Here is a 72,089-nt window from a genome sequence, read left to right as displayed (position 1 = left end):
AGGAAACTCCCGAGCTAAAGTGCCGGGCCGGGAGCACTCCGAGAGACTTTTGGGGGAAGGGGTTGAAAAGCTAAAAAAAACCCACAAAAACATTCCCAAGTCATTGCCCACGTCACCACAACATAAATCGCTAAAAAAATGTAATGAAAAAACAATCGCACTTACTTAAGGAGTCCATTATTTACCTCTTCGCTGACGGGACAGTTGGACCACCCTGATTTTCCAGGCGGTCAGTGTGGGTCAGGCAGGAGCTCAAACTCATGCCGGTGTCGCAACCAGGGGCATTGCTCGCCTGGCACAGCTCTTCTAACTGCTCCGCACCGCCGCAAAATCGGACCGGAGGATCGCTGTGGGGCGCTGGAGGCTGATCATCCGCACAAAAGTCCTCACCGCCACCAGTGCTGCCACTCCGGGGCGAAACCCGGAGCGCAGAATCCCGGAAAATCCAGTCCAATGTGTTGTCGGTCCGGGAGCCAATGTAAGGGTAACGGGTGACCGGGACTCGGTGCGAGTTAGGATACAGGCAGCAGAGATTAGGATGAGTTCAAGTTTATGTAGGGTGGAAGATGGGAGGCCAGCCAGGAGAGTATTGGAATAGTCAAGTCTAGAGGTAACAAAGGCATGGATGAGGGTTTCAGCAGCAGATAAGCCGAGGCCGGGGCGGAGTTGGCCGATGTTATGGAGGCGCAAGTCGGTGGTGTTGGCGATGGAGCGGATATGTGGGCGGATGCTCATTCGGAGTCAAATATGACAGCAAGGTTGCGAATGGTCTGGTTTAGCCTCATAAAGTTGCCAGGGAGGAAGTCAGTGAATGGAGTTTGTAGCAGGGACTGAAGACAATGGCTTTGGTCTTCCTAATGTTTAGTTGGACGCAATTTCTGCTGATCCAGTACTAGATGTCGGACAAGCAGTGTAAGGAATCAGAGAGAGTGGAGGGGCTAAAGTGGTGCTGATGATGTAGAACTGGGTGCACCCAGTGTACGCGAGATTTTTGTTTATGGTTGGTGTCGCCAAAGGGCAGCATGTAGATGAGAAAAAGTAGGGGACCAAGGATAGCTCCTTGGGAGACACCAGAGGTATCGGCGGGGGAGCGGGAGGAGAAGCCATTGCAGGTGACTCTCTGGCTACGACTGGATAAGGATGAAACCAGGTGAAGGCAATCTCACCCAGCTGGACGACGGTGTAGAGGTGTTTGAGGATGGTGTGGACAACTGTGTCAATGGTTGCAGACAGGTCAAGAAGGATGAGGAGGGATAATCTACCTCACTCACACTCACATAGGTTGTCATTTGTAACTTTGATAAAGTGGCAGGGACAAAAGCCTGATTGGAAGGATTCAAACATGGAGTTCCGGGAAAGATGAGCACGGATTTGGGAGGTGACAACATGTTCAAGGACATTGGAGAGGGAAGAGAAGTTGGAGATGGGTTGGTAGTTTGCAAAGACAAGGGGGTCAAGGGTGTTTTTTTTGAGGCGATAGATGATGATGGCAGGTTTGAAGAGCAGGGGGACAGTACCTCAGATGAGAGAACTGTTAGCAGTATCAGCAAATATGGGGCCAGGAATGGGTGGTCAACAGTTCGGTGGGAATAGGGTGGAGGGAGCAGGAGGTGGGTCTTATAGACAAGATAACCTAGGAGAGGATATGAAGGTATGTCGGGGAGAAACTGGAAACATAGAATCTTACAGCAGGGAAGGAGGCCATTTCAGCCCATCGTGTCCGTGCCGGCCGACAAAGAGCTATCCAGCCTAATCCCACTTTCTAGCTCTTGGTCTGTAGCCTTGTGGGTTACGGCATTTCAAGTGCACATCCAAATACTTTTAAAATGTGGTGAGCATTTCTGCCTCTAACTCTCTTTCAGGTAGTTAGTTCCAGACCTCCACCACCCTCTGGGTGAAGAAATTTTCCCTCAAATCCCCTCTAAATGTCTTATCAATTGCTTTAAATCTATGGCCCCTGGTTGTTGATCCCTCTGCTAAGGGAAATAGGTCCTTCCTTTCCACTCTAACTAGACCTCTATAAGGTCTGCCCTCAACCTCCTCCATGCCAAAGAAAACAAACCCAGTCTATCCAATGTTTCCTCATAGCTAAAATTCTCCAGTTCAGGGAACATCCTCCTAAATCTCCTTTGTATCCTGTCTAGTGCAATCACATCTTCCCTGTAATGTGGTGACCAGAACTGCACACAGTACTCTAGTTGTGGCCTAACTAATGTTTTATACAGTTCAAGCATAACCTCCCTGCTCTTGTATTCTATGCTTCAGCTAATAAAGGCAAGTATCCCGTATGCCTTCTTAACCACCTTATCTACCTGGCCTGCTACCTTTAGGGATCTGTGGACCTGCACACCAAGATCCCTTTGTTCCTCTGCACTTCTCAGTGTCCTACCGTTTATTGTGTATTCCCTTGCCTTAGAAACATCGAAACATAGAAAATAGGTGCAGGAGTAAGCCATTCGGCCCTTCGAGTCTGCACGACCATTCACTATGATCATGGCTGATCATGCAACTTCAGTACCCCATTCCTGCTTTCTCTCCATACCCCTTGATCCCTTTAGCTGTAAAGGCCACATCTAATTCCCTTTTGAATATATCCAATGAACTGGCCTCAACAATTTCTGTGGTAGAGAATTCCATAGGTTCACCACTCTCTGGGTGAAGAAGTTTCTCCTCATCTCGGTCCTAAATGGATAACCCCTTATCCTAAGACTGTGACCCCTGGTTCTGGACTTCCCCAACATTGGGAACATTTTTCCTGCATCTAACCTGTCCAATCCCGTCAGAATTTTATATGTTTCTATGAGATCCCCTCTCATTCTTCGACATTCCAGTGAATATAAGCCTAGTCGATCCAGTCTCTCCTCATATGTCAGTCCTGCCATCTCGGGAATCAGTCTGGTGAACCTTCGCTGTACTCCCTCAATAGCAAGAATGTCCTTTCTCAGATTAGGAGACCAAAACTTTACATAATATTCAAGGTGTGGCCTCACCAAGGCTCTGTACAACTGCAGTAAGACCTCCCTGTCCCTGTACTCAAATCCTCTCGCTATGAAGGCCAACATACCATTTTCGTTCTTCACCGCCTGCTGTACCTGCATGCCAACTTTCAATGACTGATGTACCGTGACACCCAGGTCTCGTTGCACCTCCCCTTTTCCTAATCTGTCACCATTCAGATAATATTCTGCCTTCCTGTTTTTACCATCAAAGTGGTTAACCTCACATTTATCCACATTATACTGCATCCGCCATGCATTTGCCCACTCACCTAACCTGTCCAAGTCACCCTGCAGCCTCTTAGCAACCTCCTCACAGCTCACACTGCCACCCAGCTTAATGTCATCTGCAAACTTGGAGATATTACATTCAATTCCTTCGTCAAAATCATTAATGTATGTTGTAAATAACTGGGGTCCCAGCACTGAACCTTGCGGTACCCCACTAGTCACTGCCTGCCATTCTGAAAAGGACCTGTTTATTCCTACTCTCTGCTTCTTGTCTGCCAACCAGTTCTCGATCCACATCAATGCATTACTCCTAATAACATGTGCTTTAATTTTGCACACTAATTTCTTGTGCGGAACCTTGTCAAAAGCCTTTTGAAATTCCAAATACACCACATCCATTGGTTCTCCCTTGTCCACTCTACTAGTTACATCCTCAAAAAATTCTAGAAGATTTGTCAAGCATGATTACTCTTTCATAAATCCATGCTGACTTGGACCAATCCTGTCAATGCTTTCCAAATGCGCTGCTATTACATCTTTAATAATTGATTCCAACTTTTTCCCAACTACCGATGTCAGGCTTACCAGTCTATAATTCCCTGTTTTATCTCTCCCTCCTTTTTTAAAAAGTGGTGTTACATTAGCTACCCTCCAATTCACAGCAACTGATCCAGAGTCTATAGAATGTTGGAAAATGACCACCAATGCATCTACTATATCCAAGGTCACTTCCTTAAGTACTCTGGGATGCAGACTATCAGGCCCTGGGGATTTATCGGCCTTCAATCCTATCAATTTCCCAAACACAATTTCGTGATTAATAAGGATTTCCTTCAGTTCCTCCTTCTCGCTAGACCCTTGGTCCCCTAGTATTTCCCGAAGGTTATTTGTGTCTTAGTGAAGACAGAACTAAAGTATTTGTTCAATTGGTCTGCCATTTTTTTGTTCCTCATTATAAATTCACCTGATTCTGACTGCAAGGGACCTACATTTGTCTTCACTAATCTTTTTCTCTTCACATATCTATAGAAGCTTTTGTAGTCAGTTTTTATGTTCCTTGCAAGCTTACTCTCATAATCTATTTCCCCCCTCCTAATTAAACCCTTTGTCCTCTTCTGCTGAATTCTAAATTTTTCCCAGTGCTCAGGTTTGCTGCTTTTTCTGGCCAATTTATATGCCTCTTCCTTGGATTTAACACTATCCCTAATTAAACTTGTTAGCCACGGTTGAGCCACCTTCCCCGTTTTACTTTTACGCCAGACAGGGATGTACATTTGCTGAAGTTCATCCATGTGATCTTTAAATGTCTGCCACTGCCTATCCACCATCAACCCTTTAAGTATCATTTGCCAGTCTATCCTAGCCAATTCATGTCTCATACCATTGAAGTTACCTTTCTTTAAGTTCAGGACAGTAGTCTCTGAATTAACTGTGTCATTCTCCATCTTAATGAAGAATACTACCATATTATGGTCATTCTTCCCCAAGAGGCCTCGCACAACAAGATTGCTAATTAATCCTCTCTCATTACACAACACCCAGTCTAGGATGTTCAGCTCTCTAGTTGGTTACTCGACATATTGGTCTCGAAAACCATCGCTTATATACTCCAGGAAATCCTCCTCCACCATATTGCTACCCAATCTATATGTAGATTAAAGGCACCCATGATAACTGCTGTACCTTTATTGCACACATCCCTAATTTCCTGTTTGATGCCATCCCCAATCTCACTACTACTATTTGGTGGTCTGTACACAACTCCCACTAGCGTTTTCTGCCCTTTGGTGTTACGCAGCTCCACCCATACCGATTCCACATCATCCATGCTAATGTCCTTCCTTACTATTGCATTAATCTCCCTCTTTAACCAGCAACACTACCCCACCTCCTTTTCCTTTCTGTCTATCCTTCCTGAATATTGAATACCCGTACTCACCACGTGCTGGAGGAGGAGAGGAGACCAGGCCATCAGTGGGGAAGGAGGGGTCCAGATGGCGGGGGGTGGGGAGGAGGTGGAGGCCCGATAGCCAGGTCCAGCCATCCAGTCGCTGCAGGCGGCCCAACTGGGAGGTCCAGGTCGCGTCGAGTCGTCCAGCCGCTGCAGGAGGTCCAGCCGGGAGGCCCAAGTCGCGCTGAGTCACCGCAGGAAGTCCAGCCGGGATTAGCCGATGTGTGGTGTGGCGGGAGGCCTGAGGTAGGCCCAAACCTTTGGGAGGCCGTGACCCCCCTGCCCCCCCATTCTGAACCCAGTGCACCACTGGCCCCCCCAATGTCTGCCCCCAACTGAGCCTTGGACCACCTACCATCAAGGGCGCTACCCAGCGCCGAGCCTGTGGCCAACACCTCACTGTAGGCAATTAGGCCCATATAGCAGTGCCTGGTCTCCAGTCATCCTTGACCCCCCTGCCACTGGACCAAGACCTCGCTCAGCTAAGCTCGTGTGGTAGCTGGTGTGCAACGATCACCCCACATTAAAAGAAATCACGCACAGGCATCTTCTGCTCATCTGACATGAAGTTTGGGACCTCGAACGTCAGGACCCTCATGGATAACTCCAACAGCGACAGGACGGAATGCCGCACCGCCATAGTTGCCCGGGAACTTAGACGCTTTGATATCGACATCGCCGTCCTAAGCACGACCCGGCGGGCAGGGGAAGTCCAGCTCAAGGAACAAGGTGGAGGTTACTCCTTCTTCTGGAAAGGGAAACCAGAGGCAGATCGCCGCCAACACGGAGTCGGCTTCGCCATCAAAAACGAGCTCATCGACAGCCTCAAAGACTCCCCCTGTGGGGCTAACGAACGCCTCATGACGCTTCGACTCACCCTATCCCAGAACCAGTGCGCCACAGTCATCAGTGCTTACGCCCCAACACTCGATGTCCCACCTGTGACAGAGACTGTGGTTCTCGTATTGGACTGTACAGCCACCTCAGAACTCATGCTAAGAGTGGAAGCAAGTCTTCCTCGATTGCGAGGGACTGCCTATGATGATGATGATAATGAATACCCCTGGATGTTGAGTTCCCAGCCTTGGTCACCCTGGAGCCATGTCTCCGTAATCCCAATTACATCAAATCCGTTAACAGCTATCTGCGCAGTTAATTCATCCACCTTATTATGAATGCTCCTCACGTTGAGACACATAGCCTTCAGGTTTGTTTTCTTAACACTCTTTGTCCTTTTAGAATTATGTTGGTGGTCTTTACACAACTCCCACTAGCGTTGGCCTTCCCAAAATGAATTACCTCACATTTAACATAAGAACATAAAAAATAGGAACAGGAATAGGCCATACAGCCCCTCGAGCCTGCTCCGCCATTCAATAAGATCATGGCTGATCTGATCATGGACTCAGCTCCACTTCCCCGCCCAGTCCCCATAACCCCTTATCCCCTTATCATTTAAGAAACTGTCTATTTGTGTCTTAAATTTATTCAATGTCCCAGCTTCCACAACCCTCTGAGAGAAGAAATTTCTCCTCATCTCTGTTTTAAATGGTCGGCCCCTTATTCTAAGATCATGCCTTCTAGGTCTAGACCCCCCCCATGAATGGAAACATCCTCTCTGCATCCATCTTATCAAGCCCCCTCTTAATCTTAAACATTTCGTTAAGATCACCTCTCAATCTTCTGAATTCCAATGAGTAGAGGCCCAACCTACTCAACCTTTCCTCATAAGTCAAACTCCTCAACCCCGGAATCAATCTAGTGAATCTTCTCTGAACTGCCTCCAAAGCAAGTATATCCTTTCTCAAATATAGAAACAAAAACTGCATGCAGAATTCCACGTGTGGCCTCACCAATACCTTGTATAGCTGTAGCAAGCCTTCCCTGCTTTTATACGCCATCCCCTTTGCAATAAAGGCCAAGATACTATTGGCCTTCCTGATCACTTGCTGTACCTGCATACAATCCTTTTGTGTTTCATGCACAAGTACCCCCAGGTCCCGCTGTACTGTGGCACTTTGCAATCTTTCTCCATTTAAATAATAACTTGCTCTTTGATTTTTTTCTGCCAAAGTGCATGATCTCACACTTTCCAACATTATATTCCATCTGCCAAATATTTGCCCACTCACTTAGCCTGTCTATGTCCTTTTGCAGATTTATTGTGTCCTCCTCACACATTGCTTTTCCTCCCATCTTTGTATCATCAGCAAACTTGGCTGCGTTACACTCAGTCCCTTCATCCAAGTCGTTAATATAGATTGTAAATAGTGGGGTCCCAGCACTGATCCCTGCGGCACCTCACTAGTTACTGGTTGCCAACCAGAGAATGAACCATTTATCCCAACTCTCTGTTCTCTGTTAGTTAGCCAATCCTCTATCCATGCTAATATATTACCCCCAACCCCGTGAACTTTTATCTTGTGCAGTAACCTTTTATGTGGCACCTTGTCAAATGCCTTCTGGAAGTCCAAATACACCACATCCACTGGTTCCCCTTTATCCACCCTGTTCGTTACATCCTTAAAGAATTCCAACAAATTTGTCAAACATGACTTCCCCTTCATAAATCCACGTTGACTCTGCCTGACTGAATTATGCTTTTCCAAATGTTCTGCTACTGCTTCTTTAATAATGGACTCCAACATTTTCCCAATCACAGATGTTAGGCTAACTGATCTATAGTTTCCTGCTTTTTTTCTGCCTCCTTTTTTAAGTAGGGGCGTTACATTTGCAGTTTTCCAATCTGCTGGGTCCTCCCCAGAATCCAAGGAATTTTGGTAAATTACAACCAATGCATCCACAATCCCTGCCGTTACTTCTCTTAAGACCCGAGGATGCAAGCCATCAGATCCAGGGTATTTATCTGCCTTTAGTCCCATTATCTTACTGAGTACCACCTCCTTAGTGATTGTGATTGTGTTAAGTTCCTCCCCTCCTATAGCCCCTTGGCTATCCACTGTTGGAATATTGTTAGTGTCCTCTGCAGTAAAGACTGATACAAAATATTTGTTCAGATTTTCTGCCATCTCCATGTTCCCCATTACTAATTCCCCAGTCTCGTCCTCTAAGAGAGTAACATTTATTTTATTCACTCTTTCCTTTTTATATACCGATAGAAACTCTTGCTATCTGTTTTTATATTTTGTGCTAGTTTACTTTCATAGTCTATCTTCCCTTTCTTAATAATTTTTTTAGTCATCCGAACTTCTCCGGCTTTAATTCCATTTGCCACTGTTCTGACCACCTGACCAGTTCGTTGATATCAACTGCAATCTACAGCTTTCTTCATTATCAACTACACAGCCGATTTAATATCATCTGCAAACTTCTTAATCATACCCACTACATTCAAGTCTAAATCATTGGTATATACCACAAAAAGCAAGGGACCCAGTACTGAGCCCTTCGGAACCCCACTGGACATAGCCTCCAGTTACAAAAACATCCATCAACCATTACCCTTTGCTTCCTGCCTGCCTCTGAGCCAATTTTGGATCCAACTTGCCACTTGGATCCCATGGGCTTTTACTTTTGTGACCAGTCTGTCATGTGGGACCTTATCAAAAGGTTTGCTAAAATCCATATGCACTACATCAAATGCACTGCCCTCATCGACCCTCCTTGTTACCTATTCAAAAAATTCAATCAAGTTAGTCAGACATGACTTTCCCAAAACAAATCTATGCTGACTGCCCTTGATTAATCCGTGTCTTTCTAAATGAAGGTTTATCCAGTCCCTCCGAATTATTTCCACTAATTATCCCACCATAGCGGTTAGGCTGACAGGCATGTAATTACTCGGTCTATCCTTTTCTCACTTTTTAAACAAATTTTGGCAAATGATGGTCAGAGCCTCTGCTATTTTCTCTTTTGCTTCTCTTAACAGCCTGGGATACATTTCATCCAGACCTGGGGATTTATCCACTTTGAAAGCTGCTAAACCTCTTAATACTTCCTTTCTCACTATGTTTATTTCATCTAATATTTCACACTTCTCCTCCCTGATTTCAATATCTGCATCGCCCCTCTCTTTTGTGAAAACAGATGCAAAGTATTCATTAAGAACCATACCCACATCTTCTACCTCCACACACAGATTGCCTTTATGGTCTCTAATAGCCCTTACTCTTTCTTTAGTTACTCTCATGCTCTAAGTCTATTTATTAAACATATTTGGGTTTTTCTTGATTTTACTTGCTCTCTCTTTGCTTTCCTAATTTCCTTTTTTAAATTTCACCCCTGCACTTGCTATACTCCCCTGGGGTTTCTTCCGGATATAAAAGGGGTCAGAGGGTCTAGTAAGAAGGAGGAACTGAGGGAAATCCTTATTAGTTGGGAAATTGTGTTGGGGAAATTGATGGGATTGAAGGCCGATAAATCCCCAGGGCCTGATGGTCTACATCCCAGAGTACTTAAGGAGGTGGCCTTGGAAATAGCGGATGCATTGACAGTCATTTTCCAACATTCCATAGACTCTGGATAAGTTCCTATGGAGTGGAGGGTAGCCAATGTAACTCCACTTTTTAAAAAGGAGGGAGAGAGAAAACACGGAATTATAGACCGGTCAGCCTGACATCGGTAGTGGGTAAAATGATGGAATCAATTATTAAGGATGTCATAGCAGCGCATTTGGAAAGAGGTGACATGATAGGTCCAAGTCAGCATGGATTTGTGAAAGGGAAATCATGCTTGACAAATCTTCTGGAATTTTTTGCGGATGTTTCCAGTAGAGTGGACAAGGGAAAACCAGTTGATGTGGTGTATTTGGACTTTCAGAAGGCTTTCGACAAGGTCCCACACAAGAGATTAATGTGAAAAGTTAAAGCACATGGAATTGGGGGTAGTGTGCTGACGTGGATTGAGAACTGGTTGGCAGACAGGAAGCAAAGAGTAGGAGTAAATGGGTACTTTTCAGAATGGCAGGCAGTGACTAGTGGGGTACTGCAAGGTTCTGTGCTGGGGCCCCAGCTGTTTACATTGTACATTAATGATTTAGATGAGGGGATTAAATGTAGTATCTCCAAATTTGCGGATGACACTAAATTGGGTGGCAGTATGAGCTGCGAGGAGGATGCTATGAGGCTGCAGAGTGACTTGGATAGGTTAGGTGAATGGGCAAATGCATGGCAGATGAAGTATAATGTGGGTAAATGTGAGGTTATCCACTTTGGTGGTAAAAACAGAGAGACAGACTGTTATCTGAATGGTGACAGATTAGGAAAAGGGGAGGTGCAATGAGACCTGGGTGTCATGGTACATCAGTCATTGAAGGTTGGCATGCAGGTACAGCAGGCGGTTAAGAAAACAAATGGCATGTTGGCCTTCATAGCGAGGGGATTTGAGTACAGGGGCAGGGAGGTGTTACTACAGTTGTACAGGGCCTTGGTGAGGCCACACCTGGAGTATTGTGTACAGTTTTGGTCTCCTAACTTGAGGAAGGACATTCTTGCTATTGAGGGAGTGCAGCAAAACTTCACCAGACTGATTCCTGGGATGGCGGGACTGACATATCAAGAAAGACTGGATCAACTGGGCTTGTATTCACTGAAGTTCAGAAGAATGAGAGGGGATCTCATAGAAACGTTTAAAATTCTGATGGGTTTAGACAGGTTAGATGCAAGAAAAATGTTCCCAATGTTGGGGAAGTCCAGAACCAGGGGTAAGCCATTTAGGACCGAGATGAGGAGAAACTTCTTCACCCAGAGAGTGGTGAACCTGTGGAATTCTCTACCACAGAAAGTTGTTGAGGCCAATTCATTAAATGTATTCAAAAAGGAGTTAGATGTAGTCCTTACTATATGGGGGATTAAGGGGTATGACGAGAAAGCAGGAATGGGGTACTGAAGTTGCATGTTCAGCCATGAACTCATTGAATGGCGGTGCAGGCTCGAAGGGCCGAATGGCCTACTCCTGCACCTATTTTCTATGTTTCTCTATATTTCTATGCTTCTGCAGTATTGAACCCTCGGCATCTGTCATAACCCTCCCTTTCTTTCTTTATCCTACCATGTATGTCCCGACCTCCAGGGGACTCTAGATTTGTTAGTCCCATCCTTTTTCTTTAAGGGAACATACTTGCTCTGAACCCTTAGGATCTCCTCTTTGAATGCCTTCCACTGCGCTGACACTGATTTACCTTCCAGTAGCTGTTTCCAGTCCACTCTGGCTAAATCACATCTCAGCTTGGTAAAATTGGCTTTCCACCAATTGAGAACTTTTATTCCTGGTCTATCTGTGTCCTTTTCCATAACTACGCTAAATGTAACTGAATTATGATCAATAGCACCAAAATGCTCTCCCACTGATATGCCTTACACCTGCCCAGCTTCATTCCCTAAAACTAAATCCAGAACCCCTTCCTTGGGCTTGCTCCATACTGGCTAAAAAAGTTCTCCTGAATGCCTTTTAGGAATACTGCACCCTCTATACCTTTCACGCGAATTCTATCCAAGTTAATGTTAGGGTAGTTGAAATCCCCTAATATTACTGCCCTATAGTTTTTGCAGTTCTCAGAAATGTCCCTACATATTTGCTCTTCTATCTCCCTCTGACTGTTTGGGGGTCTATAATACACTACCAGTAATATGATCGCCCCTTTTTTGTTGTTCAATTCAACGCATATGTCCTCATTTGATGATCCCTCGAACATATCATCCCTCCTCACAGCTGTAATTGTTTCTTTAATCAATACTGTGATCCCTCTCCTTTTTTACCCACCTCTCTATCCCATTGAAAACCCTATAACCAGGAAGGTTGAGCTGCCATACCTGTCCTTCTTTCAGCCATGTCTCAGTAATAGCTATAATATTGTAATCCCAAGTGTCTATCTGTGCTCTCAGCTCATCTGCCTTATTCCCTATACTCCTTGCATTGAAGTATATACCATGTAGTACTGCTAAACTGCCCTGTTGTCTATTTTATAGCTTTTGTTTTCTCTGCCTTCCTAATTTATTTTCTAATTTCTAATGGAGAAAGATGCAAGTTCAGGGCTAGGGCAGTGGGGATCCTTCTGGGAAGTTTGGCCCAGTGGGCTAGAGGAAGCGAGAGAAGCGGGCAGAAGCAGCTGAACAGATGGTCTAAATTTTAATGACAAAGAAGTTCATGAGCTCTTCGCACTTGCTGTTGGAGGTGAAATTGGAGGAGTCTAAGGATAAGGGGTAAGCCATTTAGGACCGAGATGCGGAGGAACTTCTTCACCCAGAGAGTGGTGAACCTGTGGAATTCTCTACCACAGAAAGTTGTTGAGGCCAATTCACTAAATATATTCAAAAAGGAGTTAGATGAGGTCCTTACTGCTAGGGGGATCAAGGGATATGGCGAGAAAGCAGGAATGGGGTACTGAAGTTGAATGTTCAGCCATGAACTCATTGAATGGCGGTGCAGGCTAGAAGGGCCGAATGGCCTACTCCTGCACCTATTTTCTATGTTTCTATGTTTCTATGAGGCAGGGGAGAAGAGCTAAAGGAGAATGTTTGTAGTGGAGAAGAGAAGCCGCGGGTTATCTTTGTATTCCAGGATGATCCTAGAATAGTGAACAGTTTTGGCAGATGAGAGCAGGACCCGATGATGCTTTATGTAGTTCAGCCAGATCTGGCGATGAATGGCTAAACCAGTTGTCCACCATAAACGTTCAAATCTGTGTTCCTTGGACTCAAGGGAGCAGAGTTGAGGGCTGTACTAGGGGGAATGACCAGGATGAGAGTATTGGTTTTAGTGGGGGGAAGGGCTTCAATGATGGAGGTGAGGGTTTAATTGAGCGTATCGGTAGCTGCATAAATGTTGTGGTGAATGGAAGGCCAAAGGCTGGACTGTTGGGATTTGAAAATGAAGTTGTAAGTGATTTAAGGGAGAGCGTTTTTGCCAGGGCTGGACACAAGAAGAAAGTGGGGTTGGGAGGGGGCAGGTGGATGTGTGTAGACAGTGATATAAGGAAGTGATCAGAGATGGCCTATGTTGATTGACATGATGGGAGTAGAGAGGCCCTGTAAGATGGCAAAGTCAAGGGGGTGGCTGTGAATATGGGTATTCATGATGAGTCAAGATGGAGATTGAAATCACAGAGGATGGGAAGTCTCTTGGTGAAGAGGTTGAGCTGTGAAGATATCTCAGCAAGAAACTTGGCGTGGTACTTGGGTGGGTTTTATGAGGATTTTAAATGAGAGGCAAGACAGTGGAACAAAGTAAGATGCTCCAAGGAGATGGTACCAGAGCAGTGGGGGGACAGACCAAGGTGTGCTTTGGTGATAAGCACCACATCGCCACTCTGGCTGTTTGGTGGGACGGGGCAAGTGGTGAAAGGTATAGCCAGGAGTGGAGATTTCATTAGGGGGTAATGTGTCATCACCAGGTTTCCATCAAGGACATGAAGTTGGTGCTATCATCCACAATAAGCTCATGGATGGCAAGGGGTTTGTTCACGAGTGAATGGATATTCTGGAGGGAGATGCAGAGAGGGGTGGTGATAGCTGATTTGCTGGCAGAGTCCACAGGGTCCGTATTGGTAGGGGTGGGTGCGACGTGAAGGAGATAGGCAAGATTAGCCCCCAGTGAGCGTGCTGGGTGGGAGAGTAGGATGGGGCAGTTGGGGTTGCTGCTCATAAGGAGATAGTGACAAGTGCCTCGATGGGCCTTTGGGAGGATGCCAAGAGAGGCAATCTGTAGGATTATCTAGGAGGGAGTCAGGCTAGGGATGGCGGCAGGCGAGTAGGACAGTTGAGGAGTGCTAAAAGGTTGGGGTAGGGATTGGGAGGGCAGAGTACCAAGAGACGAGAAATGAAAGGAGGCATTGGGAGCCTAGGAGGAGTAAAGAGAAAAGAAAATAAAAGCGGAAAAAATTAAAGGGATTTAGCAAGTTATCCTTTAACATCTGGAGGTATGTTTTTGAATCCAGTCCAACTGATATCATGTGGAAAGCTTCCTTAAAGTACCCGCTGCAATAATTTTTATATAAACTGAGCTCAATCTCAATCCAATTCCTAGTCGGAGGGAGGTTAAGGTACGCATTGGGGCAGAATAGAGGGGACTTTATCCTGCATCAAATCCACACTATTTTGATTTGAGGGAGCTTGATGAGGAAATTTGGAAACAAGATATCTCAGCAATGACGTCCCTCACCTTGGCAAGCACAATTCACAATAAGGTGCGTGACTGGAATTAGTTCAACTGCCTCAATTGCTTGCCTTCCTGATTATCTGCCAGACTTTCTGCTGGATAAAGCCTTGTTTGAAGTGCTGCCTCACTGTACAGCTTCTTTTATTGGTCGTGTTCCATCCCAGCATCAGCCTTGGCTCAATGTTAGCACACTCACTTAATCAGAAGGTTGTGGATTGAAAGCCCACTCGAAAGACTTGAGCACATAATCAAGGCTCATACTTCAGTGCAGTACTGAAGGGAGTGCGAAACTGTGGGAGGTGCTATCTTTTGGGTGAGATGTTGAACTGAGGTTCTCTCTTCTCTCTCAGGTAGATATAGAAATGCCATGGAACTATTTGTCAGCCATGGCTCAGTGGTAGCAACTCACGTCTGAGTCAAGAGATGGTGGCTTCAAGTCAAACTCCATTGACTTAAGTACATAATCTAGGCTGACACTTCAGTGAGGGAGGTGCTAACATTCAAATGAAGTATTAAACTGCGGCCCCAGCTGCTCTCTCAGGTGGACATAAAAGATCCCATTAGAAAAAGAGCAGGAAGTTCTTCTGGTGTCCTGGCTAATATTTATTCCATAACAACATGACTAAAATAGAGTATCTGGTCATTTACCTCCTTGCTGTTTGTGGGAGCTTGCTGTGTGCAAATTGGCTGCTGTATGTCCTACATTACAACAGTGACTACACTTCAAAAGTACTTAATTGGTTGCAGAGTGCTTTGAGACATCGTAAGATCGTGAGAGTAACTATATAAATACATGTTCTCTCTTTGAAGAGTAGGTCTGGTGGCCTGGCTAACATTTATTCCTTAACCAACACCACAAGAAACAGATTATCTGGTCATTTATCTCACTCATGTTTGTAGAACCTTGCAGTGCGCAAATTGGCTTCTGTCTTTTCCTACATTACAACAGTGACTACACTTCCAATAATCATTGGCTGTGAAGCGCATTGGGGCATCCTGAGTTCGTGAAACACACTAATTAAATAGCAATTCTTCCTTTAGCCAGTTAGACCAGTTAGCCTAACATCAGTCATTGGGAAAATGCTGGAGTCCATTATTAAGCAAGTTGTAACAGAACATTTAGATAATCATAATATAGTCAAGCAGAATCAGCATGGTTTTATGAAAGGGAAATCATGTTTGACAAATTTTCTGGAGTTCTTTGAGGATGTAATGAGCAAGGTGGATAAGGGGGAACCAGTGGATGTGGTTTATTTGAATTTCCAGTTGGCATTTGACAAGGTGCCACATAAAAGGTTACTGCACAAGATAAGAGCTCACGGGGTTGGGGGTAATATATTAGCATGGATAGAGGATTGGCTAACTGACAGAAAACAGTCAGGATAAATGGGTCATTTTCAGGTTGGCAAACTGTAACTAGTGGAGTGCCGCAGGGATCGGTGCTGGGGCCTCAACTATTTACAATCTATATTAATGACATGGATGAAGGGGCCAAGTGTAATGTAGCCAAATTTGTTGATGATACAAAGATAGGTGGGAAAGCCAGTTATGAGGAGGACACAAAGAATTTGCAAAGGGTTATAGACAGGCTAAGTGAGTGGGCAACAATTTGGCAGATGTGGGAAATGTGAGCTTATCCACTTTGGTAGAGAAAATAAAAAATAAAAAATTATTATTTAAATGCAGAGATTACAAAATGCTGCGGTACAGAGGGACCTGGGGGTCCTTGTACATGAAACACAAAAAGTTAGTATGCAGGTACAGCAAGTAATCAGGAAGGTGAATGGAATGTTGGCCTTTATTGCAAGGGGGATAAAGTATAAAAGTAGCAAAGTCCTGCTGCAACTATACAGGGTGTTGGTAAGGCCACACCGAGAGTACTGCGTACAGTTTTTGTCTCCTTATTTAAGCAGGGATATACTTGCTTTATGGGAGTTCAGAGAAGGTTCACTAGGTTGATTCCTGAGATGAAAGAGTTATCTTATGAAGAAAGGTTGAGCAGGTTGGGCCTAAAGTCATTGGAGTTTAGAAGAATGAGAGGTGATCTTATTGAAACATAGAAGATTATGAGGGGCTAGACAGTGTAGATGCAGAGGGCATGTTTCCCCTCGTGGAGGAATCTAGAACTAGGGGGCATAGTTTAAGAATAAGGGGTCGCCCATTTAAAACCGAGATGAGGAGGAATTTCTTATCTCAGAGGGTTGTAAATCTGTGGAATTCTCTGCCCCAGAAAGCTGTGGAGGCTGAGTCATTGAATATATTTAAGGTGGAGATAGACAGATTTTTGAACGATAAGGAAGTTAAGGGTTATGGGGAGCGGACAGGGAAGTGGAGTTGAGACCAAGATCAGATCAGTCATGATCTTATTAAATGGCGGAGCAGGCTCGAGGTGCCAAACAGCCTACTCTTGCTCCTATTTCTTATGTTCTTATGTTTATCCACTTCTCTTATTTAATAAAATAAACAATTTTAATTTGCAGTGCACTTGGCTTCATTTCTGTGCTTTAGGTGCATCATACATATTAAGAACAAAATCAATTAATTTCCATTATCCACTGGGAGAAGTGGGTCCAATCTACAATGGGAGGTAATGGAAGATCTACTCATGGAGCCATACACATGCACACACCAATACACAGACACACACTCACACAGGCACACGCACGCACACACCAATACACAGACACACACTCACAGGCACACGCACGCACACACCAATACACAGACACACACACATGTGCACAGAGGAAGTCAGAGCATTAAATCCTCACAGATCTCCATTTTCAAAGTGCCTACTTTGAAAGGTTTGTCATTGCTGTTAAACTTCAATTTCTCAGCGAAAATAATTTTTCTTGAAACCCATTGTTTACATTTCTGTGCTTTTGAGATAGATAGTAGCGAGGAAAGAATGAAACCTCAGATTGGAAATTGATTACTGAAATAGTCTTTTAAATTCAACCATTAAACAAAACACCAGGTATTAAATTGTGAGACTGTAGTATTGCGTTTGGGAATATATAATTTACACACATTAAAAAAGGTGAATTTTGGCATTAGTTACACAGACAACATGATTAATGTTACAGTACATTACAGAATATTACTGATGTGCTTAAAATAATTGATAAAAAAACCTCCTAGACATGATTAATATGCATTGCACAACTGCTACATTTTAAAAAATAAGTATTAGAATGCATTTGACATGACGCCTCAGTTAATTAATATATTTTTTAAAAAGACAAGCACAGCTTCCCTCATGAGGAATGCAAACAGCATCTAAATAATGACACGAGGAAAGAGCACATCGCAATCGTACACAAAGCAACCAGTGCTGTACATTACGTAAACATACATATTTAAAAAATATAGTGAACTTTCACAAGAAGAGTGAAGCATAAATTAAACACAGTTGTAAAATTGGACACGACAGCAATTTTTTTTCAAAAAACTTGCATGGTGTTCTCCACATTAAATAACAATAAATAAAACTGTTACATCAAATTGACACACCAGTTGTACAAACGCAAATAAATTATTTCAGTGCTGTGCCTTACACTTTTTTCACAATTTAAAATTACACTGGAATGTTTTTTCCCCTCTTCATGGAGACCGAATTAAATCTATGTATTAGTAGAAAATGATTATCCCTTGGTGGCAGCTCACTCTTAAGATTCCCAAATTCAAAAGGGAACTGTTGAACCGAAGATGCAGAGTGAGTTCAGATCATTTTGATTCAATTGGCCCAGCTATGGAAATGAATAAGGGTGGGACATATAACAGAGTCGAGAATAATGTCTCCAATTTTTTTTTATTGAATGGGGAACCTTTCCTCCCAGGACCACATACTGGGACGGCAGAAAGCACCTCTTGGGGATCGTCTGGACCTGTGTGGCCCAAGGTGTTCCAAAAGTCATGCATGTAAGGTTGCAAGGGAGAGTGTTATTGGTCTTCCCCATCACCCCCATTCCTCACTTCCGGGTCCACGTACTGGGTTTGGAATTGGCAGTCCATACTGTTCCCTGAGTCCCTTATTCCATCTGGGACCACATAATATCTGCTGGGATTGGAGCTGCCCCATTGTAAAATGTGCCAAATCTGTCACAAGACAGTATCCACAGGAAAGTGAATGCTTAAATGTTAAACGATGATGTATAGTAGATATTGACCTTTGTGTAACTAAAGGCTAAAAAAAAAAACATCAAGTTTATACCTGACCTATTGTCAATCATATAACTGTAAAAACCTCAAGTGCTATTTCTTCAAATTCTAATTTGTTTCTCCTTCCCTTTCAGCCAATCATTTCCCTTCCCTCCTTCCCCTTTCTTGAAAGCAATAGGCACCCTCTGGCTGTTGTTGTTATTGTATCTTCAAACTCTTCCCTTAGAGTGTGAAGTAATGGAAGGATTTGCAGGCTGATTAACTGTCGGACAGGCTGCGACGTGAAGCTCCTGATATTGTGGCTAGTCCTATACAGGGCCACCCTCACCCACTAGAGACAAGTAACCCACTAGTTAGAGTCGGTACTCATCAGGACTCTAGTTCGAATGCTGCACCTTCTGACTCAGAGAAAGAATGCTTCCGCTAAGCTGAAGGTTCACTCATTGGCACCCTATGGCACCTCACTCAAGTGGCTATATATTATATACGAATCTGGACAGTGAGTATTCGAAGGCTATTAAACCTCAGGGCATTAGAACTTCCAGCAAGGATTGTTGGATAGCAGTCAGAAGTTGGAACCCTGGTTGAATTTCCCATCTCTACCCCAAGAAGGCAGAGGACAACTGCAGCCTCTCTTCCAGACCAGGAAACTGATGTACACACTGGGGATCAAACCGTGAAGCGTCCTGGTTTTTATGGCTTATCTACTTTAATTAACTGAGTCATATTGTGGGAGATTTCAAAGTCAAAACTAGCCCTGCCACTGTTGAACAGTTAGTATAATAACTACTTTGACTAGCTGTTGATGGGTCTGAGAAACATCTGAGGAGCCAGTACTATCAATTATAAGGAGGATGACTGAGATGATGCAGATTTATTGCTGTGTAAAAAGACTTAAATAATATAAATAAAAATATGGGGCCCTTTTCCCCCCCCACAGCAATAGAATTGGACTTTGAAAGGCCAAGTAGGAATGGGAATGCTACTGATGGCTGTTTCAGCGTTAATTGAACAAATACAATACTGCAGTAAGGCCAGGCTCTGTGCCTCCACAACAGCTTCAGGAAATGCAATCATGTCTTTTACAATTGGACAATTATAAACTATCGTCGATAAGCCAGAGCAAATTGATTTGCCTTTTGTTGATTGAAGCATAAAATGCTGGAATGGCATATTGGGTGGATCATCATCAGAACTGTGGCTTTACTATTGCTGGCCTGGTCCAGGGACACTTATCCAAAACGTGTTGAAATTAATGCTCATCACCACCAGGCCCGATATAGTAAATTGTCTATTTGTATCTATACCAGTGCAGTTTCTGATCAGCTTTGTGTGGTTTCCATGGTAACTTTGAAATAGTACATCAAACAATGAGTCCCCCCAATCAGTCTCCTCCTCCCTATCAGACATATTCCAATACCACTAATTGCAGAAATTGTATGGTTTTAATGACTAATTACTAAATCTAAGTCTTTCTTTTGGTCTATTAGAAAGTTGAACCTTGCTATGCCAGATGCAAACTTGCTGTATATACACAACACAACTTCTGGGTACTGCAGACAATGATCCTAGAAGTTATGGCCTCTGTATAAACAGGAAATAGAGAGAGTCGGTGTTTAGAACAACTCCATCAGTGAAAAGACGCATTCAGAATAGCTTGCTCGATTTCATGTCGTACTGAGGTCCCTTTGGGAGCAGAGATATGCCTCAGCACCTGAGAAATATACACCCCTGTCTTAGGTCAGACAGCAAAGGCCAATGAAGCTTCTGATTGGGCCATGTTTGGATACTCTTTACATCCAAACAGGCAGGGTCTAAATAAAAGGTAGTTGGACATCATAGTTTTCTGAGGCATTGTTTTAAGTTGGAGACTAATCCAGAAGAAACTGGGCATCAGTAGTGTCTGAAGTTGTTGTTTTTTTTCTTATACTATGAACATAAGAAATAGGAGCAGGAGTAGGCCATTCGGCCCCTCTAGCCTGCTTCGCCATTCAATGAGCTCATGGCTGATCTTCTATCTCAACTCCACTTTCCCCATATCCCTTGATTCCCTGTACCACTCCAATGTGTGACATGAATAAAATAATGATTTAATGGCATACACAAAATCAACTGGTAACATTGGAAGTGTGCAATGGTGGGGAGGGGGCGATTGAGTCATTCCAATCTTCTCTGATAAATTAGCTTTCTGTATCCCATCACTTCAGGCTGGTTACTCAGTTAGTTTCCATCCTATTACAAGAGCCAATTTTTCTCCTCCTGAGCCTGAGGAAATTGACACCCATGCTAACGTCTTCACCTGTATGAGGAGAAAACTCCTCACTCACAGGGGTTATACATGTTTGGAACCATCTGCCAGGAAGACAATAGAGACAGATAAATCAGGAGTGTTCAAAATGCAGTTCGATGCGAAGGCTGGGAGAGTTAAGGCATTGAAGGGATGAGCTTCAATGGGCTGGATGGTCTTTTCTCATCTGTGACTATTCTTATGTTTACAGCTGTCTCAACTGGTTCAGCATAAGCAAGAGATCGAAGCTGGGACCTTCTGGTCTGTATGGTTCAGTAGGACATTGTGCGTTTAGTATAGTGGCTGTGTTACTCGGCAAGCATTCCTCGAGATCTGAACAAATAATCCAAATCATGTGTGTTCGAATTTCCGCTTGGTAGTCTGTGAATTTGAATTCAGTTTAAAAAAAAAACTAGAAATGAAAAGTTTTTGTTGGTAAAAGTGACCATGAAGCTTTTGGGTTGTCATAAAAGCCTAGCTAGTCAATGAATGTACTTCAGAGAAGAAAATGTGTTGCCTACCCGGGTCTGGCCTATATGTGACGCCAGTCCCAGAGCTACGTAGTTGGCTCTTAACTGCCCTCTGAAGTGGCCTAGCACACCACTCCGCTGTATGAAGACAACAGAGGAAGGTCCATCACCACCTTCTCGGGGCAAATAGGGATGAGTAAAAATGTGGCCTTGCCTGAGAATGAATAATAACAGAGCCATTTGGAAGGGTGATAGTGAAGCAACTCTTCACTGGATCTGACCCATTTATAACTGGCCTGGCAACTGAGTGGAAAGAGCTGCATTGCTTCATTAAGATGAGGGAATTAAACTGGGAAACAAATAGATTAATTATAAAATTGCACGTTCTCCCGCTTGCAAATAACTTCTGATTAGTTGGCTTCTAGCACTGGTTTGATGGTTACCATGGAAATCATAACTAGCTAATCACAAACACACTGAATGACTTTCGCTGCTCGTGTGAAGTCACGAGTAAGGTCATCTGTTTTTGAAGCAAAACAGCACTTGTTCTTTTTTTAAATCCTGGAATTGGCAGGTGGAGCAGTCAGTACACCCCATCATGTGAATGACCGATTGTCCTCTTGAAGCTAACTTCCAGCAAGGTCAGAGCTGTAAACCACAGATTCTTTGGGATGTGTGTGTTGGTTTCCCATTGGAGAAAGGTTGCCACTTGCCCAGTCTTAAAATAGACACTCTGGTTTTTTTGAGGCAGCTATTCTAAGATGTAAACTGGACTGGGAAGGTTTGTTTCTTCGAAAACAAGTTTGTTTTGTCCCCCACTTGCTGCTGTCTCGCGTGATGTGGCGCTGTTAATTACTGAAGCGTTTGATGAACATTCATTATAAGCAAAACAATTATCAGAACTCAAGCCCCGAGCCCATTCCGTTCCTATGCCACCGTTCCCTAGTGGCACCCTGACAGCGGAGTTCTGCTTCACCAGTTCTGAGTGCCATATGGATTATTAATCCCTTGCTCTTGCCAGCTCCTGGCCTGGCCTGCCTACACTGGAGAGAAAGTATGTGTAAAAAAAGTTCCGATAGAGATAAAACACAAACGTGTTCTTTCCTCTGTGGTTCCATGTGCTCCATTGCAACAGCAATCTCGAAGACAAATAGCTCACCAGGTAGAGTGCACAGTGGGTCAGAGGGGCAGGCAGTTTAAATTGGGGACAGATATTCGCTCAAGTCAAGTGTAGTCATTCGAGATGATAAGTCACTCGGATGTTTTATAAAAGCCGTGTTTTCTGGGAAAGACGTCCAAACCTTGGTGAAAAGTTCCATGCTAGCATTTCTTCATTCAGCAATCAAGAGACCGAGATCAGAACGAGCCTGTGATCTATCAAGAGTATAATGCTAAATTATCTGTACCCGCCTCCCCTTCGCCATGGAATTCCAAGCCGTTCAGCCCATTCCCCTCTTCCCTCTTGTGTGGTATCAGATTTGTAATTACCGAGTGGAATTGTATCATGTTTCATTCAACTGTTCATTCAGGGCGAAGGAGCGGCGAGAGATTGCAGAGGGACTTGATCGGGGCCCAGGAGAGCCGTGAGTTCGGGGCCCAGAAGAGGCGAGGGCCCAGGGGTAGCATGGGCCCAGCCCACACTGCGATATGTGGTCCGTGCAGCAGAGCTGGTCTCCAGTCGTCTTGGTTAATCCTTGCTACTGGACCAAGACCTAGCTCTGTCAAGCCCGTGTGGTGGCTGGTGTGCAACGGTAACCACACATTAAAAATAATCCAAGCACAGGCATCTTTCACCTTTCAAGATTTAGTTCGGACCTGGAATTTTAGGTCTTTCATTGAAACACCTGTGAACTTTTTGTTGTAGAAGCAAGTCATCCTCGATTCGAGGGACTGCCTATGATGATGATTCAGAGAGTGCGTTAGGAGTGCTTCACTATCTCCGTGACGTATTGCAGTGAGAGGCAGTATCATTAAGTGCTCTAACAAGATGTTGCAATCACAGTGGCACAAGTTCTTCCTAGGATCTGGGCAGTGCTGTATGCTCATTGGCATAGTTGGTTCCTTATTCCGTCCTTGGATACTGAGAATTCCCTCTCTGTCCAGCTGGTTTCTCTTACTGTCATGTGCACAACTGTGAGTATACGAGAAGGCAGCTGCCCGTGCACTCTCCCAATCGAACGCCCAGGAACCAGTCACTGGCCCCAATTGAGTGGCCCACGGGAGAACAAAGCAAAACGAATGTTAAAACACAGGGCAAGCTTGCGCCGAAACTGCAGACGTCTGTTTCCCTTGGGAGGGGCAGAAAGATTTGTGGAATCAATGCAACATTTGGTAGCCTTGGAAATGATGGCTATACTGATCTCATTTCCATGTCGGTGAGGGATGCATCTGAGTTAGGTAACATGCAGGTCGCTTTTCCGTGCTCGCTAGTCCTGTAGACCCCAGGGCAATGCACCCGATGCTCCCCCACTGTGCGGCAATCCCGATGTGCACTTGTTTGGTGAACAAGACAGATTCTGCCCGTGCTTCGATTGTTCTCAACTTTACAGCAGGGTCTGCCTCATGTCAAGGCATGCTGACAGTAACTTTCCCTCCTTGTCTCCAAGTATGTTTTCATTTTAAATTAAAACAAAACTCCAAACAAAATGTCAAAATAAAAAAGACTCTTACTGGTAACTGTGCATTAACATTTTCTCAGAAAACATTGTTTAAACGCTGATGGTCTCTGGGACAAGGGGCATCCTTTTGCCAGTTTTCCGTGTCCATTCTTGCACTGAACGGTTCTGGTCTGCCAGCCAGTGTCACAGGTTCTGGAACATGACAGCCACGGCCCAGTTGCCCACTTGGGCAGGTGGGATTGTGCCGCCAGAGTCTTGAGGGCATTCTCATTAGTCGCTGGCATGTGCTTCCTGGGAACAAAATAGCTGTAGCGCACGTCGAGTGGTTTCCCGGGGTCGGTGGCGAGAATCTGAATGATCAGAGGCTCCTTCAGTGGGCTGTGGCCAATCGAATGCATCTGGTCGTCCTTCTGGCTCCAGCCACTGTAGTTGAGCACAGTGCCGTTCATATCAATGATGGTCTCCGAAGTTGAGATCATGTACTTGCCGTTGAAGAGATAGTCGCCATTCTTCCGTTTCGCTGCCAAATAGGCGGTGAACCGCTGCTGGCCCTTTGGCTTGTACTGCCGCACTTTGATGTGCATTGCTCCAGCTGGGATCTTTGCTACCTCTCTGTACCCAACACTGAGGAGATAATGAAAAAGTAAAATTAAATTTGCAATTGAAAAAAGAGACAATTTTATTGCCACCAGTTTACTATTTCCATGCAATATATACAGCCTTCCATTGCCTTACAATATTGATGGGATCTGCCATGTCCTATAATCTACACAGGGTTTGTTATTTCCCGAAAAGAACATAAAAAATAGGAGCAGGAGTAGGCCATGCGGCCCCTCGAACCTGCTCCGCCATTCAATAAGATCATGGCTGATCTGATCCTGGCCTCAACTCCACTTCCCTGCCCGCTCCCCATCACCCTTGACCCCCTTATCATTCAAAAATCTGTCTATCTCCACCTTAAATATATTCAATGACCCAGCCTCCACAGCTATCTGGGGTAGAGAATTCCAAAGATTTACGACTCTCTGAGAGAAGAAATTCCTCCTCATCTCCGTTTTAAATAGCGACCCCTTATTCTGAAACTATGCTCCTAGTTCTAGATTCCCCCACGAGGGGAGGGGGGAAACACCCTCTCTGCATCTACCCTGTCAAGCTCCCTCAGAATCTTATACATTTCTAAAGTATATACATGACTTTCTATTCCACTTACAATATATACAGGGTCTGCTTTTCCTCTCAAAATAATATTGTTGTGATGAGGGGTGGGAGCTCTGCTATTTTCTGCAATATATGCAAGCACTGCATTTACATTACAATATACAGCGATATAATGTAATATAGCTGTAGTTCAAATCATGATTTGATTGGCGGAACCTATCAGTCAATGTCCACATAGCGACTGCTGGTATCTATGGTGATAGCTCTCTATTGAAGCAGCAGGGCGTATGAGCCTAAAAATGATGGCGTGCAATATGACAGCACAAATCCTTATCACATCACACGGAAATCCTTTGTTAGTTACTTTAAGAGATACTGATTTAAAACAAATAGATTAATGCCTCTGTTAAAATACTGAGCGAGCAATTATAAACAAGTGTAGTAAGCACGATCTAATCTCAAAGCGACAGTCTAAATAGACGATTTTCAGTATCGCCGAGAAAGTTGGGATAGCCCCAGGTCATGTTTTTTTTTCCCCTCTTGAGTTCTCGTGAGAGTAAGCAAGTGAAGTGCTTGGAACTACCGGCATGTTGTATACACATGCAAGGTCCCATGGCTGGTGGCCGAGACCTGAAGCGTCAGTCTCCCACTGAATGTTGACTGGTTGACTGTTGGTCCACCTGACAAGCTGCACATAGACAACTTGTTGAACAGCTGCTAGCACTTGGCTTTTGGAAATCTCATTGGCCCCGGCACGTGTCTGTCTGTGAGGCAGCGTGCGGCCAGGCTGTACATCTGGATCGCGTGTTTGCAAACAGAAGTTCCAAAATGCATCAGACAGACCTTCATTCAGGCGCAGGAGATTATCATCTCTGTGGCTGTGTCTCGAAGGCCTCTTGACTTTCAAGCTTATGTATCTCAGCACAACAAAGCTGGAGCAGCACCAGACCACGGTGTAGCCTTTGATGACCTCGTAGCCTCAATAATTGCTGCACTTAAACTGGAGATCAGGCACAGAAGGGCAGGGCGTGTCAACCAGTTTGCCTGCCAGAGTGCAGAGATCAGTCGGAAACTGGTGCCATTTATTTTCTCACAACATTCCCCTGAAGACTGGAATTTCCGTAAGTTCAACCCATAGGAGCGGTCTGTTCCACAAATCCTTGCCCTGGCCAATGTGCACCAAGGCAGACGCGATCCGAGTGCTACAGCGCTTAACCCTTTCGTCAATCAGCCTCAATGATGCAGACACCTTCAACGCAGCATGAGAGCCTTTAACCGTTTCACCAACCACTGCGGAGAGTGTCATGGCCCTTAACCCTTTCACGACCCTGTGCTGACACAGACACCCTCGGAATCGTCCCCACCGACACCTGGGAGCCCCTGGCCAAAGACTGCCCTAAGTGGAGGAAGTGCATCCGGGAGGGCGCTGAGCACCTCGAGTCTCATCGGCGAGAGCATGCAGAAACCAAGCGCAGGCAGCGGAAAGAGCGTGCGGCAAATCTGTCCCACCCTCCCTTACCCTCAACAACTGTCTGTCCCACCTGTGACAGGGACTGTGGTTCTCGTATTGGACTGTTCAGCCACCTAAGGACTCATTTTAAGAGTGGAAGCAAGTCTTCCTCGATTCCGAGGGACTGTCTATGACGATGACGGAAAAGTGATGCAGCCTTCAACACTATTCAGATGCACGCCTACACATGCACTCACCCAGCGGCTCTGCAGACGCAAATCATTAAGGGTGCCTCACATAACTGCTCGGCTCAGTCTCCACTTGCTATTTGTGATAACTCTGCCAGGAGGGCTGACAGTGACTATTCTTTGTGCATGGGCCCAGGCGGTAAGCGATCAGGTTATAAGGCAGCAAGAGGTATCGCCGATTAAACCCAATCCTGTCCTCACTTTTCGGCAGGTGTGTCACTAGCCGGTGATCAGGAGTGGGAATTCTGCCGAATAAGTTACTGGACAGTTATCGGACACAAGGCAGCTCCGATGGGTTGAACTGAAGGCAATTCCAGTGTTCAGAAGAATGCTAAGAAAAAATAAGTGCCATCATTTTCAGACTGATCTCCGCAGTGTGGCAGGGAAACTGGTTGATGCTCCCTGACTGAGGTTAAATGCAACAGCTCACCTGTCTCCCTGACTGAGGTTAAATGCAACAGCTCACCTGTCTCCCTGACTGAGGTTAAATGCAACAACTCACCTGTCTCCCTGGCTGAGGTTAAATGCAACAACTCACCTGTCTCCCTGACTGAGGTTAAATGCAACAGCTCACCTGTCTCCCTGACTGAGGTTAAATGCAACAGCTCACCTGTCTCCCTGACTGAGGTTAAATGCAACAGCTCACCTGTCTCCCTGACTGAGGTTAAATGCAACAGCTCACCTGTCTCCCTGACTGAGGTTAAATGCAACAGCTCACCTGTCTCCCTGACTGAGGTTAAATGCAACAACTCACCTGTCTCCCTGACTGAGGTTAAATGCAACAGCTCACCTGTCTCCCTGACTGAGGTTAAATGCAACAACTCACCTGTCTCCCTGGCTGAGGTTAAATGCAACAGCTCACCTGTCTCCCTGACTGAGGTTAAATGCAACAACTCACCTGTCTCCCTGACTGAGGTTAAATGCAACAACTCACCTGTCTCCCTGACTGAGGTCAGCAAATTCAGCACAGGCCATGAAGTGAACTTGTGGCCTTCTGAACTGTACAAGTTAGTGCCACACCATGTGGTATATTTACCCACTAAGTGAATTGAAACGTCTATTATAGGGAAAAACTAGAGAAACGTAGGGTCAATGGGAAACCACAGAAACACAGGGCTGGAAATATTTGGAGACTGCTGCTGTAAACAGCATTTCCTCTCTCCCTGACAATTACTGCTCATTAACTTATCTTAAGTACATCTCTTAACTAGCTGCCTGCTAAGTACTGACCTTCCTGCACTTTCAGATGTCTGATCCCTGCTCTCGTCCTTATTTTATGAGAATTTGGGGTCTGTTGGGATGTTAAATTGGCAGACCATTTTCAGAACCCACAATGAAAAGCTCTTCTGGTTATACTTGGCTCCTACTAAAAGGTGGAACAGCTGATCCCCCCCGGCACAGAACAGATTTTTAAAGTTCCTTCCTGCAACCGACATTGCCCCGAACACTTTTGTTTTCCCAAACTGACTCTGTGCCCAGGTGTATTTTAAATGAAGTGCCATTTTAAATTTAAAAAAGGAGAATGATGGCACAAATGTTAACCCCAATGTTCTAGGGAAAGGAAAAACAGTTAAGACTCATATTCCTGATCTCTATGCAGTGAGCATAACTGGAGGGTGTGCATGTGTGGGTGCCCAGTGAGCAGAAGAGCAGGCGCAATCATGTTGCACTCCATTGCCAAATAGCCTGCTAACAGTCACAGTGTAGGCTAACACATGAAGAACGCTAGCTTGGAAGAGCTGCTAGTACTGATGGGACTGCACCGAAATGGCAGTCAAAACCTGTAGTCGAGCTGAGGTGAAAATGAGGTAAAAGAAATGCCGCTATGTTCCATTCCCCAGCACTAACAGCCCTCACTAACTCTGTCCCCACAAGATATAAATTTAGAAAGATGTAAGGATATTGTCAAAGGGGGAGTTGCATATAAGCACGCTAAAGGCTCATAACATGTCACTGATACTTAGCTGCCTGTGTCCTAACTCGCACCAAGTCCCGCTCACCCATCACCCCTGTGCCCGCTGACCTACATTGGCTTCCGATTAAGCAATGCCTCAATTTCAAAATTCTCATCCTTATTTTCAAATCCCTCCATGGCCTCGCCCCCTCCCTATCTCTGTAATCTCCCACAGCCCCACAACCCTCCGAGATGTCTGCACTCTTCTAGTTCTGCCCTCTTGAGCATCCCTGATTATAATCGCTCATCTATTGTCTTGTTCCCAAGCTCTGGAATTCCCTGCCTAAAGTTCTCTGCCTCTATACCTCTCTTTCATCCTTTAAGACGCTCCATAAAACTTACCTCTTTGTCCTAGCTTTTGGTCATCTGCCCTAATTTCTACTTATGTGGCTTGGTGTCAATTTTTAAAATTTCATAATACTCCTGTGAAGTACCTTGGGATGTTTCACTATGTTAAAGGCGCTATATGAATCCAAGTTGTTGTTGATACTAATTTCTACCTTATAGTGCGACGTAACGTATTGGCTCACATTACCTTCTCTTGGTAAAACTTCGAGATACTTTCACGCAGGTGGAACTATCTCCCCCGCAGACTCCGCACTTGTCGAACTGCAGTTTGGAGCCGATGATACTGTCGCAGCCAGTCCTGACACAGCGTCCCCGCACACATACCGAATTGCTGTACGGTTGGCATTCCGTCCCATCCTTTACCTGGGGAGTAAAACAAAATACAATTCAGGAAATGGGAAAGGTGCCGGACAGCTTTCACGTTATTCCTGAACGTGGCAGCGTCAGCTGTGCTGACTCCCAATGTTCCAGGTGCATGTAGAGAGCGATGCAGTTGGGAAATCCATCTGCTGGCACAGGTGAACTGGATCTTCCTGGATAGACCCGGGGGACTTTGTAAGGTAGAGCAGAGTTGAATATGAAGTATTTTATTTTTAAGCTCTCACTATAGGGCTCTCAGGAAATGAATTAACTCAACTGATACGCCACATTCTCAGTTATCAGTTTCTTAACCGATAAGCAGATCAGGGGTTATGGGGAGTGGGCAGCGAAGTGGACCTGTCTATGATCGGATCAGTCATGATCGTATTAAATGGTGGAGCAGGCGCGAGGGACTTAGCCCTGCTCCTATTTCTTATGTTCTACAACAATGTTACCCAGACTGTAATGTATTTGCTTCATGGGTTCTTTGCTTAAGAACATATTGCTATTAAGAACTAATTGGCTTATTAACAAAGTTTTAACAATCACACTACACATTGCCAGTTCATCCACTAGGCTCACAACAGCATACCACATCGTGGATGACCTAGACCCAACTGACTGGGGTTTTATTGAGTCTTGTGAACATCACGTGACTGGCTAAGCCACTCACAATGCAACAGCTCTACAAACCTCTGAGCATGCTCACAGGTACATACATTACACAGACCTTCCATCAGCTCTCCTGTGAAATAATGAAATAATGATTCAGTCAAACAAGAAAAGCTCTGTACTAAAGGAGCCAGTTGCCAAAATTACTTTCGACTCCTGTAAGATGGTTGGGCCAATTGTCGAGACCTCCATGCACTATAGCCGTGAATGCTTTCAGATGCTTTTTAGTTGTTAACTAGAAGCCTAGGAGAAGATCAAAGATCCGTAGCGTAGAACATCCCTACGGTCAAAAGGAGTACGGGTACGAGGAGATAAATCACAAACTCGTGGCTAGGTGATGGGAAGCTTGGGTTGTAAAAGGCTGTTTATTGCAGCAGGTAGATTGAGGGAGAGAAGGAGCTTGGGGAATAACATAGAGACATGTGCCGTGCGTTATAGTTTCAACACAGTGAAGGTGGAGGAAGAGTGTGCAGGATACTTTAACCCCAATTACAAGCTGGAGCAGGTTGGGTGTGGGCGGGGGAGAGGTGGACGGGAGTCCCCCACGGACACATAGCCCATGGCAAGCGGCCTTCCTGCTGCCAGAATCCCGGCATTAAAATGACGGAGGCGTGATCACAGCCTGCTTCCGTCTGGTCACCATTTTAACCCCTCCCAGCCAGCTCACCCGGCAGGATAGGTTAAAATTGGGGCTAAATTTATATTCGTAGCTTAGAAGGCACAAGCAAGTAAAGTTCAAAGGAGTAGTGACTACAGTAGTGTCAGTAAATCAGAGGAAGTTTAGGCTGGAACTGAGAGTAGGATCGTCCATCAGACAAGCTGTTTGTTGAATCTTGCCCGAGAAGTAGTTAAAAGAAAAACTTGCATTTATATAGCGCCTTTCCTGACCACCGGAGGTCGCAAAGCACTTTCCAGCCAAAGTACTTTTGGAGTGTAGTCACTGTTGTAATGTGGGAAACGCGGCAGCCAATTTGCACACAGCAAGCTCCCACAAAACAGCAATGTGATAATGACCAGATAATCTGTTTTTGTTATGTTGATTGAGGGATACATATTGGCCCAGGACACCAGGGATCAGAGTGGATAGGAAGGACCTGTTTCCCTTGGTGGAGGGGTCAACAACCAGGGGGTGTAGATTTAAAGTAAATGGGGGAAGGTTTAGAGGAGATATGAGGGGAAATTTCTTCACCCAGAGGGTGGTGGGGGTCTGGAACTCATTGCCTGAAAGAGTGGTAGAGGCAGAAACCCTCATCACATTTTAAAAGTACTTGGATGTGCACTTAAAGTACTGTAACTTTAAGCTGGGAAGTGGGATTCGGCTGGATAGCTCTTGGTCAGCTGGCACAGACATGGCCACCTTCCCTGCTGTAAATTTCTATGATTCTCTCACTCCCCTGCTCTTCTTCGAAATAGTGCCATGGGATCTTTTACGTCCACCTGCGAGAGCAGACGGCTAGGTTTAACGTCTCATCCGTAAGACGGCACCTCCAACAGTGCAGCGCTCCCTCAGCACTGCACTGGAGTGTCAGCCGAGATTTTTTTTTATGTGCTCAAGTTCCTGGAGTGGGAGTATGAACCCACAACCTTGTGACTCAGAGGCGAGTGTGCTACCCACTGAACCACAGCTGGCACGTGGCTTGCTGCGCCGCAAAGCAGGCAGCCGCTTTCTGGGACAGAAGCTGACTGTGCAGTAACTCTCCAAGACGCTTCTCCTTCCTTACATTTAAGCTGGTTTCCAACTCTCCCCTTTCATGAAGATCCAGCTGAACCAGCAATTGGTTCTGAGCCACACTCGTAGTTCTCCTTCCTCCCTCCCCATTCGTGGACAGCAATCAAAGGAAGCTGGTAAGGGCAGGGGCCTGCGAACAGCGCTGACAGTAAGTGTTGGTTTGGGTTTCTCATCTGAATTGTGGTTGCAGATCAGTATTTAACAATGGGTGGGGAGGGAATGTGTCAAACCTACTGTCAGCAAGACACATGTGAGCCCTCCCGAGCACCGCCCAGAGATATGGAATATATGGCAATAGATTATCTAAACGGCATTGGCATAGATGCTAAGGAATTCATTCCTTCTTCAATTATAGGTGACAAGAGCCAAAAGGTTAAGATCATTTTGATCTCTAAATTGCGTACAGCTTATGCTGTAAAAATATACTCACTGTCAGCCCTGGGTAATTCATATTTAACTCTTCAGTGTGGCTCAACAAAACTCTTTTGATAAGAGGCTCTGGAGAATACTTAGGTTAAAGATAATCTTGATTTAATCAGAGGTTCCATTTTATGTTTAAAAAAATATATTTAATGAAGTTTTGTGTTCATCAAGATGTCAAGGAATGGAAAGCTTTGTGCTTTTGGGATCCACCATCAGGATCATGTGGCACTGGACAGATATAGAGCCCCTTCAACTACAGAAGTGCACTAAATGCCCACTTTATAAAACAGATTTCGTTACACAAGGTAAAGAGAGAATATCTTCCACCGTGGGTTTTAGCTCCCCAGCCACAGTACAGCCCGCCCTTACTGCACTTGCGGGCGGGATTTCGGTGTGAGACTTCCACGTGCAATCGAACTTCACTCGAGATCGGGCTTGAGACTATCCCAAACTCATTCTGCTTGGGATTCAGAGAGCTGGCAGAAGGGGAGGAGGCTCAGCCCATCACTCTGGGCTGCAGCCAGCTCGCGTGGTCAGCCCACTGCACCACCCCAGGTCCCACGTCACATTCCTTAAAGTGAACCGACACAAAGCAGACACGCAGGCCTCGAAGTTGGCCTGCCAGCGGAGCGATCCCCGCACTGGAATGGGTCGCCCGAGACCCACCTGATAGTGGGCCTCGCACCTTCGTGACACGCGACCGGCGAGCCCACCGATGCCAGCTGGGCGTCCCCAGGAGGCTCGCTGGCGAAGGGGATTCCAGCCTTTGAGCAGCTGTGTTACCAGCAGTGGCCTTCGGGGTAGGCCCTGGGTAAAGGGGGGGAAGCGATTGGGAGGGAGGGGGTGGGGCGGGGGCAGAGCGCGGTCCGGCAACTGTCTTAGGCACTGCCGTGGAACCGGGTGGAGCACTCCACAATCAGGTAAGCATTTTTTTTTGTTTCATTACTTTGTGGCACTGGCTGTGTCTTTTTTTGCAGCTGGCTCCAGATATCATTTTCCATGCAGCTGTTCTTCCTCCTCCTCTCACAGGGTCCTGGCTTCACTCTCACTCTCACTGTAGTTGTAGCAGTATTCGCAAAGGTTCACCAATCACACTGCACATTACCAGTTCAACTATTTTAGTTGTGCACTTTAAACAAATGCCTCCTGCAAGGGGGTTCACACTCCAAAATACATTTTTTCCAGTGCCCCTTTTTCTTTTTTGGGGGGTGGGGGGGGTTTAGGGCACTAAGAAGAGAAATTATACAAGTTCCCCCTGGCTAAAAAGTGTCGGGGGGGGGGGGGGGGGGAGGGGCACTAAAACCGGCAAATTAAACCAATTAAACTTTAGACATAAAATCAAATTAAAATTTGGTTGCCGGGGGTGATGATGCACTCCAGTCCCTCTGGCGCCCACCCCTCGCGGAAGGCCGCTCCCCTCCACACAGGGTGCCCAAAGATCAGGAGTGTGGGACTGAAGTGCAACCAGAAACTCAGGAGCCGGCCCTTTAAATAATGGAACAGGGGCTGCAACCTCGCACATTCTGTAAAAACGTGGAACACGGACTCTTCCAGACCGCAGGGATTGTAGGCCTGGGAGCCCGTGAACCGACTTAAAAAATTATTGCACGGGACTGCGCCGTGCAACGCACTTTCCATGCAAACCCACTTCTTGGGCACAGACACGCACAATCAGACAACATTCAACCCGGCAACAGAATGGATGCAGTCTCTCACGATTCATCCGCCACACCATTACCTTTGAAGAAAACACGACGTAGTATCCTGTTCCTTTAGCTCGGCAGGTTAATTTACACACGTCTGCAGGGATAACGCCAGCGTACTTTGGAACCCATTCCACGAATGTTTTGACTCCTTTGGCATCGGTCTGATACCCGTTCCGTGCCTCACACTGCTCGTGTCGAAAAGATTTGCCTGTTCGAATGAAAGATTGTGCTTTTTTTAAACAAACTATGCATTGGGTGCTGTTCAGCACTACAGAAGTGCTCCATCCTTCAACATAGTATGTATCGTGCCTATGGGCATCACTAAGCAAGTGCTTTTTAAAAACTGCTTCAGGAACCACAGTGGTGTGAGGTAAAGCTGAGAGAAATGACTAGTGAAGGAAACAGGCACCAATGGATTAAGAATGAAAAGATCCTCCATGGGAATAATAAACAAGATGGTCTCTCCATTTAACCTAACTGCCTTACCCAATAATTGGTCTCCTCTCCTGTTTGCCCAATATTGAGCTCACCATCTAACCTCATCTCCCTCCTGCCCAATAGAGGGTTTTCCTCCTAACCTTACCCCCTCCTCCAATAATGGCTTCTATATCAATCCTTATTCTCCATCTTTAACAATGGGTTCTTCCTCTAACCTTGCCCCCTCCTCCAATATTGGGTTCCCAACCTAAAAACTTTTTGCCTCCTCTACCTTACTGCGTTCCTCCAATATTGAGCTTGCCTCCTAAGCTCATTTACCCCTCCCTCTCCAACACTGTAGTCTTTGGCTACCTTTAAGCCCCCCCCTTGAAGACTGAAGCTCTCCTCCTGATCTTACCGCTTCCTCTCCGATAATAGGTTCTCCACCTAACCTTACCCCCTTTCATCCAATATTGGACTTTCCTAACCCTATATCCCCCCCCCTCCAATAATTGAGTCTTCCGGTTTCTTTATGCCCCTCCTGAGTTTTGGGTTCCCCTCCTACAATAATGCACTCTCCTAACCGTCTTACCACTGCCAATATTTGAGTTTCCTTCTAAATTCACTGGGCTCTTTTCCTACCCTGACCAACTTCATTCCGCACATAACTCGCCTGTTGCAGTGCCATAGATGAATCGGCCCGCTATGCCACATACACTCGGCGTGTGGTATTCTTTCAGCTCACTGCATGCCTTTTAATATTTTCCACTTTTTTTGGGAATGCAATCCCTTTTTTGATTAAATGACCAGAATATAAAGTACGGTCATGCAAACAGTAGACTGGAAAAATTTGCTTTTCCAGCATCTTGCATTCAGACACTGTGCCATTAGATGCCAAGACCAACAGGATCTGACAGCACACTCAAAACACGAGCCACTGCTAATGCTTAGCAGAGTGCAAACAAGCCCTGGGTCTCTGAGATGAGCAACCCCACCATTCCTTATCCTTTTTCTGTGCAATGTACACAGGGATTTAACTTCTCTACACATTCACATTTGCTCAGCCCCGGTCACCATTCAATTCATATTTTGAGGCAGTGTTTTGAAAACCTTTTGCTTTATTTTTATTTCATGCGGGCCAATGGTTAGGTTCCTTTTGAAGAGATGAGCATGCCAGGTCTGAAATCCATCACTTAAAACATGCCAGACATGGGCATATCCCTCCCACTTTAGCCACTACTCACCTCAAACTATTTTCCATTACATTATGTGCTGCAAATGCAGCCCGTTCATAGAGGCATTATAGGACTGAAAGGTTAATCACGAAATGTGCTCATTATGATCACTGTTCCTTGCGAGCTGTGCTTTGTTGTGTGCGGCCTGTTTCTTTAAATGCGTGGTCCCTTTAAATTTCTGCGCGGCGCGGTATTTACAATGGAAAAGCCGATGAACGGCCCGCGTGGGACCATGGAGCTTAGAGGCAACATTAATGATGACGCTAATTCCCAAGGTTTTTAACCCTGTTGGAATGTCGGTCATTGCTTACAGCTATGGTTTGCTTTTCCATAGTATCTCTGTCTCTATCAGGAGGCCACGAGTACATCCAGGGTGAGAAGTGCCAATTCCCCTTGCCACCATTCTTGCCCTGTTGCGACGTTATTCGCAGTGTCTAGCTGACAGTTAGAAAGTCTCTCTCTATTTCTTTCATATTAGATAATGCTGCCCCTGCTGCAAGTGAGCTGGGCTAGCTGCTCATGTCAACTGAGATAATCCAACATCTTTTCCTGGCGTTTGTTTGAAAATCCCATCTGGAGGGACATTCCTGAAATACTGCCGCGATAGACTGAATGTATTCCAAGCAGGCCGACGATAAAACTTGTCGGATAAATTGGTTGAAAGCTTTTTGGTCCATTTTCTCTCCTCTTCCCGTGCCAGGAATTTTCTCGGAGTTCCTCCCGCTCCGTCTCAGTACATTCCTGCAAGTGTTGTGGAAAACCCTCACCCGTAAATGGGGTTTCCGCAATGTTGCGGGCGGAGCGGGAGCAGTTCCCAGGAAATTCCTGCCCAATCAGTGTGGTTCCATGGATTGCTGCCCCAAGTGGCCAAGGACCCAAATTTCAGATGACAGCACTCTTATCTCTGAGTCTGAGGGTCATGAGTTCAAGACCCACTGCAGGATTTGAACATAATCTAAGCTGACACTCCAGTGCAGTGCTGAGGAAGTTTTGCATTTCCAGGGGCGTTGTCCTTCAATAAGACATTAAACTGAGATCCTGCCTGTCCATTCTGAGAAATGTTAAAGACCGCATGGCCTTATGCAAAGGAAGCAAGAAGTTCTCCTGGAATCCTGGCCAAAATTGATCTTCAACCAATTCCACCAACAAGAAATGAACTAGTCATTCATTTCTACTGTCTGTGGGATCTTGCAATGTGCAAAATGTCTGCCGCATTAGCTTACATAATAGGGAATTCAGTGAATGTGAAAGATTTGAGCTTTTTCAGCAAGATATGAGAAGGTGCTATGCAGATATGTCTTCCATTCATTATGTGTTTTGTGCTGAGCCCAATCATGTATTCATCGAATGTCCACACGTGCATTTTCCAACAGCAGTGATTGATAGTTTGTTTCCTTTCCTAGTCTGGGGGACACTGAGTCCAATTCTACCAGCCCTGCTCTTGCCATGGCTGACACCAACTAACTCAGCACAGAGGGACTTTAGTGATCTGGTGGGTCAGTACCAAAGCCTATGGCTGGCCTTATCAACTGAAAAATGGGGAAAGGGAGTTGACATTCTTTTCGCAAGTCAATAAAAAAAAAACATATCAATTCTTCAAGGATCAACAAATTACATTTATGCAATGAGTATCTCAGGAGGATTTGGGAAATTAGATAGGCACGAGAAGAAGTGAAAGAATTGGGGGAAGATTGACTCTGGGACCTTTTGGTCTGCATGGCTTTGTGCCACACTGGCTGGTGCATGTTTCCACTGAATAGATGTGTTATGGTGGGCTGAATGGTAATCCTTATTCTCATTTCCTACGTGTTTGTAAATTTGTTGGGATAGGAAACAAACCAAAGGCACAGGCCAAGAGAAAAGTTAAGAGTCTTTTGAAGGCAAGGAAAGAGGTAATGAGGTCAAATGTTTTTTTTGGAAGAGGCCAGAAGTGTAGTAACTAAGACTAGCCTACGCAAGTGACAACAGTCACCTCCGCAAACTCAAATTGTGGGCTGCCGACTGGAATGCATGCCTTGTATGACCACCATCAGAAATGGTCTAACAAACTCAAGCAGTGCCATTTTGCTCCTGACACAGCCAAATCCGCCTGTTGATCCAGAATCATCTTCTGGGGCAAGGGTTAATTTTGACGGTGAGATCGAGGAGGGAAAACAGGGGAAGCGTGAGTTAAACTGTGCATTAAGAGTTTCCAAGGACAAATCGCTTCTCAGAGCATTGATTGTGGATCGAAAGGGAGAAATTTTCAGCAAGGATGATGTCAGGAGATTGGTGGGCAGCAGATAATGAGAGGCAGAAACACTGATAGAGATTGAGGTCTTCAAACATGGAGATGATGGAGGAATAAAGGGACAGGAAAGATGGGATCTGAATATGAGTGTTACGCTGTCTACATGGCAGTTTGGGTGGTAAATTGATGGAACATATATCCAGACACAGCACTCTGGTGAGAACGTATGAGTCAATGTTGATGAACCAATATTATGAATAATTCCTTACATCAGCCTAGCTCGGGCTCCTAAATACCTTAATGCGAGAAACTCAGGTCCAACCAACTGTTTATATTTTTTGGACAATAGGTTTAGTGTTTCTCTAGCCATTTTTATTATTAAAATTCTCACAAGCTAACCTAAAGGCTTACATGCACCAGCTAGTGTGGCTCGAAGCCATGCAGACCAAAAGGTCCCAGAGTCAATCCTTGCTTTGTGCTAAGTTGACTGACCTTAATCAGAATAACAGATAAGACACTAAAATAGGCTTCAGTGCCTCTGGGCTGGGGGGCAGCGAGTGGGGGGGGGGGGTGGGGAGGAGAGGGGGAAGGTTGAAAATCAGCCAGAGTTCCTGTGCCTGGTCACAACATAGCGACCTTACTGAAAAGTGCACTCGTGTGGACACTTGATGTAGGATGGGATCAGATTCAGCAGTGATGCCTCTGATGGCCAAATAGCCCACAGACACTCGTGTATTCAGAAAGGCCACTTGGGCAAAGTGCTGGAAGGCTGCCACCAGCCGTGTAACTGTATCCATCGAGAGGGACCGCCTCAGGAAAGGACAGGGGACGGGAGAGAAAACCGACCAAGGATATTGTGCCAGCTCGGCGTAGTTTATCTGTACATGGAGACTGTCGGACAGACGTACCAGTTTGTGGGCATGGCGTCACGTTGCAGGATCGGTGGATGGCGCGTTTCCCCACACAGTATTTGCCATTGTTTCTCGGAGCAGGATTGTTGCAGTGCCGACGGGAAAACTGCACGCCACCTCCACACGTTCGTGAACACTGTCCCCAGGATCCCCACGAGCCCCAGTTTCCATTCGCCGAAGCCTGCCAAGCAAGGAATAACAAATGTCAATCATATGAAGGCATTAGAACCGGGCAGAGTTAACAATGCGTCAGTCGGAACCAGCTGAACAATGCTTCGGTGTCTGCAGGATTTTCAATGGGACATTTTTTAACTTTACTGGCACAAGACCAGGGTGGTGTTACCAACAGCCAGACTGTTGCACGATCACTCAGTGAGAGGTACTGCAATGTGGAGCTCTCCTCTATTAGCAGGCATGCTTTCCACTTTGCAATCCGTACCGGGAAACACTGCCTTGCCTCTTGTCTTGGTCTGCCAACTGTCTGCGCCACCAGTTCCCTGTGTGGATAAACCTGCTGTTACTGTGTCTTCTCTCCTAAAGCCTGCGAATCCCCGATGGGGCACACGTGCCAACCTACCCCCAATTGCTCACTCAAGTGGAATTTTTCCTGTATGTGTAAATGTTGGCAGGTTATTTTTTAGGGGAGGGCAACTCAGCTGAGCCCGCTCTGGTTCAATCCTGCTGCATACCTTCGAACAGGAGTAAGTGGATGGTAACCCTGGGCTGAGGCTGCCCCTCTTTATCCCACTTGTTAGCCATGGCTCAGTGGATAGCACACTCGCCTCTGAGTCAGAAGGCTGTGGGTTCAAGTCCCGCTCCAGGAACCTGAGCACATTTAAAAAAAAAATCTAGGCTGACACTCCAGTATACTCATTGGTCTTATCCGATATTCATTGGAGTTCAGAAGAATGAGAGCTGATCTTATTGAAACATATAAGATAATGAGGGAGCTCGACAAGGTGAATGCAGAGAGGATTTTTCCACATAGGGCAAACTAAACCGAGGGGGCATAGTCTCAGAATAAGGGGCTGCCCATTTAAAACTGAGATGAGGAGGAATTTCTTCTCTCTGAGGGTTGTAAATCTGTGGAATTCTCTGCCTTAGAGAGCTGTGGGGGCTGAGTCATTGAATATATTTAAGGCGGAGAGAGCCAGATTTTTGAGCGATAAGGGAAAAAGGGCTATGGGGAGCGGGCAGGAAAGTGGAGCTGAGTCCATGATCAGATCAGCCATGATCCTATTAAATGGTGGAGCAGGCTCCTGCTCCTAGTTCTTATGGAGTACTGCACCGTCTTTTCCGGATGAGACGTTAAACCGAGGCCCCGTCTGCTCTCAGGTAGATGTAAAAGATCCCATGGGACTATTTCGAACAAGAGAAGGGAAGTTATCTATCCCCGGTGTCCTGGCCAATATTTATCCCTCAATCAACATAATAAAAACAGATTATCTGGTCATTATTACATTGCTATTTGTGGGAGCTTGCTGTGCGCAAGTTGGCTGCTGCATTTCGCACATTACGACAGTGACTACACTGCAAACAGTACTTCATTGGCTGTAAAGTGCTTTGAGGCGTTCAGTCGTCGTGAAAGGTGCTATATAAATGCAATTCTTTCTTTCTTAGTTCATATATCCGCTGAGCGATCGGTGGAGCTTAATCTTGAAATGTCAACACTTGCAAAGTGCACTAACTTGAACTGTGTAAATCGATCCAATTGCACTTGTAAGCCCTGAACTTATGGCATGGGATAACGGAGCACGAACACTTGATGCGTTTGTGTGAAACTCAGCTCTTCACTCTGCAACAAGAGGTGCTGCTAAGCCATCTGCTTTAAATGTCAATCAGTGTCTGTACCCAAGTACTGCATCATTTCAGTGCTAGATAGATAGCCACGGGGCCAGGTCCCAGCATCACCGAGTGCCGAGACCAGAGAACCTCCGACAGTTCCTTTTTATGAAAGCACTCGGATGACATGTTATAATCCTCGGGAACTGGAGGAAACCAACCACAGCTTGGCAGCCGACATCAAGAAAGATCTGTGGGAAAGTAGCTTTCACATTACGACATTGGAATGAAACAAACCGTTGTTCCCTTGCTTATTGGCTTTATTTCCGTTGGAATGAGGCGCCACTGCCTTTGTCTGCTGCATTCTTGATTCTAACCCGGCACTGAAGTGACACAGACAGCTGGGCCAGTTAGCGCCTGTGATTTGTTGCCTTCAAGCCCTCAAAGCCCAGGGCACCATTCCATATCACAGCAGAGATCAAAACATACAGCTCAACAGCCCCTTTCAAGCTAATACAACATTTCCACCGCCACGCCCCCGCTCCCCACCCGCCCCGTGTTACTTCTGATTTCCTCTTCGGAAGGTGAAGACTTGTCTTTGGGTATGTCCAATGCCACACTCATTCATTTTTAGTGCGTGAGCCGAGGCAGCGAGTGTTAGCGGGCTATTCGACCACAGAGCACATCACAGGTGCATATGACCATATCATATCCACACACACATTGAATATAGAAACATAGAAACATAGAAAATAGGTGCAGGAGTAGGCCATTTGATCCTTCGAGCCTGCACCACCATTCAATATGATCACGGCTGATCATGCAACTTCAGTATCCCATTCCTGCTTTCTCTCCATACCTCTTGATCCCTTTAGGAGGGCCACATCTAACTCCCTTTTGAATATATCTAATGAACTGTCACTGCTTTCCAAATGCGCTGCTATTACATCTTTAATAATTGATTCCAACATTGTCCCCACTACTGATGTCAGGCTAACTGGTCTATAATTCCCTGTTTTCTCTATCCCTCCTTTTTTTAAAAAATGGGGTTACATAAGCCACGCCCCAATCCATAGGAACTGATCCAGAGTCTATAGAATGTTGGAAAATGATCACCAATTCTTCCACTATCTCTAGGGCCACTTCCTTAAGTACTCTGGGATGCAGACTATTAGGCCCTGAGGATTTATCGGCCTTCAATCCCATCAATTTCTCTAACACAATTTCCTGACTAATAAGAATTTCTTTCAGTTCCTCCTTCTCGCTAGACCCTCGGTCCCCTATTTCCAGAAGGTTATTTGTGTCTTCCTTAATGAAGACAGAACTAAATATATTTAAGAACATAAGAAATAGGAGCAGGAGTAGACCATTTGGCCCCTCGAGGCTGCTTTGCCATTTGATAAAATCATGGTTGATCTGACCATGGACTCAGCTCCACTTCCCTGCTCGCTCCCCATAACACTTTACTCCCTTATCGCTCAAAAATCTGTCTATCTCCACCTTAAATATATTCAATGACCCAGCCTCCACAGCTCTCTGGGGCAGAGAATTCCATTGATTTACAACCCTCTGAGAGAAGAAATTTCTCCTCATCTCAGTTTTAAATGGGTGGTCCCTTATTCTTAGTCATAGTCCCTTAATTTTAGTTTCCCCTATGAGTAGAAATATCCTCTCTGCATCCACCTTGTCGAGCCCCCTCATTATCTTATAAGTTTCAATAAGATCACCTGCACTCCAATGTGTAGAGGCCCAAGCAGCTCAACCTTTCCTCATAAGGCGGAGATAGACAGATTTTTGCGCAATAAGGGAGACAAGGGTTATGGGGAGCGGGCAGGGAAGTGGAGTTGAGGCCAGGATCAGATCAGCCATGATCTTATTGAATGGCGGAGCAGGCTTGAGGGGCCGCATGGCCGACTCCTGCTCCTATTTCTTATGTTCTTTTGTAAGGAGTGGGAACCCGGCACCTCCTTAAATAAAATTCCACGTTCTGTGATAGGAACATAGAAAATAGGTGCTGGAGTAGGCCATTCGGCCCTACGAGCCTGCACCTCCATTCAATAAGATCATGGCTGATCATTCCCTCAGTACCCTTTTCCTGCTTTCTCTCCATACCCTTTGATCTCCTTAGCCGTAAGGGCCATATCTAACTCCCTCTTGAATATATCCAATGAACTGGCATCAACAACTTTCTGCGGCAGGGAATTTCACAGGTTAACAACTCTCTGAGTGAACAAGTTTCTCCTCATCTCAGTCCTAAATGGCCTACCTCTTATCCTAAGACTGTGTCCCCTGGTTCTGGAGTTCCGCAACATCGGGAACATTCTACACGCATCTAACCTGTCCCGTCCCGTCAGAATCTTATACATTTCTATGAGATCCCCTCTCATCCTTCTAAACTCCAATGTATAAAGGTCCAGTTGATCCAGTCTCTCCTCATATGTCAGTCCTGCCATCCTGGGAATTAGTCTGGTGAACCTTCGCTGCACTTCCTCAATAGCAAGAACGTCCTTCCTCAGATTAGGAGACCAAAACTGAACACAATATTCCAGGTGAGGCCTCACCAAGGCCCTGTACAACTGCTGTAAGACCTCCCTGCTCCTATATTCAAATCCCCTAGCTATGAAGGCCAACATACCATTTGCCTTCTTCACCGCCTGCTGTACCTGTATGCCAACTTTTAATGACTGATGAACCATGACACCCAGGTCTCGTTGTACCTCCCCTTTTCCCAATCTGATAATATTCTGTCTTCGCATTTCTGCCCCCAAAGTGGATAACCTCACATTTATCCACATTATACTGCATTTGCCATGCATTTGCCCACTCACCTAACCTGTCCAAGTCACCCTGCAGCCTCCTAGCATCCCCTTCACAGCTCACACCGCCACCCAGCTTAGTGTCATCTGCAAACTTGGAGATATTACACTCAATTCCTTCATCTAAATCATTGATCTGTGGTCCGCGCTGAGATCGCTTACTCACCGAGTAGTACCTCCGTTTGGTTTTGTCCACGCACTTCCCATGAAGGCAGATCCTGCCCTTTCCGCACGGCGTCCCTTCCACGGCGGGCAGCTTCTTGGTCATGCACACCATCTGCCCCTGACGGATGACGGCGCACCACAGGCGGGAGCACACGTCCATCCCTGGACACACCGTGTACTCGGGCCCGAAGGCCAGCTTGCATTGTCGGACCGCGTCGTAGCTCTGTCCCGGCAGCTCCTCCGGTCCACGCAGGGGTTTCTGCGGAGCATCGAGGAGACAATCCCCTGGGAAGGACAGCAATCAGGATACCATCAAACAGAATCCTCCACCAATGTCCGCATCTCCGAGAAAGTGGTCACAACACCACTTGAAAGCTCCATGTAAACTAGTTTCCTTGATACTAATGGCGCCACTGAATCAGATAGACCAGTAAAGTTCCAAGCTCGATCTTCGAAACATAGGAAATAGGAGCAGTAGTAGGCCATTCGGCCCTTCGAGTCTGCACCGCCATTCAATATGATCATGACTGATCTTCTATCTCAACACCATATTCCTGCTTTCTCCCCATACCCCTTGATGTCTTTTGTTTCTAGAAATCTATCTATCTCCCTATTAAATATATTCAGTGACTTGGCCTCCGCAGCCCTCTGTGGTAGAGAATCTTGTGCTGTTAGCTGGTCTCAGCAAGGGAGAGTTGCTACAATTAGCCTCAGTGCCACTGGACCAGATGTAGGGGGAAAAAAATTAGCTGGGGTTCATTCTCCTAATTGTTAGCCAGCAACTCCTGCTCATGTGAGTGCACATGAGCACATATTGTGTGTGTGTGTGTGTGTGTGTGTGTGTGTATATCACACACACAGGTTAGGTTAGGGCAAGTCAAGTTCAACTGTTATTTTGTCCCATGATCAAACAACTTGGTCCGGCAGCCTCAGTGAAAGAAAGGCTTGCAGTTATACAGCTTCTTTCATGATCTTGGGGCGTCCCAAAGAGCCAATGAAATACTTTTGAATTGTGGTCACTGTTGCAATGTGGGAAACCCGGCAGCCAATGTGCACACAGCCAGCTCCCACAAACAGCAATGTGATAATGACCAATCTGTTTTTTAGTGATTGAGGGATAAATATTGGCCAGGGCACTGGAGATAACTCTTGTGCTCCTCTTCAAAATAGTGCCAGAGGATCTTTTATGTTCGCCCGAGAGGGCAGACGAGGCTTTGGTGTAATGTCTGATCCGAAAGACGGCACCTCCGACAGTGCAGCACTCCCTCAGCACTGCACTGGAGTATCAGCTTGGATTTAAGTTTCAAGTCTCAGTGCTGGAGTCTCTGGAGTGGGACTATGGAACCCACAACCTTTTGACTCAGAGGCGAGAGCCTTCAACTGAGCCATGACTGACAGTATTATGACGAACCAACTGAGCCATTGTGGGAGTTTGCAGATCTTTAAATAACTGAAAGACATGATCATCTTGGGCACAAACAATGCAACAGGAGTGAGATTGTGCTCTGTTGGCAAAGGCTATGAGTGGTTTGGCACGCGACCAATATCGACACACAAGGGCTACTCAATAATAGGCTATAAACGGAGAGCCATAAACAATAGATTGTTAGCAGCACATCTGCTAGGATACATACCATGACCATTGTCAAAGAACTCTGTTACTGTGGCAGAAGTGCATTTGGACCATGGTTTGGAGGAGTCGATGCTGGTCAGAATGGAAGACATTAACCGTGTATCCTCAGTCAAGCCGTAGGACTCCTCACAGAATTTGGAATCATCATGGGACAGTCCCAGGAGATGTCCTTTGACCAAAAAGAAGTAGTTATTTTAAAACATAAGTATTGTCTGATTTGATGCCTTAAAACAGTTCTCAGTTTAAAGATAATTTTGCTGTTTTGATTGTTAAATGCCTTCTTGGTTATCAATCCCCCTTCAAAACCCAAGCTAGGCATCACCTAACCACTGCTTCTTGATTTATCTTGTCTGCACGCATACGCTTTTCAAACTTAATTGGTGCCCAGCACTATGGGCCTTGTCCCTTTTCCTGGGATCTTCCGGCCCCACTGACAGTCTGAGAAGTTGGCCACACATACTGTTCTCACAGGCCTTGCCCAATGCCACTCTCTGGGACCAGATTGACATTTGCTGAAGCGGTTTCAGGATGACACTCCCTTCGATCGGACCATGAAGAACGTTCAGTCATTAAGGTGACAATATGGGGGTGAGGCTTTAATCACAAAGAGCGACGCGAGAAACATGAGTTCTTTTCATTAAAAGAAGGCTAAGAGAAGATCTAATACAGCTGTTCAAAATCATGTCAGGTTTTGATTAAGTAAATTGGGATAACCTATTTCGACTGGTTGATGAGTCAAGCATTGAATCACGATCATCACCGATAGGATGAAGAGGGGTTGCAAGATTTTTTTTCTATGCAGAGGGTCATTAGGATGTTGAATATCCTACCAGATACAGTCGTGTACGCAGAATCCATAACAATTTTTAAAATAGAAGTAAAAAAATATCGTTAAAAAGAAAAAGATTAAAAGGGTTTGGCGAACGGGCAAGAGAATGGAACAAAGTGGATAGATGTTTCGGAGAGCTGGTACATTCACAGTGGGCCGAATGGAATCCTTTTGTACTGCAATATACTCTGATTTTCTCCCTATGGAGAAGCATTCAGCCACTGCTCAGCACCTCCCTGCTCCAAAGACAACCATGGCTGTGCCTGTGGGGAACTGCAGCACAAACACACCCCTACCACTTCCCCTGGCTACATATTGGGGGCCAGTCCATCTCTCCATTTGTCACCTGGACTCGATACATGTAAAGATAAAATGACAATCCTCAAGGTGTCAGCTAAGACAAACTCGTGAACCCTTTGAACCCTTTGTGGGGTTCTTAAACATACGTGGCCTTATCTCGGAGAGTATACAGATTTGCTTTTTTTTTAAAACAAGTGTACATACCGATTTCGTGAGCGACTGTGAATGCAGCATGGAGCCCATCATCCTCGATGATTGCACAGCTACGCTCGGGGGAGCAGATGGTTCCCACATCCGCCATTCCCAAAGTATCACACGAATGGTGTCCACACAAATTCTGTGGAAAAAGAGAGGAAAAGTGCATTTGGTTTAAAACAAGAGATTTTTTTTTTTAAAAGCATCGAAGTTCAAATTATAAACAGAGCATTCTAGAAAGACACAGCAGGTCAATCACCATCTGAGTGATGAGTGAAGACTCGAGGCAGCAGCTTTCATCATTAAGACACCAACAAACAAAGGCAGTGGAATATTAATGCCACATTACCCAGCCAACAAGACCTCAGTGCCTCACTGCACACTGACCAGATGAAGAGATTCGCACTGCACCTGAACATCTGGGCTAGATAATGGCTTTGTTTTAAGAACACACACAATGGATTCTAAATTATGATCAAAAAATATTGAGAATACATAGCAGGTGAATCAGTACCTGAAAAAAAGACTTGCATTTATATAGCGCCTTTCACAACCTCAGGTCACCCCAAAGCAATTTACATCCAATGAAGAACTTTTGAAGCGTAGTCACTGTTGAAATGCGCACAGCAAGCTCCCACAAACATCAATGTGATAATGACCACTGGTTTCAGTGATTGAGAGATAAATATTGGCCAGGACGCCGGGATTAACTCCCCTGCTCTTGTTCGAAATAGCGCAATGGTATCTTTTGAGGGAGCAGACGTCTGCCTAGTTTAACGTCTCATCTGAAAGACGGCACCTCTGAAAGTGCAGCACTCGCTCAGCACTGCACTGGAGAGTCAGCCTAGATTTTTGTGCTCAAATCTCTGGAGTGGGATTTGAACCCACAACCTTCTGATTCAGAGGTGAGAGGCACTACCAACTGTAGCCAAGGCTGAAAGAGCAAAAGCAAATCTTAGGTGTGATCTTTCACTAGGAATGGATAGCATATTAAACGCTAACCAGTCTTTTCTCTTTCACTTGCTCAGTGCTGCACAATTGCAGCATATTGGTGCCTTTGTTTTAGATTTAAAGCTAAAGGCACATAACAGTTCCCCCCCCCCCCCCATCCTTTTCTAGCACACTGAACAAACTTATTATGTTACAGAGCTTAGAGGATTTATATGGTATCAGCAGATCTCATGTTTCCTTGCTCAAGGATGATCTGGAGCAAGATTGTCATGTTTGGCTGTTTAACTCGACTGGTTTGTAAGTCTGCTGCTCGAGGCTCCTTGGGCAGTGGTCTAAATAGACAAATCCAGGTCATTGTAGCTGCTTGTAAACTTCAGATTCCAGACAAGAGGAACCCAGCGTGAAATAATTGGCTTCCTTTCTGTTTATATCTTTAAGATTGTTTGGGCGTACGTTGGCCATGTTTGCAAAAATCACGACCAGAATTGTTATTTTTAAAGTCTCTTGAGACAGGTATTTTAAGTTTTTGGTGAAATAATCATTGCAATTGCACTTGCGGGGAGCGCATCTTGGGAATTCACGGGCACACAGCACGTGATCACCCAGCCGCGGAGGGTATCACAGGCCGAGAGCCTGAGATTTCCTCAGGCGAGCTCTGCAAGTACCACAACATGGAATTGCCTGTTAACCTCTTTGAATATTAATATACGAATGAATAAAGCGCTCTTATGAAGTTTCTCTGGTTATTATTTTAATGGAGGCGTTAATCCTTTTAAAATAAATATTTCACTCCCCTGTATATTGTTTAGTGGCACACTCTAGCCTGTGTGTTGTGTATATATATATCTTATACACAGGTTAGACAAAATGGCATGTTCTATATGCATTTCTACAACGGTAGATGTGTAATAGCTACTAATTTGTTTGCTTAAAGTTAATAAATAAGGGCAAAGAGACCAGGGCCATAGTGTCAGTCAGCACCAGTGTAAAACCAAGAATGAGATAAATGGCTCAGAGCTGCCAAGGCTCTTGTTGCTGGTAAATAAGCCGTTTCCTTCTTAGAGAGAATGTTTGCTCTGCGAATTTAATGAGTTGGGGTTGCTGTCCGTCTGTGGAGCCAAGAGGGGCAGTACCGACAGTCTGTGCATACCGGTCATTAGTGGCTCTCTGAAAAAGGGAGAGGGAAGAGAGAAAAACAACATTGCAGAGAGACAAAACAAATAATTACAGCAAAAACACATTGGAGGAAGGAAGCAATGAGTGGTGTTTTCACACAGGTCCCTGGCACTAGTTCAAAGGCTCCAGAATCAGGTATCTGCGCTGGTCAGCACTCTGTGTGCATTGCTGCCTCCGCTTAAAGGTGCAGGGCAACACAGCTGGGAATGTTTTTTTTTGGCTGACAACAAAAATCTTTGGAAAATAAACAAATATCTGTGAAAGTTCACAGCTACGCACACACACGCATATATATGTACACAAACTCATGGAAACAGACAGCTTTACTGTTTATTATTTACCCAATAGTAGGGCCCAAAGACCCATGTGCAGTATTAGTCACAATTATGTTCCGGTGTGGGATTTGATAGTTACTTTGTCAGCAGTGAGTTTTCCCTGAATAAGTTCATCTATTCATAGTATGGCTATTGATAAACATGGTGGGCTGCCCCGACCTGTGTGAGAACAGCACCGCAGGTCGGGGTTATAAATAAAGCTGGAGCGAGCCACTGCAGCTACCAGCGTGAGCCACTCTAAGTGCGCGATGGCTTCGAGGTGGGCGACTGGGTGATGTCACCAGGACCCAGGTCGCCGTTTGGAGCGTGGACAGGAGCATCGGCGGGGCCCTGGTACAGCAGAGCAGCATGGAAGGTGGTGGCGGACTTGCGACGAGTGATCAGGGCAGAGGCGTGATGAGGGATCACGGCGGAGGTGCGGCGAATGTCTGTGGCGGAGGATCGGCGCGAGATCGTGGAGGAGGGGCGGCGAATGAGGGTACGGGGCCCAGAAGAGCCGAGGGCCCAAGGGGAAGCACGGGCCAGCCCACACTGCAAAGTGTGTGTGCGCACTAAGTCCGTGCAGCAGAGCAGGTCTCCAGTTGTCCTGGTTAACCCTTGCCACTGGATAAAGACCGAGCTCTGTCGCACCCGTGTGCTGGCTGATGTACAACGGTCACCACACGTTAAAAAAATCCACACACAGGCATCTTCCACCCCCTCAATTGGAGTTCAGGACTGGAACATCGGGTCCTTCATTGAAACATCTGTGAACTCTTGTCGAGGGACCGCCTATGGTGATGATGGATAAACACATGGTGCTGACCAGCCCCAATACACACACCCACACCGACTGGTTTGACCTCACTCTGCCTCACTTCTGGTTCAATCTTCCTATCCACCCCACCTTCCCACCCCCACACTCAAAAAAGGAGTTATTATGAAACTCAGGAATTTAAAATTAATTGTTTTTAGATGCTCCAAAAATAAAATATCACATGGTGGGCCGGGTAATGAAGGACTATTCTCCCTTGTAATATACAAAATGACATGGGAAGGCTGCTTCAATGAAAGGCACATTATCTTCTGATGAAAGGTCACACAAGATACTTTGTTCGGCTTGTTAAACAGAGGAATGCGCCACAAGGTAATTGTGCCCGATATATTCAAAACCATAATGATGTAAAAGTACTGGAATGTGGGTTACTGAATTGCCAGTGGTTTTGCCATGGCACAAACCAGGAATCTGACAGTCTTTCGACCAAGATCTTCAAGCAGGATCCGCCTAAGATCAATCCGGCTAAAAACAGATTTTATGTTCCCTTTTACTTGCCTCCTCTTTTGAAGGTGCAGATTTGTGCTGGAGTACAGTTCCATTGGCACTAACAGCCTTCCAGGTTATCATGTATTTATATCGCGCCTTTCACGACTGCCAAATGCCTCAAAGTGCTTTACAGCCAATAAAGTACTTTTGGAGTGTTGTAATGTAGGAAACGCGGCAGCCAATTTGCGCACAAGCAAGCTTCCACAAACAGCAATCTGATAATGACCAGGCAGAGGAAACATTACAAGGACACCCTCAAAGCCTCCCTGATAAAGTGCAACATCCCCACTGACACCTGGGAGTCTCTGGCCAAAGATCGTCCTCAGTGGAGAAAGTGCATCCGGGAGGACGCTGAGCACCTCGAGTCTCATCGCTGAGAGCATGCAGAAATCAAACGCAGGCAGCGGAAAGAGCGTGCGGCAAACCTGTCCCACCCTCCCTTACCCTCAACGACTGTCTGTCCCACTTGTGACAGGGATTGTGGTTCTCGTATTGGACTGTTCAGCCACCTAAGGACTCATTTTTAGAGTGGAAGCAAGTCTTCTTCGATTCCGAGGGACTGCCTATGATGATGAATGGCCAGATAATCTGTTTTTTTGTTATGTTGATTGAGGGATAAATATTGGCCAGCATGCCGGGAATAACTCCCCTGCTCTTCTTGTGCTCAAGTCCCTGACTTGAAGGTCGAACCCACAACCTCCTGAGTCAGGAGGTGAGAGTGCTACCCACTGAGCCACAGCTGACACTAAGACAGGATAAACTGGGACAGCAGGCTGTTTTACCGTGGAGGGCATCACAGCCATGCCCAGTTCTGTCCCCACCCAACATCCTCATGAACGCTGTCTAGCAGGGGTCACTGAACAGCGATCAGGAGCAGGAACCATAGCAGAGGGACACATGCTCTTACCACCCTGACTGAGATCACCTCGCTGTGTACTGGTCAGGGATCAAACCTGACACCTTCCTGGTCTGTATGGATTAATACATTAACTCATTAAGCATTCAGGGAGCAAGTTTTCTCCATGTAAAGATCGTCCAATCCACTGAGACTAAGTTCCCAATCAGAGAAGTTATGGTTTCTCTACACACATGCTCTTTCGTCAGTTGGCAACATTGGTTCATTTAGGAGCGGTGTCTAGGTGACAGATTACTGTACTGGGTTTTCTAAGTCTCACGTATATAAATTATTGCGGCTTTGAAATAAATTATCTTCATGGAGCAGTTACTGATAGTGGAAACATGCCATCTTGATCTGTACAATTATAGATATAACCAAATTTGTTTTATACTGTCAAATTGATTTAGCAGCAATTAAACGCAGTAGTAATCAATGTTTGAAATTATAGTGTGCACAGCTGGAGTTTCAAGAAGATGAATGGGAATTTTAGACCTACAGCCTCCATTTAGTCAATACCAACCCTTTTAAAATAAAATAAAAGCTCGGAAACCAAGGCTAAGGGACTCAAGTCCATTGTGCAGCCTAGTACCAAGGTGGAATTAAGGAGAGGCGACAAGGTAAGTGAATCGAAAAGCCTGCTGACATTCACTGTCTTGGCTCACATGTAACAACTGCAACTTGAGCAAGGTACAGGGGCACTGTTGGCACCTAGGCAGCTGTACCTCAACTTGTTTGGAGATTTCGGGAGAAGAGGGGAGAAAATGAGAGTGTTTCTATTGTACACCAGTTGTACGATGTTTCTTTTCCCGAGAATGCTCTCGCACAGCATAGAGATTTTTTTTTTTGACATACTTGGCACCCAAGTGTGTTACAGACGAGACTAATGAGTCATGAAAAGCCTGGTGGCCATTCATAGAAAGCACAATCCACTGACCTTTCAATCACTGTTCGAGAGGCCACTACATTCTACAAAGCTCGTAACTGGGTGTGATTGGTGCTATTTGCTACCAAGGTATTTACATCCTGATCATATCATCTGCAGGGCAGGCAGCTTGTTTTAAAGGATGAACGATTCCTTGTTATTTTGGGTACTGGGTGGAGGAGGTGTGATACACTACTTTTCAGTAAAAGCCTTTCTGGTTATTATCAGGAGTCACTGACTTGCCAAGTTTGAAACCTGGTTTATACACAAGAAATGCTTGAGCTTCACTCGACATGTCAACCACTGTGATATTTTGAAAGGCTTAATAAAGTGCAGAGGCATGAATCTGTCTGCACCATTCCCCCTAACGCACACACTTGCCTAGATACAGAACCAAACTCCTTTAAAAACCTATTTGTTTGTTGTTTCCAGTTTTATCCCCTGACTCTGGTTCCCATAGTTGGGACCAGTCCTCCAGGAGCTCACCCCAAGTGGTCATGATTCATATGCGAGTCTTGGCAGTGAATGTCGGCATGCCATTCAGCTTGGAGGGTGTAAGCAGGTAAGCCCAATCTTGTCTTCCACCAATCTCCGCACAGGCACACTTTTGAGTTGAGGGGGTGGGGGAGGGATGCATTAGATAGGGAATTGGAGCAGGAACCCCAGTTTTGTTAATCTCCCTCGTCCAGAGGCATTGAGGACAATGGTAGTGCTATTACTGCTGCAATCAGTTCATTCAACAATCACCAGGAGAATCAAACAGGGGACACTCCTCATTTTCATGCCAGCTAAAAGCCATGTTAACCATTTCAAGGCCCTGGTAAAAAATGGGTTGGATTAGACGATGAATCTTGATTTCAATGCAGCGAGGTTGTGGGGAGAGAAAGAGCATATAGGATTACATATTTTTTTTAGCTCGAAAAAGCAAGAAAGTTCATAGAAGCAATGAGCATAAAAAAACAAGTAAGATGATGACTGGGAGCGAGATTGGACGCGAGAAGTGGTAGTACGATCGCCTGTTAGATGACAAGATATTTCATGTATTCTGACCAGGAGTGTGAGTGAGGTGCAAGAGAAGCCTCCGGAGATATCAGTGCATACATTCAAATCTTGGAGAGATTTGATCTTTATATTAAGAGCTAACCATCTCTTTCTCCCTTCCCACCTCTCACCATCATTAGCACAGGCGAGGAACTAACTTGTATGGAAATACCGTGGTTCTACGACTCTCAAACATTGTAATTTCTCTCCGGTTCTGGTAGTTATAGGCCGAGAACCAGTACTCCAAACTACTACAGAGGCAAGCAAGTCAGACACTAGGCTGGGATAAGCACCGATCCATTGGCTCCAGTGAACTGATGAGCCATGCAGATCAGGTAGATCCCAAATTTGATATCTGATATATGCTAAGTTACCTGATCTCACCAGGGTCTCAACTGACCCCAATGTCCCAAGCTAGAAATGTAAAAATTAGCATTGCCCCCCCCTGCTGCTGATTGGTGTCCAGTGACTCACGCTGGAAAGTGAACGTTTACCGAGGAGGGCATGAGTTCACGTGTCTGCAGTGACGGAATAACCTGCAACGTGCTCCGTCGAGGCTCACAGTTGCATAATCGCTGCTTGGGAAATGCACCTAGGGCACTAGGAGAGAAAGCAGGAATGGGGTACTGAAGTTGCATGATCAGCCATGATCATATTGAATGGTGTTGCAGGCTCGAAGGGTGGAATGGCCTACTCCTGCACCTATTTTCTATGTTTTCTATGTAACTAGGAACTGACTTGAGGAAAGGGGAGAAGGAGAATTGGCAAGGAGAAAACATTAGCCTGAGAAATTTCAAGTCAGGCTTTTTCCAGAACTGTACAGGTGCAACTGCACATCTTTGGTTCAGCTCATTCTGAAATCAGGTTACGTCCTTAAAAATACAAAGTTCCAAACTTGGAACCGTGCCAAGTTTCCATGGTCTTACAAACCCAGTTACTGAAGCACAAGGAATAAGAATGATGGGAGTGAAAAAAAATGCCAAAAAATGTGATCACCTTACATATATCCTGTGTACTGAGAACTGCAGCTCCATCTGAGACTTAAAGAGGCATCTGTACCAGTTAAAAACTGTCCGGCAAAATTATGGTCAACAGATAGCGCCATGATGAAAATCACATTAAATAATGTCACCGTTTTTGCGTCTGCTTGATGTCACTGTAATTAGAGAGGGGGTAAGGCAGGCAGGATTTGGAGCAAGAGGGTGAAGAAGGGGCAAAATCCATTGGGGGGGGGGGTGGCGGTGGAATGTCTCCCCCATTATTCTTGCCCAATGATTGTCTCCTTAACTGATAATAATTCCCCTTGGATCTGAATCTAAATTTCACTTGAGCTTTCTAAGGTTGTGTGGCTAGAGAAGGGGTGAGGGTAAGAACGGGACATGTTCACAAGAGTCTCTCCAGGCACTGAACTTGCAGAATACAACTGCTGAAATTCCCACGAAAAAAAAATCCTGAACTGCTGACTGGATCCGAAGGCTGGTCCAGAGCGTCTCGGATTAGCATAAGGATAACTTAAAGCGGCACTGTCTTTCTAGGAAAAACAAATGCTTGGCAAACCCTAGTTTTTTCAATTTGCAGAGGGGAAAAAAAGTCAAACGTTACTTGTCGCTACACAATGCACTCAACTGGCGTCACATGTTTGTGAACAAACACAGAACTAAATTTGCCAGGCAATTTTTTTTTTAATGAAAGCGGTGCCGCTTTAATTCAGCAAGCACATGCTCCCGGCTCGCAAGCCATAGAGTCGTGTGTTTATAAACATTTTACTTGATGGGAGGGTGCTATTGGTGATCACTGACGTCTGCAAAACTGCCTTCTGTAAAAATAAGTAAAACACACACACAGCCATCCAGGCTGAGGAGACAGACAGCTAGTGAACGAAAGCATCCAGGGAATTCCATATAGCTCAGGATCATATTGCCAACAACCGCCGCAATATGATCCTGAGCTATATGGAATTCCCTGGATGCTTTCGTTCAAACCAATTGTAAGATGACAATGGGACCAATACATTAAAAAAAAATTACACTTAAAAATACAATTAATACATTTTTAGTTGCACTTTGCAAGTCGGTAAGTTGACTTTCAACCATTTCATTCCCCGGGGGGATTAACAACTATCTTGAGATGTTTTTCCAATAAACACACAAACACACACACACACACATACTGGCATGCTGAGGTTAACGCTGCCCTTTGAGCCCAGGTTACTGCTGCTGGCCATCATCCTGCCCCCGCTGAAACCACGCCAGTGCCAAGCACTTGCAACCCAAAGCTGCCGAAAGGTACAGACTGCCCTGCTTTGCCAGGCGGAGGTTCAGGGAGAGTACAGATCAAAAATGTGTGTGTGTGTGTGTGTGCACGAGAGTAAATTTGACACTTGCTCTCGCAAAGGCACGCGTGCACATTGAAGTTCACCACCCGCTGTACAATCTGAACTTCGCTCAACAGGTCAAGTTCAGATTCTGCATTACATGGGGTTCCGTGATTCTTTCAACCCATTTCCATCTTTTCCCCCCCATTAAAAACTGATTTATTAAAACCTTATTTACAATGCATCTTATAATAAGGTTGAACCTTATAAGGTTAAACTTTATTAAGGTTAAACCGTATTAATAAGTCTTATTAATAAGCTTAAATCGTATTAATGAACCTTATTAATAAGGTTAAACTTTATTAAGGTTAAACCTTATTATTGAACCTTATTAATACGGTTAAACTTTATTAAGCTTAAATCGTATTAATGAACCTTATTAATAAGGTTAAACTTTATTAAGGTTAAACCTTATTATGAACCTTATTAATACAGTTAAACCTTATTGATGAAATAAATGGTTTCAATGCAGACTGTGAAAGATGCATACCCACACTGGGTGCCCGGGCTCGAGTTTGACACATTGATCGATACATATAGGTGTAATGTTGCCTTACCTCCCGGGTGAAGAGGATGGCAGCGTCGTGGTGCTCGGCGTGACTGTCGCCGTGTTGGTTCTGCTTGTGTTGCCAGCGGCAGAAGTTCTTGAGGGTGGAGGCGGCGTTCTTGTTGATGTCGGGCCCCTGGTCGTGCTCGCCGATCACCATCACCCGGACCACGGCCAGGCGCACCGGGTTCTCGATGCTGGCGTGGCCGAAGAGCTTGGAGGCGATGGAGGCCAGGGTGAGCAGGTAGTGCTGCAGCTGGCGCCCGTACTTGTCGGCCATGGAGCGGTCGGCCACCAGCAGCAGCTCGACATGCCGGGCTCGGGAGACGGAGCGCTTGGAGCGCTTGGAGTGGCGCAGGCGGTCCCTGGTGCTGGCCTTCTGCTGCCGCTCGCCCTGCAGCCCGGAGCCCGGCGTCAGGCAGCGGCTGGGCTGCGCCACGGTCTGGAAGCTGAACGCATCTCTGGCGAAGACGTGCGGGACTTGCGCCGAGCGGTCGCCGAACACCTGGAGCGGCCGCCGCGCCCCGGGGCCCGGCAGCGGGCGGAGGGTGTAGCGGCAGCTGCCCACCGCGAAGAAGCCGTCCAGCCCGCCGCACAGGTTGAAGACGGCCAGCGACTCGGGCTGCGAGTCCACGGTGCCCCGGTAGTAGCAGCGGCCGGCCGGCGCCCCTGCGCCCCCGCCGCCCAGCACCCGGGCGCCCGCCTCGTCCCGCTCCAGGTCCAGCAGGAACCGGCGGCCGTCCGCGTACACCATGTAGCCCGCCTTGCCGTCGCCGGCGTAAATCCGATCCACGCTCTGCACCGGCCCGCTGCTGCCCCGCCGCAGGGGCAAGCGCTGGGCTCCGCCGGCGGGGGATCCCGCTGTCTTCTCGGGCAGGTGAAGCTGCTCGGCTGCGAGGCACTGCACCACCGCCTGCTGCACAGCCCAGGCAGCCAGGAAAATAAACATCACCATGTTTGCAATAATAATAACAATAATAAATGCACACACAGCTTCTAAAAAATGGGTTTAAAAGCAACGAGCAAACAAATGAATGAGCAAAAAAAATCAAATCAAAATGCAATTGAATGCAACAAATGTAGCCCTCCCAAACTTTCAAACTTTCCAATGTATCATCTCGCCACAGTTAAAACGCATCAAAATATTTATTTTAAGAGGGTTCCCAAGTTCTTTGCACAAGTCTACCCCTCCCTCGCTGTGACTGGAGGAGAAGGGAGTGAGATGTAATATGTGAAGCGGTGTAACAATGAATTTATAGCAAATTCTCAAACCGGGATCGTCACTGCTGCGTCTTGAAGGCGAGGTTTCACCCGCCCTTCCCCCTTCCCCGAGCAATATCCTGCTACATTCATTGAATCATCGCTGTCCGAATAGCGTCACGGACCACGATTCGGCAATATTGTTGTGAAAGAAATCCGGATCCACTTATGGTCCCCGCGTCCAAAACTTAGCTGCACAGAAAAAAGGGCTCGACCTCAATAAAACAGTCATCCCGAGTGACCGTAATACTTGGCTTCCCGGGGATCCCGTCCCGACATCGTTTTCTCATTGAATTGCCTGGCCGCGGAAAGGGGACCGGTCACATCCACACAGACAGCCCATGGGGAATGGTGACAGGGTCACCGTTTTTGCAGATACACCGCTATCCCAGTGCAAGCGATCACCCATTGGCGGTGCGCAGGTTAAAAGGTGGGGGGGATTACAGGAAGTTCACACCTGCCTGTGATGAGGCTGCACTCTCAAACTGCACGGCGCAATTTGCAAGGGTTAAGATGTTTAGCGGCACTGTCCTAATGCGGGACTGACTTATGCGGACTAGGAAGCTCGCAGAGTTTGATCCGCAGTCAGTGCTGAATCAGTCGGAGGTGCTGGAATTAACTTCCGATCCCCGAGTTAAGAAGGCGACGCATCATTGCGAGGTTGCCCTCACTCCCAGTGACCTGGGCTGGACAGGTGCTGTGTGCAGATGTTTGGGCGCGGGCAGGATCGGGCTGGGTTGCGACGCACGGGTTGACACTCGGTGCGCGGGGCTCACCCGCGGATAAATGACCATTTGGGCAAAGTGCTGAAGGAGTGTGAGCGCTTGTGGGGTCGCTCCCGAGCCTTCGGGAGAGGAGGGCAGAACATGACAATCCAAGCCATGACAGCGGCGGCAATGGATGGTTGAGACAGTCCCTGTCCTCCATCCGCTCTCCCTCCCTCTCCCTTTTCTGCTCGCTCCTCAGCGCCTTGGAAAACCACTCGTGATCACACCTTTAATTTAGATTCTATAAAACGGTATCATTTCCAGGTGACAACTTAAAGAATGCGCAAACATTACTTCACTTTTAAAAAAAAAGCTGTTTTAAAAAAATGTAAACATATTTCAAATGACCAGTTATTTCTTGTAACGGAAGACACTTGCGTCTTATCCTGTGTGACACTCGGGACTTTGTTTACTGTGTAAATATGCAAAACTAAAGTAACGAGCCCATATTTAACCTCATCTACATGGTTATGATGGCTAAATACCTGGCAATGTATTAAAGTGGCAGCCCCTTCTGTATATTTATCACAGTATACTGTAGGGTCAATATCACATACCCATTCAGGGTATACACTGGATCAGTACAACAATATCTGCACAAAGTTGTATAATGATGAATCTCTATAGCCGAACAATTACGCTGTGCAATATAACCCATTTGAAAATTTCGTATGGAATTATCGGGGCTAATTTCACGCCCCCGTGTTCCCAGTTGGATCAGTGGTCAGAGACTACATGTGGCGGCTGCAGGTGAGTGTCCGTGGGCCAATGCAACACCGCGCAATTTCTAGGCTCACAACTCTCTTCATCCAGGGTGACAGAGACAAAATATATAAACATATTAATGTTCTCAGCTATTTTAATAATATCTATCTATCGATCTATCTATCTATCTCACTCTCTATGTCTGTCTATCTATCAATCTATCTATCTCACTCTCTATGTCTGTCTATCTATCAATCTATCTATCTCACTCTCTATGTCTGTCTATCTGTCTATATCTATCTAGCTATATCACCCTATCTATCTATCTATCTGAGTCTGTCTATCTATATCATCCCATCTATCTATCTATCTATATCATCCCATCTATCTATCTATCTATCTATCTATCTATCTCACTCTCTATGTCTACTTTCTGTCTATATATCTACATCACTCTCTATGTCTGTCTGTCTGTCTATCTATCTCACTCTCTCTATGTCTATTTGTCTGCCTGTCTATCTATCTATGTTTATATGTGACTACATGCAGTGAAATAAGCACACAGACCATTTACAAACATTACTGTATATTGATGTGGAAGCAGTTGGATTATTCCATCAGGGATGTTTTTCTTGTTGACAGGTTGATCGGGTTCAGCGGCTGGGATGCCGTTTTATGGGAAAGGAATGGTCGAACACATCTAAATTACAGTCCGCGGACTATCATTTGAACAAAAGTAGAAAACAGCTAGAAAGAAAGGCTGAAGAAAATTAAGTGAAATACTTGGGCTGGGGAGTCTTCCTTGAACATGTTTTCGCTCCTCCCCGGTGGGAGTGTCTCTTTAAGAGCGTGTGTGTGTACAACTGGCTTTAAAATGTTCAATATGCTGAAATAAGGTCCAGTAACGCCTTTGGCTGACGCTGTGTTTTTTTGTGCGGTAATATGTCTGCAGTCTGGCAGTGTATGTTCGCGGGAGTTTGAAAGATTCGTGCTGTCAGTATCCCTCTGCTGGATGAATACTCATCGCAGAGGCAAACCTCACCCAGCGAGCTGATTTGAGTCTATCTCCGCGTAGCGTACCGGCCATTCCCAGCCCGAACAGGAGTAGAGGGGACACGCCAGCATTAAAGATGTTCCCTCAAAATATAAAACACCAACTTCTCTACTCTCACACGGTTTTAAACTATTTTAATTGCACTTAAAGGGGAAGGAAAGACTCGAGCAGCACTCTTTAAACAGATGCTCCCTTTCTTAGATCCCCTCTACTGACCACTCATCCAGAGCGTCCGATCACATAAGATTGCTACTTTTGGACTTGAAACTGACATTTAGATTGCTAGAACATTGAATACGTTATTTTTTAAAGGAACACTCCTGCAGTGAAAGAAAATAAAGACTTTCATTTATGTAGTACCTTTTATGACCTCAGGATGTCCCAAAGTGCTTCACAGCCAATGAAGTACTTTTGGAGTGTAGTCACTGTTGTACTATAGGAAATGTGGCAGCCAATTTGCGCACAGCAAGCTCCCACAAACAGCATTGTGGTAATGACCAGATAATTTGTTTTATTTAAGTGTTGGTTGAAGGATAAATTAGTCAGGACACGGGGGATAATTCTCCTGCTCGTCTTAGGAATAGTGCCCTGGCATCTTTTATCTTTTATGTCCTTCTTTCGTAGGCAGTCCCTCGGGAGTCGAGGATGACTTGCTTCCACACTAAAAATGAGTTCTCGGGTGACTGATGAGTCCGATGCGGGACCTGCAGTCTCTGTCACAGGTTGGGTAGACGGTGGTTGAAGGGACGGGTGGGTGGGGCGCTTGTTTTCTGCACGCTCCCGGTGAAGAGACTCGAGGTGCTCAGCGCCCTCCCGGATGCTCTTCCTCCATTTTGGGCGGTCTTGAGCCAGGGATTCCCAGGTGTCGGTGGGGATGTTGCACTTTATCAAGGAGGCTTTGAGGGTGTCCTTGAAATGTTTCCTCTGCCCACTTGGGGCGTGCTTGCTGTGAAGGAGTTCTGAGTAGAGCGCTTGCTTTGGGAGTCTCGTGTCTGGCACGTGAACAATGTCGCTCGCCCAACGGAGCTGGTCGAGTGTGGTCAGTGCCTCGATGCTGGGAGCTTATTGAGGGTGAGGTGGAGCATTGCAGCAAGGAAGATTGAAAAGAATGTTGGTGTGATGACAAAGCCCTGCTTAACCCCGGTGCATACATGAATTGGGTCTGTGGTGGATCCATTGCTCACGATCACGGCTTGCATGTCACGGCGTGAAGCAGGCGAAGGATGGTGACAAACTTTTGAGGGCAGCCGAACTTGAGGAGAATGCTCTATAACCCCTCAGGTTGACAGTGTCGAAGGCCTTTGTGAGGTCAAAGGCGGCCATGTACAGAGGTTGGTGTTGTTCCCTGCATTTCTCTTGAATTTTCTGCACGGTGAAGATCATGTCCATTGTGGCCCTAGTGGGCGGAATCCACATTGCGAATCTCGAGGGGCTCTTCAGCTACAGGGAGAAGGCAATTGAGGAGGATTCTAGCGATGACTTTCCCTGTGACAGACAGCAGGGAAACACCTCTGTAATTACCGCAATTGGACACCTGAGAGCAGACGGCGGCTCGGTATAATGTTTCATTCGAAAGACAGCACCTCTTACAGTGCAGCACTCCCTCAGAACTGAAGTGTCATCCGAGATTACATGCCCAAGTCTCTGGAGTGACTGGTTTATAAAAAGAATATTTGAATGAGAAAAGAGAGATGGGGTGTAGATGTGCTCAATTACATAGAAACATAGAAAATAGGTGCAGGAGTAGGCCATTCGGCCCTTCTAGCCTGCACCGCCATTCAATGAGTTCATGGCTGAACATGCAACTTCAGTACCCCATTCCTGCTTTCTCGCCATACCCCTTGATCCCCCTAGTAGTAAGGACTACATCTCACTCCTTTTTGAATATATTTAGTGAATTGGCCTCAACAACTTTCTGTGGTAGAGAATTCCACAGGTTCACCACTCTCTGGGTGAAGAAGTTTCTCCTCATCTCGGTCCTAAATGGCTTACCCCTTATCCTTAGACTGTGACCCCTGGTTCTGGACTTCCCCAACATTGGGAACATTCTTCCTGCATCTAACCTGTCTAAACCCATCAGAATTTTAAACGTTTCTATGAGGTCCCCTCTCATTCTTCTGAACTCCAGTGAATACAAGCCCAGTTGATCCAGTCTTTCTTGTTAGGTCAGTCCCGCCATCCCGGGAATCAGTCTGGTGAACCTCGCTGCACTCCCTCAATAGCAAGAATGTCCTTCCTCAGGTTAGGAGACCAAAACTGTACACAATACTCCAGGTGTGGCCTCACCAAGGCCCTGTACAACTGTAGCAACACCTCCCTGCCCCTGTACTCAAATCCACTCGTTATGAAGGCCTTTATACTGTAGGTACTAGTTTCACATTGGTACCTGCTTTAGAGCTGGAGGTGGCAGTTATACTAATGGTTGCGCGCCGTTTTATTGGTGTAAAACAGGGTGCTGCATGAGAATACTTAAATACACAAGCAGGGCTCTGCCAACCAATGCTCAGATGCCTTGGGATTCTGAGTGTTAGTCTGGACTGGAGCTCTCAGCTCTTCTACTAATGTTATCAACTTAAAGGTGATACGGCAACTTTCTAAACATTATGGGGCTGAAAATGATGAAGGCCTCTGCCCGCCCATGTGCCCCCAAAGGACCGCCGATGGCCGCCAAGGTACCTGACGGTATTTAGGGCGGAGTTTCCATCAAAAAGGTCCTTGAAAGTGCGGCAGGCAGCAAAAGAGGGACTTACACCGCCAATTTGGGCAGCAGCCGACGGGAGCTCCCAATCTCGGCGGCAGAGGCGCTTGCCGCCCAAGTGCTGCCAAGGATGGAGTCCGGCCCACGGAGGGTCGAAGACCTAAAAAGGAAAATCATCAACAAAAAAAACCCCTTTGGAACATCTCCAGAGGATCCCATCCAGGCAAGTCGCTGTCAAGAAAGAATGTGAAAAATATTTACTAACCTTTTTTTTGAGCTCTTCATACTCACCGTCGGGGATGGAACAGCCTCCAGCCAGCGGTCCTTCCCCATTCTGGCGCCGACTCCCACTGACTCCCGCCCTCAGGAATCTGGCATCTCTGTGGGCGGGAGGTCAGTTGCACCACTCGGCCGTCCCGCTGGTTCCTGGCAGTTCTCCCCTCCCGCCCGCTCCACACCAAATGGAAAGTGGCACTGGGCGCAACTTCAAGAGGAATGTGGGTGGCAGTGGGTGGTAAGGCCATCAATTTCGGGCCCTATATCATTCAGTTGGCACTGGTTATATCTCATTTGGTGTGAGACGACTTGTTGGTAGCTGATCTCTCACCCAGGGCGCCAAAACCTGAATGGATACTAGTTGGCCACCCGCTGCACATTTCATGCTGTGGCGAAGGTATTTCACCACGACTTGTGGAAACAGAACGTGCTGGAAATGGACAGCAGGTCAGTCAGCATCAGTAAAACGACAGGTTACAATCAATGTTCCCTCTAAGCTGCGCATTGTTGTGCCGTCCTCTTTATTTCAATGCATGGTCCCTTTAAATCTTTGTGCCTGGGTGGTATTTCCAATGGAAAAGCTTGTGAGCGGCCTGCGCTGTACCTTGCAGATTACTGCACGGCCACGTATGTGGGCAGCAAACAGGGAACGTTGATTATAATGTTTTGGGTGTGCACTCTTCATCAGACTTAAGGCTAAACAATTAAAAGAAAGAAGAAATAACTTGCATTTATATAGCGCCTTTTACAACCTCAGGACATCCTCATCCACTTTACAGCCAAGGAAGTACTTTTTGAAGTGTAGTCACTGTTGTAATGTGGGAAACACGGCAGCCAATTTGCATACAGCAAGCTCCCACAAACAGCGATGTGATAATGACCAGTTAATCTGTTTCAGTGATGTTGATTGAGGAAAAAATATTGGCCCAGGACACCGAGGAGAACTCCCCTGCTCTTCTTCAAAATAGTGGCATTGGGCTCTTTTATGTCCACCTGAGAGGGCAGACGGGGCCTCGGTTTAACTTCACATCTGAAAGATAGCACTGCCATTAAATTGGACAAATAGAGGAAATGGGGAGGTTGGAGAGAACCATGGAGATTAAGAAAAGAACATAAGAAATAGGAACAGGAGTAGGCCATACGGCCCCTCGAGCCTGCTCCGCCATTCAATAAGATCATGGTTGATCTGATCATGGACATGTGTTAGATGACTCTAATGAGAAGGGACTAATTAGCAATTTTGTTGTGCGAGGCCCCTTGGGGAAGAGTGAGCATAATATGGTAGAATTCTTTATTAAGGTGGATAGTGACACAGTTAATTCAAAAACTAAGGAAAGGTAACTTCGATGGTTTGAGGCGTGAATTGGCTAGAATAGACTGGCAAATGATACTTAAAGGGTTGACGGTGGATAGGCAATGGCAAACATTTAAAGATCACATGGATCAATTGTACATCCCTGTCTGGAGTAAAAATAAATCTGGAAAGATGGCTCAACTGTGGCTAACAAGGGAAATTAAAGTTAGTGTTAAAACCAAGGAAGAGGCATATAAATTGGCTAGAAAAAACAACAAACCTGAGGACTGGGAGAAAGTTAGAATTCAACAAAGGAGGACAAAGGGTTTAATTAAGAGGGGAAAAATAGAATACGAGAGGAAGCTTGCAGGGAACATAAAAACTGACTGCAAAAGCTTCTATAAATATGTGAAGAGAAAGAGATTAGCGAAGACAAACGTAGGTCCCTTGCAGTCGGATTCAGGTGAATTTATAATGGGGAACAAAGAAATGGCAGACCAATTGAACAAATACTTCAGTTCTGTCTTCACGAAGGAAGACACAAATAACTTTACAGATGTACTGGGGGACAGTGGGTCTAGCGAGAAGGAGGAACTGAAGGATATCCTTATTAGGCGGGAAATTGTGTTCGGGAAATTGATGGGATTGAAGGCCGATAAATCCCCAGGGCCTGATAGTCTGCATCCCAGAGTACTTAAGGAAGTGGCCCTGGAAATAGTATATGCATTGGTGATCATTTTTCAACAGTCTATCGACTCTGGATCAGTTCCTATGACTGGAGGGTAGCTAATGTAACACCACTTTTTAAAAAAGGAGGGAGAGAGAAAACGAGTAATTATAGACTGGTTAGCCTGACATCAGTAGTGTAAAAATGTTGGAATCAATTATTAAGGATGAAATAGCAGCGCATCTGGAAAGCAGTGACAGGATCGGTCCATGGATTTATGAAAGGGAAATCAAGCTTGACGAATCTTCTGGAATTTTTTGAGTCGCAGAGTGGACAAGGGAGAACCAGTGGATGTGGTGTATTTGGACTTTCAAAGGCTTTTGACAAGGTTCCGCACAAGAGATTGATGTGCAAAATCAAAGCACATGGTATTGGGGGTAATGTACTGACGTGGATAGAGAATTGGTTGACAGACAGGAAGCAGAGAGTCGGGATAAACGGGTCCTTTTCAGAATGGCAGGCAGTGACTAGTGGAATGCCGCAAGGCTCAGTGCTGGGACTCCAGCTCTTTACAATATACATTAACGATTTAGATGAAGGAATTGAGTGTAATGTCTCAAAGTTTGCAGATGACACTAAACTGGGTGGCGGTGTGAGCTGTGAGGAGGACGCTAAGAGGCTGCAGGGTGACTTGGACAGGTTAGGTGAATGAGCAAATGCATGGCAGATGCAGTATAATGTGGATAAATGTGAGGTTATCCACTTTGGGGGCAAAAATACAAAGGCAGAATATTATCTGAATGGTGACAGATTAGGAAAAGGGGAGGTGCAACGAGACCTGGTTGTCATGGTTCATCAGTCATTGAAAGTTGGCATGCAGGTACAGCAGGCGGTGAAGAAGGCAAATGGTATGTTGGCCTTCATAGCTAGGGGATTTGAATATAGGAGCAGGGAGGTCTTACAGCAGTTGTACAGGGCCTTGGTGAGGCCTCACCTGGAATATTGTGTTCAGTTTTGGTCTCCTAATCTGAGAAAGGACATTCTTGCTATTGAGGAAGTGCAGTGAAGGTTCACCAGACTGATTCCAGGGATGACTGGATTGACATATGAGGACAGACTGGATCAACTGGGCCTTTATTCACTGGAGTTTAGAAAGATGAGAGGGGATCTCATAGAAACATAAAAGATTCTGACGGGACTGGACAGGTTCGATGCGAGAAGAATGTTCCCGATGTTGGGGAAGTCCAGAACCAGGGGACATAGTCTTAGGATAAGGGGTAGACCATTTAGGCTGAGATGAAGAGAAACTTCAACACTCAGAGAGTTGTTAACCTATGGAATTCCCTACCGCAGAGAGTTGTTGATGCCTGTTCATTGGATATATTCAAGCGGGAGTTAGATATGGCCCTTACGGCTAAAGAGATCAAAGGGTATGGAGAGAAAGCAGGAAAGGAGTACTGAGGGAATGATCAGCCATGATCTTATTGAATGGTGGTGCAGGCTCGAGGGGCCGAATGGCCTACTCCTGCACCTATTTTCTATGTTTCTATGTTTCTATGACTCGTAAACTGTTAATAGAAAACAGTAAGGAAATATAAACGATATAAGAGAGATAATGCAGACATATAGAAAGGACAAAAGACTGCGGAAAATGGGAAGCAGGGGAAATGAAAAGACACAGATGAAGTCCGTGCACAACAAAAGGATGTGAAATAAAGCAACAGTTAGGGGAAAAAAAATAAAGCTGTGGATGTAGCAGATATGAAATTAAAACAAAAACTGCAAGCAATATACAGTGGAGCAGTCATGAACGGAGGAAAGCAAGTGATCCACAGACCCCTCAGCAGAACTGCGCTCTGACAAAGTGTCTCCGGTTTAAATGTTGACTATATCCGACTCCCTCCAGACCCTCCTCGCAACATAAGCACCCATTGCCATTTGAAAGAAATGGAGGGTGTAGCTAAGGTCTGAAATGACTGAAGTCCAGAGGGCTGCAGAAAGATTGAAATAGCATTGAGCTTTACTGGAAGGGCCAGAGGTTAGTGAGAATGGGAGGAGGAGTGTATGTGGCGAGCCACAAGTAGCTCAGAGTTACACTTACAGAGAGGACTGAGCTGTGAGAGTCATAGGCCCCGAACTTGGTGGAAGCTAAGTTCCGTCCAAAGGGCCGCTGAAATCCTGACATTACTTTGGGCAGAACTTTCATGAAATAGTCCTGGAATGACCGCCCGGCGGTAAAAAAAACGACTTACGCCATGAATCTGGGCGGCAGCGGGCGGGAGATCCCAATCTCGGCGGCAATTGCAATCCTCGGCAAAGTACCTCTGCGGATTGAGCCGGGCCCAGGGAGGAAGGGGAACACATAAAAATAAAAATGTCCCCCAAAAAAATGCACTGGAAAACCTTCTGGGGACCCCATCCACCTGAATCGCTGGAAAGAAAATAAAGAGAAGTTTACTAACCTTTTTTTGCAGGTCTGCATACTTACCGTTGAGGTTAGACCTGCCTCCACGCGATGCTCCTTCCCCCTGCTGCAGCAGACTCCCGCACGGACCAAACTGGCAGCTCGGTGGGCGGGAGGACACTTACGCGCCGGCGGACGTCAGCGGGCGGTCCCCAGCGCTCTTCCCTCCCCGCCGGCGGGAGGCCTCCACCAAACTCGCTCGGAGGTGAGAGCGCCCAGAAAACTCGGCAACAGTGGGCAGTGAGTCCACCAAGTGCGGCCCCATAGCATCGTTCAGCAGAGAAGGAGGCCATTCAGCTCATCTTGCTTCTGCCAACTTAAGTGAAGTTAACTCGTTAACAGATTAAATGAAGTTGTTAGATCATAACAACTCCCTGTGTAAATCAAATTCTCTTCATCTCCCCTCTGGTTATTTTACCAATCTGTGTCCTCTGGTTACAGACCCATCTACCTGTGGAACTAGTTTCTCCTTAGTTAATCTTATCAAAACCCGCCATAATTTTGAAAAACTCTACTAAATCTCCTCTTAACCTTCTCTGCTCTAAGGAGAACAACCCCAGCCCTGCGATGTGATGACCTAATCTGTGTTTGGCCTTCCTGATGTAGAGGAGACAGTGAGCAGTGAACACAGTACTCTAGATTAGAAGATGTACACATCAATTGCTTTCTCACAAAGAAGCAGTTTTTGGGGCTTGGATTGTAATATGGGAAGAGGCAAATGGACAGGTGTTGCATCGCCTTTGATTTCAGGGGCAAGGAACACAAAATATGCGGTATAAGTTCCCTGAAATGCCATATTTACTCACATGTCATCCACCATAGGCAGTCCCTCAAAATTGAGGAAGACTGGCTTCCAATCTAAAAGTGAGTTCTCAGGTAGCTGTACAGTCCAATACGGGAATTACAGTCCCTGTCACAGGTGGGGCAGACAGTTGTTGAAGATAAGGGTGGGTGGGACAGGTTTGCCGCATGCTCCTTCCGCTGCCTGCGCTTGCTTTCTACACGCTCTCGGCGATGAGACTCGAGGTGCTCAGCGCCCTAAACATAGAAACATAGAAACATAGAAAATAGGTGCAGGAGCAGGCCATTCAGCCCTTCTAGCCTGCACCGCCATTCAATGAGTTCATGGCTGAACATGAAACTTCAGTACCCACTTCCTGCTTTCACGCCATACCCCTTGATCCCCCGAGTAGTAAGGACTTCATCTAACTCCCTTTTGAATATATTTAGTGAATTGGCCTCAACTACTTCCTGTGGTAGAGAATTCCACAGGTTCACCACTCTCTGGGTGTTCTTCATCCATTTTGGACGGTCTTGGGCCAGGGACTCCCAGGTGTCAGTGGGGATGTTGTACTTTATCAAGGAGGCCTTGAAATGTTTCCACTGCCCACCTGGATCTCACTTGCCGTGCAGGCGTTCCGAGTAGAGCGCTTGCATGTGGCCCACCCAGTGGAGCTGATCGAATGTGGTCAGTGCTTCGATGCTGGGGATCTTGGCTGAGCGAGAACACTGACATTGGTGCATCTATCCTTGCTTTGGATTTGCAGGATCTTGCGGAGGGCAGCGTTGGTGGTACTTCTCCCACGCTTTGAGATGTCTGCTGTATATGGTCCACGTCTCTGAGCCGTATAGGAGGGCGGGTATCACTACTGCCCTGTAGAGCATAAGCTTGGTGCCAGATTTGAGGTTCTGGTCTTCAAACACTCTCTTCCTCAGGCGACCGAAGGCTGCACTGGCGCACTGGAGGCGATGTTGGACCTCGTCATCGATGTCTGTCTGTGGTGGATCCGTTGGTCAGGATCACAGCTTGCATGTCATCGTGGAGCAGGCGAAGGATGGTGACAAACATTTGGGGGCAGCCAAAACGGACGCTCCGTAGTCCCTCGCGGTTGACAGTGTCAAAGGCCTTTGAGAGGTCAAAGAAGGCCATGTACACGGGTTCTCTCTCTCCCCCACACACATATAGGGCACCTCTGTATATCGTAGCACTTCAACATTTGGGCCTTCCCAGGGAAACAAATAATTAATAGATTGCATATAGAACACAAATGTAAACCAATTCTTTACATATTAAAAAGGATGGCCTATATTTAAGTAAATATAGTAGACATTTTAATATTAAAAATGTCATTAATTTGGGTAAATATTTTTCTTTAAAAAATTGTTTTGAAGGATAGTTGACTGGCACTTATATGCTTCCATTTTGATACAGAGCAGACATTGTTTAATAATTTCACTTTAATGAGCTCCTAAGCAGTTGGCAAGGTAAACAAGGACGATTTTTGTTATTTCTATTATTGGACTCATGGAACAATTTTAATTTTCATTATATTAAAAAAAATGCTTTACAAGGTAACCTGACTTTTGGCACTGGAGCAAAATCAATGGCGTGCAAAGAGTAAAATAAAACCAAGCAGAGCTGTGTGCGGCCAAATGATAACTGAACTATTACAGTAATCATACAGACCCAAAGGCAAATAAACACACAAGTACAAAGAGTGGACATAAAATATTCATAGCCCCTCGAATGGCTTAATGGGTAAGTGCATCATGGTACTGAACCACACAGACCTAATGCTCCCAGAGAAAAGCTCCAAGTTAGTGGGAGTAAAGTAACAGTGTGCAAAGTTACTATTGGGGTGAGGGGGAGGAATGCACCCAGCAAAAATTAACCATTTCTACATAGTTTGAACACATTTATTTCCCACCTACAAGATATGAGCACAAAGTCTAGGCTGACACTTCAGTGCAATGCTGATGGAGTTCTGCACTGTCGGAGGTGCCGTCTTTCAGATGAGACGTGAAACCGAGGCCCCGTTTGCCTCTCTGGTAGATGTAAAAGATCCCACAGCACTATTTCAAAGAAGAGCAGGGGAGTTCTCCCCGGTGTCCTGGCCAATATTTATCCCTCAATCAACATCACTGAAATAGATTATTTGGTCATTATTTCATTGTTTGTGGGAGCTTGCTGTGTGCACAAATTGGCTGCCGTGTTTCGCACATTACAACAGTGACTATACTTCAAAAAAGTACTTCATTTGCTGTAAAGCGCTTTGGGACATCCTGAGGGCATGAAAGGTGAAAATAAATGTAAGTCTTTTATTATTTGAATCTCATGCCAAAACCTGATTGTGGCTACTCCTGATCTGAATGTTGTTCCGCAAACCAATATGAATTTCTCCAAACTTGACTTGCATGTCTTAGGGCTTGAATTTTGTGCGAAACCTGATTGAAGTTTCAGCTGGCAAAGTGATCAAAATAACTTCTTGTAGCTCAGCAAAGAATCGTTAGTATGATTTAAGTTAACATAGAAACAGAAATTTACAGCGCAGAAGGAGGCCATTTCGGCCCATCGTGTCCGCGCTGGCCGACAAAGAGCCGCACGGCCCTCGGTCAGCAGCCCTGAAGGCTACATATAAACCTATGAACAATGGCAGAAAAGTAAAGAGCACCCAGCCCAACCAGTCCGCCCCACACAACTATGACTCTCCTTGTATCAAAACATTCTACACTCCACCCCAACCTGAGCCATGTGATCAGCTCTTAAAGTGCTAGATTAAAAAAGGTCCATCTAGTTTGCCTTCTACATCCTGGTAGTTGCCTGATACAACAATAATGGAGTTGTTGACTAATCACAGCGATCAATCTTGATCAATGGGCTGCAGTTTACCAACCTCGGTGGGTCCATGGTGGGCGACGTAGTTGGTGAATCCCAGCCTTGCTGCTGGCTCCAGCTCACTGTGCAGAATGCATTTCCCCTGATTGGGCTTGATAAGCGCACCCAACAAGTTTGCCAGCCAATTGAAGGAAGCGGGTTTGATGACGTCATTTGATGATGCATCATCAGCCGGTTTCCTTAAAGGGACCACGGTCAACTTTAATTTGACAGTTGCGCTGTCAGTGTTCTAGAGAATTGAGGTGCTGCAAACACTGACAAACACTGCACAGAGGTGCAGGGCTGCACCCAGGCTCTTCCATGACTCCCTCCATATGCTTATGGAGGGAGTCACAGCACACAGGGAGATCCTCTTCCCTTCCAATGGCAGAAAAGACCTCCCCAGGAGACCAACGCAGCCTGGTTGCACATTGCACAGGAGGGCACAAGCCGGGATGTGGTCAGGAGGACCAGGCTGCAGTGCCACAAACCTTTCAATGATCTCACTACGTCACAAAATGTTAGTACAAAGCCACACTCAACCTCATCCTACTGTGCCTCTCATCACATCCCCATCACTCTGCCTTCCCTACCCTACTCCTGCACATCCTTACACCAACTTACCTTGCTCTTCCACCCATCCTTCTCTGTCTACATTATCATATCCACATCTCTGTAACCACCCCTCACATGCACCCTCATCCTAATTCAATCATACCGACTAACAACACACAAGGGTAGGCACTTGGGTGTTTTATGCAATGTTCATGTAAAGTTTCTATTAATGTGTTGTTAAACATTGAAACCTTCATTTTCAAACACTTTACATTCTTGGACAGGTTTATGTGCACCTTTGGAAGTGGTTTAGTGAGTTGCAATGAATGGTGAGTCATAACGGTACCCCCCACAATGGTGATGAGTGAGAAAGGAATGACTTGGGCATTGCAGGGATGCTTTATGGTGTTATTGTGGGGTGGTGCCAACCTGGTGCATTATGTGGCAGTCAGGGTGTACAGCATGAAGTGAAGTAAATCTGGCCATGTTGAGGCCACCCCTGGCCTCCCGGGCAGCAATGTGGTCGGGTGCTGATGCCCTGTGTCCTGTGCAGCATCGGGTGATTGCAGAGAAGGTTGGTGTTGTTGTTGGTGCTGCTGGTGTGCCTGGTGATGCTGGTGTTGGGGCTGATCATGGTGGGATTCTGAGGACCAAGGTGAGCGAGTATAAAGTGTGCGGGGAAAGGGAAACCTGAAATAAAGATGAACAAACTGTTTAAAAAAGTGCGCGGGAGGGCAGGGGACGGAGGGCAGTGTCAG

At 45.9% G+C, this 72,089-nt stretch overlaps 1 protein-coding gene across 1 annotated transcript; it reads right to left on the bottom strand.

Moving 5' to 3' along the window:
* Window positions 1-17,293: 17,293 nt before the first annotated feature.
* LOC139275960 (A disintegrin and metalloproteinase with thrombospondin motifs 5) lies at window positions 17,294-57,177 on the bottom strand. Its single transcript, XM_070893217.1, has 8 exons — window positions 55,947-57,177; window positions 46,399-46,531; window positions 45,067-45,234; window positions 43,434-43,717; window positions 38,667-38,850; window positions 33,909-34,084; window positions 29,174-29,349; window positions 17,294-24,452 (listed from the first exon to the last, which is right to left on the bottom strand). The coding sequence occupies exons 1-8, from the start codon at window positions 56,889-56,891 to the stop codon at window positions 23,894-23,896; spliced, it is 2,625 nt and encodes an 874-aa protein (XP_070749318.1). The 5' UTR covers window positions 56,892-57,177; the 3' UTR covers window positions 17,294-23,893.
* Window positions 57,178-72,089: the final 14,912 nt, after the last annotated feature.

This window comes from Pristiophorus japonicus, chromosome 11 (genome assembly GCF_044704955.1).
Source record: "Pristiophorus japonicus isolate sPriJap1 chromosome 11, sPriJap1.hap1, whole genome shotgun sequence".
NCBI lineage: Eukaryota > Metazoa > Chordata > Chondrichthyes > Pristiophoridae > Pristiophorus > Pristiophorus japonicus.
Note: the sequence above shows the minus strand (reverse complement) of the source record. Positions and strands in the feature narration are given on the sequence as shown.

What these genes read in the sequence shown, in the direction of transcription:
- LOC139275960 (XM_070893217.1), bottom strand. Translation starts at nt 56,891, where the DNA reads ATGGTGATGTTTATTTTCCTGGCTGCCTGGGCTGTGCAGCAGGCGGTG. An exon ending in CACAGTCGCTCACGAAATCG is followed by an intron (nt 45,235 to 46,398) that starts GTATGTACACTT and finishes TTTTGGTCAAAG; the next exon opens with GACATCTCCTGGGACTGTCC. An exon ending in GTTCTTTGACAATGGTCATG is followed by an intron (nt 43,718 to 45,066) that starts GTATGTATCCTA and finishes TGTCCTTCCCAG; the next exon opens with GGGATTGTCTCCTCGATGCT.